The sequence below is a fragment of the Diadema antillarum genome, unplaced genomic scaffold (genome assembly GCF_040938485.1).
Source record: "Diadema antillarum isolate AM-2024a unplaced genomic scaffold, OU_Dant_1.0 scf00000155, whole genome shotgun sequence".
Classification (NCBI taxonomy): Eukaryota; Metazoa; Echinodermata; class Echinoidea; order Diadematoida; family Diadematidae; genus Diadema; species Diadema antillarum.
In genome coordinates, this window is record NW_027271044.1 from 80,104 (window position 1) to 152,192 (window position 72,089).

Genomic DNA, 72,089 nt, shown 5'->3' on the forward strand with positions numbered 1-72,089 from the left:
ATGTGTGTGTGTTTCCCTCCACTGCATGGGCGGAGGGCAAAATAAAACCCCGGGAGGAGACCCCTGGAAAGTCCTTGTAAGTTTTGTTCAGGCGGTATAGGCCCATGAAGCTATAGGTTCCTAAACATGCTTTATTACGCAATGATTTGATGTAATTTGCTCTTCCTTTTTCTTCTCCTTTTTTCTCCTTCTTCTTCTTCCGCTTCCTCTCTGACTTTCCATTGTGGCAGCGAGAACTTTGAGAGGTAATTGCATTCAAGGGCTTCATCTCTCCTTTTTTCACAAGCCGAAAACATGTGTCCGTGTGAATAATAGATATGAACATTTCGATGTCAAATAACTCCAAATTTTGTCCAAAATCGCTCTTTTTCTCATCTTATTCAGCCTTCTACTATTAGCCAAAGCCACTGTGCTTTCTGCATCTTGCTATCAAACTTAAGGGCTTTTTACACTTGTAAAATTTTGCTTAGCCCCGGACCAACGGTGGGGCTAAGGGGGGGCCTTAGCCCCACCGTTGGTACGGGACTATCCTTAGCCCACTTTCTGTTTACACTCGTTTTTGCCAAAGTGGGCTAGCCCCACCGATAGTACGGTACTATCTGGCCCTGCAAAATAGCAGGGGTTAGCACCGCAATTGCGGTGCCAAGCAAGTGAGTGTAAACAGAACGAAAAAATAATCCTGGGCTAAGCGAAGGAGATGAAGTCCGACCCTCACTGACCAATCAGAAACGAGGTAATCAAGTGCTGCCGGTGCGTGCGTGTACGTGTACAGTACACAGCGTAATTATGAATATTCATGTGGTTTGGAAAGTCCGGGGCTAAGAAATACGAGTGTAAAAAGGTCAGTTTTCTCCTTAGCCCCGGACAAGAGATAGTACGGGACTAATTGGCGAGTGTAAAAAGCTGAAAAAATTGGTACGGGACTAACGATAGTCCTGGGTCAGAGAAAGTCCGGGGTTAAGTAACACAAGTGTAAAAAGCCCTTTTGCGGACCGCTGTATTTGGCCGTTGTCACGGGTCCCAATCTCCACCCAGTCCAGGCGCGCGCTCCGCTATCAAGATCTCCGTGTCGATGCCGCGCTTAACCCGCGCTCGCTCGTGCATCGTACGTGTGATGCTTTCGGAGACAAACCGTGTGGCAGTATTATCCTGGGGATTCCACGAGATCGCACGCAAATAATTCGACTATGGCTGAAAAGGGTAATGCAATTATAACATTTCATTACGTTCTCGTGTAAGGAAACATTTGTAGCTGTTACTGAATTTGTGTTCCATTACTGTGAACCAATCAACCAAGATAAACGCACATTCTGGAATTCTCTTTTCAGTGTCAATAGAGGCACTAGCATGTATTGTAGTAGGTGGGACTACACATTCTGTTACCATTGGCCGAATTCGGACTCTCCAGAGCTGAGCGAGAGAGAAAAGAAGACTCAGCTCAAATTGTCATATCTGCTGTGTTCCACTTCTTGACTTACTTACTACATCAATCGACACAACACGTTCTTTCTTAATTCAATGCCATCATGACTAGGCCAGGCCAAGTTGCTAGTTGGTATCTGATTGAGGTTAAATAATTGACACTATCCCACCCACTGCACTGCCACTGGCACCATGCATGTGCATTATACTGCCTGGAGTACATGCACTATTCCTCTACGGACTAGATCTAGAGTCCTTCTACTAGTAAATGCCAGATTAGGACACTGGAATTGTCACTGACATTGGACTGTGATATTCTTTTGACATTGTCATCATTATTGACATTGTCATCATCATGGTCATGTAAATATATTCTGAAAGACTTCAGTCTTTTCGGGGAATTGGGGATTCCATTCCTGGCATGGTATGGTGTAACTAAATAAAATATTAATGCGAACATGCAGATAATCATGATTCAAGTCTTCACAATTTTGCATGATATGGAATTAAGATTTTGATCCACTTGGCACCTGTTCTCTTTGCTTATCAATGATAAAAAATAAAACTAATGAATAAATTTGCGCTATTATTACTCTAGTATTATAATAAAGAATAACTTTCTCACAAGAAGAATCATAACCATGTAATACAAGGAAGTGTATACAACCACACGCGTGTGGACGTGTGTGTACATGTTGCACACACTGGGGGCTTTATTGCGTAGCGCGGAACACGAAGGTTAATCTAGAAGGTAGGCTCATTGCGTGTTGAAGTGGCCGCACACAGCGTGTTCCCCGCTACGCAATGGAGATTCTCCGTGTGTGTGGTATGTACACACGCGTCCACGAGTGTGGCTGTATCCAGCGACTCTGGCCATGGCTACAGCCACACTCCTGTGGCTGGATGGTAAAGACACACGCGTGTGGTTGTATACACTGCCTTTAACACAAAGCATTGCTTCGCATATGTACCTGTTGTACATAGACCCTATTCCATCTTTAATAGTTTAGAGTGATGCAGAGGTCCATGGTATCATTGGTAGTTTGAGAAGACAAAGTGTAAAATATCATGCATTGGATTTGTTGCTTGGTGGTATATTGAATGTGAAACCCAAGGTATTTTCTCATGAATGGATGTATATACTTAATCAGGATGAGCTTAATAATTGAATACCTGTATTGTATATTGGCTCCTGGAATCCATTCCTGTGATTGTGAATACCAAGTTTCCTTTTTCCCAATCATTTCTCCTCAGAAGCCAACCCTGATTCGGCCAAGTTTAGAGTTCCGACAAAGGAGATCAAATCCCCAATGGACATCAGGAAGTGGCAAACATCACAGGTGAATACTGACTGCAAAGGTCTTGTGAAATGTGTACATGACACCTTTTGCTAGCCTTATGAGTCACATCTTCGACAAAGTAGAAGTACAGAGAATGGCTTTCGGAGCTGCTGCATCTATGCAGGGAACCCTGTTATGATGAGATCACTGGGACTGCCAGTTTTGAATTTGATTTTGATTTGATTTATTCTTTGTATGCCATTGCTTTACAATTGCATCATTTTTCAGCAATTTCATTTACATTGTACATGGCAATTACACAGTATGGTTATTTTGTACAATTTTAAAAATTTTTGTTACATATATCAGGGCTCCACACTAACTTTTATTTTTGGTGGCCCAAAGACAAACATCTGACCTTTTTTGGTGGCCCGATCAGGCCACCAAATTCTTCATTTCTGAAATTTTGGTGGCCCGACTTGCGTTTTTGGTGGCCCCGGGCCACCGGGCCACCGTTAGTGTCGAGCCCTGCATATATGCATCTGTAAATGTAGTCACATGCGTTACATCCTATTTTCCATACAGAGCGAGTGCCAAGAATAAGCACAAAGCTTTACTTTTTGTCAACAGATAATGCATTTGTGATAAAACAAGGGGGTCCAATATGATTTTTTCCTCATTGGTACCTCATTGTAAATTATGTAATTGTACTGAAAAAGAGACCTAAATACAGAAATGGACAATCGGGACCACTGAATTAACCTTCTTAAAGGTGGTAACTCCTCGTGAGCGAGCTCGTTTATAGCAGAGTTTCCTTGTATGTATGTATGTGAAATGTCGGCAAATACTTACCAGTAAATGTTATTGAGAGCTCGCTGTGGCTCAGTGGAAACAAACTATGGACTCTCAAGTATAAGGTCCCTGGATCAAGCCCACCAGCAGCAAGGGTCTGTGCCTGTTCTGCAAAAGTTTTTGTATTGCACACCACAACCTTTTCAGGATTAAGCACATTTTTTATTGAGACCACAAAATACACAAGAAACTTTGCATCCTTTTGGGGGGACAGTCATCTATCACTGGCTCAGTCATCAACACATATCTGCCTTGCCATCAAATGGCTCAGGTTTGAGTCCCTGTGAGTCCAGCCAAGCAATGTCATATTGTGTTGTCATGCCATCTCCTCTTGTAAGAGGCAAAACACTCTGTCCCTCAGATAGGACAACAAAAAATAGACACATCCCATTTGAGAACAAGTCACAACCCACACACATATAATATCCCGCTTCATTCATTCATCACAAGGGTGCAAACCCGATGAAGAAGTCTTTGGGACCTGTGAAGCAATTTTAAGAGTAGTTGAAGCTGGGACTGAGAACCACAGAAATAGAATGAGAAATTACAAATATTGTTCCATTAGTTTTCAGGGGAAAAAAAGTTTATATTATCCCCTGTACATTGTATGAGATTACATGTATATGGAGGGCATTTATGTCTTGGGAGGCAATATTTTCACAAGTTGCTGATGTTGCAAATACCAGTTGACTTGCAAAATTCTTGGAAATACAATCACCCTTGAATATACAGCATTTTCAGTAGCCACAGGGAAAGATTTTGTATCACACGGCAGGCATGTATGTATGAGCATTGCACTGTACAAGCATCCTGTTCTTCTCTAATAATTTCAGAGTAAACTTTGCTTTCGGTACCCGATGTGTATTTGGTCATAAGCTTGATGTCTACTGGTATACATACTTAATTTGAATATTGAAGCAACTGTATAATCAGGATCTACTGTTCAGTGAACCCATTATATGGCATAATGCAGTGGAATGAAAAGTGATCTATCTGTCAATAGATTAATGTGTATTGAGTATTTTTAGTCTGTGCTGTATGCCCTGAATAGCATCTGCATAGTTTTGTAGCTCTCATTAGAAAAAAAAGAAGAAGTATTGTTTATATTGCAAGTTTGCCTATCAAGGTGCATTATTTGTTTTGTTTTTGGTAATAGGTATGTGACAATTACCAAGAATAAAAAGTTATTGAGCTACAATTGCGTTTGTCAAACTTCCTTTAGAAAATCTTGAAACCCGACACTACTGGAGGGTAAGATTTTCTCCCTCATATTATCACTTAATCTGTATAATCTTGTAAATTGTCTCGTGAGAAAATTTGTTGAAGAAAATAAAACATTAGTAACTCAATTGATTTCATAACCACCTGATTTCCATTTCTGCAGGCGTATGCTGACTATCTAGTCTTCTTATCGACATTGAATGAAGCTGTCAAAGGAACGACACTGACGGAGGAGTGTTCGCAGTCTGCTGTAAGTAATGTAGCTATCTTTATGATCGATTACATAGTGTGATATTGCATCACAAAGCCAACAAAAAGTTGTAGTTGTGATTTTTGTCTTTGTGTATGTGTTCAGGTCAAGTTTTAGTAGGGGAGATTTAGAATGTGACATTGGTATGTGACTCGTCAAAATTTGGCTGTTCTTAGCACACGTTATGAAGGAATGTTAGCAAACCTTACCTGCAGGACTGTTACACTGCTTTCCTAGGGCTCCCACACCAATTTGTGTTTTTGATGTGTGCTGACTAGAGAGGGGATTAAAAACTACTGGTACATCATAACTGCTGTGAAGAAATGATTGCATTTCCCTGAGCATAGCACATTCATTGGGCATATAGTATTCATAATTATAAATATCAAAGCTAATATTGACTGTTCAAACTTTTCTTAAGGTATGCTTGCACCCTGTAATCCACCTCTTTGGTAAAAATGAAGGGGGAAAAAACCAAACACCATCAGATGGCAGTGTGGGAATATGTAGGCTACAAACTGTGAGGCTGGTTGGTGTAATGTACGGTACATTTGTCTTGGAGCATGCAATATTCTGGATTTAATATCCATACTTCCAGAGTTGTATGTGAGCATTTTTTTCCCTCTGCAAAGATTCAACATGTTCAGTTTCTCTTGACCCATTTAGATCACAGCCCCATATCAAAAAAGCCTTCAGCGATTTCAAGAATTGTTTCTGGGCACAGGTCTGCTGCTATTCTGTTTATACTGTCTACACATACAGCTGTCCAGGAATTAACCTTAACCTTTTTGTTGGTCACCTTTAATCAATCAAACTCCATGTATGCGTGACTGTTAATCAGCTTACAGTATGCAGTAAGCCATTGAAACTAAATCATGAAACATTTGTCAACTAGAACCTATTTTACAGATTCAGAGAGTTTCCTTTTTTAATTGTACATGCTGTGATGTTTCTCTGCATTTCATGATTTTTCTTTCATCCTTACCCTTATTGTTCTTTCTTCTTCTTCTTCTCTTTTTCACCAATTCCCACCATTCATCCCATCCCCAATCTCTCCTCTGATCCACAGACCTGTGAGAAAGTCCTTTCATTGCTCGACGACCTGAAGAAGTGGGTAGACGAGATTCCACCCGTGGATCAGCCCCAGAGGTTTGGCAACATGGCGTACAGGACGTGGCATCAAAAGCTCCAAGATGTGAGAATTTGAGAGCTTGTGTTGGGTGATCACAGTACAGACTGTAAGGAAATATAAATTAAACACAGTATATAATTGCTACAACATCATTATCAATTGATTTTGTAGAATGATTTTTACATGACTGCTAATGAAGCAAAAAATGTTTGTCAGCAAACAGTCGCTGGACTGATGGCTTTAAAGGAATGGTGTAGTTTTGGTTGAGACCTGGCTTCATGTTTCTAATTTTATTTTGGTGAGATAAGGAGAAACCTCTTATGAAACATGAAAGAGCATGTAATTTCAAGGTTAATTCAACGTTTACTTGATGATAATTGGTTCTGAAATGGCTGAGTTATTCAAAACAGAGCGATCCTAATAAGAGGTGGGACCTACCCTTCATGAGGATCGCTTTGTGTTACTTTGTGTTTGGATATCAGCCATTTCAAAACTGATTATCATTAAATAAACTTTGAATTCCTCTTAAAATGGTATGATCTCTAACATATCAAACACGGTTTCTCACTATCTCACAATCAGTTAAAAGCGCGATATCCTCATCTCCACCAATACTATACCATCCCTTTAAAGACCCATCTAGAGGACTAGGCAATAGGGATAACGTGCCTTGCCTAGCTACTAGGGGTACAACTGCTGCAGCCAGGGGACTTGAACCAGGGACCTCTGATTTTACAGTCCATTGTCTTGTCCACTGAGCCACGACCGCAGAGAGTTGCAGTCAGGTGAACATTGATATCAATGGTCATACCATGATCCTGGATTGAGAGTAGTGCTTATGTTCATCAGGTGCAACTCCAGATAGCACAGAGCCACAAATTGATAGGTCATTATCTTACTATCACGTGATGATAAGGTATACAACATGTGATGACGAAAAGCAGAGATGAACATATTTTCATACTGGCTCTATCAGCCATTTTGGAAAGTCATGCTCTCCCAGAGTAATGTAGTGCAGACAGTAGAAAATGACTGTATGTTCTTTGGTGTGGTTCAGATGAATCTTTTCTAAAATTGATGCCATTTTCTTGTACATGCTTCTTTCACTTGCAAAATTCCCAAACATATTTTCATGTTGCATTGAGAAATTGCTGTTGTATCAGTGGCTGCCGTGTATCATTTGATTTGCTGTAAACCCGCTTATTGCTGTATGAATAATAGTGTTAACAAAAGGCTCTTTGTCTAGTCCGCGACACTATTGGTGATAATATCAAGGAAATATTATTTGGCCATATGTTTCATTCTGTCATGTCAGTACCCATCTTTGGAGCACCCATCATTGGAGCACTCTTATTGCATAACTACAATATATGCGACTAATGTGAAGGAAAATTGTGCATATCAAATCTCTGCTGTACTTTCAGTACATTACTATTTTAATCCCAAAATAGATGTGGTACTAAACTATAACATATCAACTGCCCCCCCTCCCACCCCACCCCAAATGAACAGAATGCTGAGGCTCTGATCCTGAGGTTGCTGCCGGAGAGCCTTAGGGAGGCCACACAGGAGCTCAAGCCCTACCTGACGGACAGCTTCGGGAACTACACCCGGATCGACTACGGGACGGGGCACGAGATGGCCTTCGCCACCTTCCTCTGCTGCCTGTGCAAGCTGAACGTCTTACCGCCCTCTGACTCCCAGGCGCTGGTACTCAGAGTCTTTACAAGGTACCACCAGAGGGTTCTGAAGTGTTCAGGATGGTTGGGGGTTTGTTGTCTGAGAAGTGACGGCACGTTAGCAGAAGTTGATACAGTGGACTCCCGTTATAACGAAATCCTCGGGACCGGTAGTTTTCTTTCAATATATCAAAATTTCGTCATAACCGAACAAATAAGCAATAGAAAACATAGAGCTGATAATGTGTGGGTCCAAATCTTTATTTTATCGTAACTGGAATTTTGTTGTAGCCATGTTCGTTGTAATGGGAGTGCACTGTATTTCTCAAAGTAGCATTGTTTCAGGTTTTAGTTGAAAATTATTTATTTTTTGAAAGTTGGAGAGGTAGTAGTAGTAGTAGTAGTAGTAGTAGTAGTAGTAGTAGTAGTGGTAGTGGTGGTAGTAGTGGTAGTGGTAGTAGTAGTGGTAGTAGTAGAGTAATAGTAGTTGAAGTAGTAAAAGAAGAAGTAGAAGAAGTAGTAGTAGTTGTAGATGTAGTAGAGTTGGTACCAGTGGTAGTAGTTGTTTTAGTTGTAGTTGCTTGAGTAGTGATAGTTGTACCAGTAGTATGAACACCATTAATTCCTTTTATTTGTTTTTCCTTTGTTTTTATGCCTCCGCCATGAAGTGGTGCCGGAGGCATTATGTTTTCGGGTTGTCCGTCCTGCCCTCTGTCCATCCGTAATTGATTTTGTGGACAGCGTAACTAAAAAACCTTTTGAGGTATCCTAATGAAACTTGGCATGTATGTGTATGAGGGGGTGAAGTTGTGCCTACCAACTTTTGGGTACACATTCTCTAGGTCAATGGTCAAAAGGTCAAGGTGAAATGCTCAAAATTTCACTATTTTCCCCAGATCTATGCAATGCCCAAAGATATTTTTATGAAACTTAGTGTATACATGTAATACCCAATTAAGATTATCTGGCGAGGGTTTCGAGTCATGAGGTCAAAGGTCAAAGGTCAATTGAAAATGTTAGATTTCACCTTTTTCTCCATATCTTGCAAGTGGTTCAAGGTAACTTCCTTGAACATAGTATATATACAAATACTGACTGGCAGTGATTATCTTGGGAATTTTGGGTTCATGGGTTCAAAGGTCAGGGGGTCAAAGGTCAAGGTCAACTCTTTAAAATTTTACTATTTCCCTCATATTTATGCAATGCCTGCAGGACTTTTTTTGAAACTTGGTGTATACATGTATTACCCAATAGAGATTCTCTGGGATTTTTTTTAGCCTCAAAGGTCAAAAGATCAAAGATCAAGTGAAAGTGCTAAATTTCACTTCTTCCTCCGTATCTCGAAAGTGACTCATGGTGTCATCACGAAACTTAGTACATATTTATGCATTTTCTGCCTGACAGTGATTCTCTTATGAATTTTAGGGTCAAAGGTCAAGGGTTAAAGGCCAGGTGAAAATGGTAACAATTTACTATTCAATACAGAAATTGCACTTTTTCTCCATGCCTTGAAAATTGTTCAATGCATAAACTTATAAAAGGGTCAAAGTCAAGAAAAAGTCCTCAAATCCCCAAATGCACGCTCTCCCATTCATCCAATCAAACCTAGGTCAAGGAAGGTGAACATTCAACGCATTTGTGACAAATGTGTCATTTTAACATTTTGCCAATTATGTGAAACTTTCATCACACATTGTCCACATGTACTATATACCTATAAGGAGAATCATGCATTCATCTAAACACTCAATATTCAGGTATCTTGAGTTAACGAGAAAGCTGCAGACCACATACAACATGGAGCCAGCAGGGAGCCAGGGCGTGTGGGGTCTCGATGACTTCCAGTTCCTCCCCTTCTACTGGGGTAGCGCACAACTCATCGGTAAGGTCCTTCAGCCGCTCCCAAAATGTTGCAGCCAAGCCCATTTCAACTGCTAGAAACACTTCTCTAGTATTGATGTGCAGTTTTTGCAAGACGAGTTCTCAAGATGTAGTGGCTGTGCGTCATATGCATTCCTTGAAATTTCTGAGAAATATCATATTCAGATGGACTGCAACTTCAGCTCCATATGTTGAAAAACTTGTCTTGTCAATTAAACCAGAATACTCGATGCAATGTTTGGATGTGCATTCATTTAGAAATCTGAAAAGTTTTGTCTGAAAGTACCTCGAAGATGCCTCCAATATTCACACAGGAAATGTAATCATCTAATTGCTAATCATAGGACAGTTTAATCCAGAACTTGATATACACTTTGCTTTGTCATAAAGTTTTGTGCAGGTAACTTCCCTACCCCCCCCCCCCCCCCCCCAGCATGCTAGAGGGCTTTTAGTCAGAACAGAATTAATTTTCAGAAGAAGCAGATCTTGTAAAGGTAGTCACCAACATTTGCAAGTCATCCTGATTATCACAAAGTTGATCTGATGTTAGCATTTACTTACTCTTGCTTCGATGAGATGAGACTCTGTCTGGAACTGGAACTGTAAAAAAAAAAAAAATGCTCCCAACACAAGCACACACGCACACATGCATAAAAAGATGATTATCCTTGATTGTTCCTCTAGTTTCTACTCGCCAATTCTTTTCTGCCTTGTGTGTGATTGGCATTTAGTCTGTTCTTGATCTCCAAAATGCTTTGTAAATCAGGACTTACCAACCTTTTTTCCTGTCTGTGAAATCAAATATTGTGAAGGTTCTTGGACATTTACCCCAGACCCTTCCCCTGATCCTAATCCTAATCCTAATCCTGAACCTTATACTAACCCCAATCCAAATTCTAATCTTAACATAACCCTAACCCTAATCTTTACTCTTACCCTATCACTATTCGGTATTTATCTGGGAGTAATTGTCCTTGGGGTAATTGTCCTGATATGATTGTGAAGCTGTCTTGTAAAGTGCTAGCATTTATCTTCTCTTTTCTCTTTGTCTCATCGCAGATCATCCCACCCTCATCCCGAAACATATTCCGGAAACAAGGTTTGGGGCAGAGAAAGATAAATATATGTTCTGCGGCTGCATCGATTTCATCAATTCAGTAAGTCGTCGGGATGCAGGTATCACAGTAAGGTCCAAGTAATGGCAGAGTGTCTGGAATTACTGGTAGATTTTAAAGGGTAATTCCAGCCTATTGTAAGTATGTCTGAAGAGAGAGAACAAAATCTTTTTTTTTTGTAGGACAATGATGAAAATTTAATCGAAATGAGATAAAAATGAGATAAAAATGAGGGAAGTTTGTAAACAGTATATTTTCCGTAATCTTTGCCAAAACAGATCTTGAGCAGTTGATGCGATTATGCAAATGATGTCATTACCTCACTATTTTCCATTGATCACTGACAAAAATTAAATGTTCTGCTCTAAAAGTGTGAAACATAATGTTATTCTTGCTTCTTAAATTTTACTATTCTTTGTAGTACGGAATTGCCTTCCAAATATTTTGTTTTCTTTGATGTGGCTGTTGTGGTTTTGTTTTGTATTCTAACAGGGAGAATAGTGGAAAGCAGTGCTCCGTAATATGTAAAGATTGATAAGTGAGCTCCCTTGGCAGTCAACGTAACACTCATTGAACATCATTCATAAAAGGGGCTTAAATCAAATCCGAGGTTTAAATTTGGTCTTCTGACTAAGACAAGCGCAAAATAGATATTCCTTACACCTGTGCATGTCAATGTCTGTACAGTATTATAGATGTCTGACGGTGCACGTGACATGTCATGCGCATTTACGCTGCCCAAATTTTCACCGTTTTGAATTTTTGCCAACATTTAAGAGTTCTGATTGGCTGTTTCCCAAGTCTCATTCTATACATCAACATTCTATTAAAAAGTGCAACTATTTATTAATTTTTTTCTTATGAGAGGGCCCAGAGGATGAAATGAATTTCACTACGTACTTGTCATGTTAGAATGTACAGCAAAATAAGGAAGGGGTTAATAACGAGAAAAAAATGACATTTCACAGTCGTTTGTCATAATAGGATGTTTTGTGTATGTGTCTGTGTGTCTGTGATACTGTTTATAGTGGAGTTACTGCTCTCTATAAAGTCGCAGTAAGATTCACGTTTCATGCTACCATTCATCAAATTTGAGTGATTTAGAGTAAGCCACTCTATACTACTTGAATGTTAAGTTTGAGTTAAAATACGATCAGCTGGCACATGTTGATATCGGCCAGAATAAAAAATTAATATAGAGGTAAAAACCTACATGCGGGATATTTTCACTTGGGTTGAGAACAGCAAGCACAGGGGATTGGAAGGGAGTTGATTAGAGGAATGGAATTTGGATTTGAAAGTGAGTTATGGTCCACTTTCGTAACCTCAGATGAAGACGGGCCCGTTTGCAGAACACTCCAACATCCTATGGGGAATCAGCAGCGTCCCTCACTGGCAGAAAGTCAATCAGGGTCTTCTGAAGATGTACAAGGCTGAGGTTTGAAAGTCGATGTGATTTGATTGTTGACAGTTATAATTATGTTAATGTTGGTGGTGATGATAATGATGATAATAGTAGTAAAAATAACAGCGACGATGATAATAATGTTATTAATGCTTCTAACAATAATGAAATCATTGGTTGAGAATGAAAAGGGCGTGAAGTTGCCTCAAATACTATGGATTTAGTGGCAACGTATGCCCTCCTCATTCTCACTTGACAAAATAGTGATATGATACATTGTATTAGTAATAATTGTGATGAAAATAAAACAATCATGGGAAAGTTATAATGGTAGGGATTGTAAGATAGACCTGTCAAGATAGCACAGTAGCAGTGAAAATGTAACTTTTTTGGTTGGTCATGATGTTCTCGTGTATCAAAGTGTTTATCAGATTTCTTTAGAAGGTTCTTCAAAATTGATCGCTTAAAACTTATAGGAGCATGATTAATTGATTGCCCTGCCAGGTGTATCATAGAGCTTGATGGTGAAAAGATGTCTTTGCTCTAGCTCAAGGCTCAAGATTGCTTCTGAAATAGTGTTCTATCCCGTCACCAAGGCGACGTAACTGCGTGCATTTCAGACCACCTCCCTTCATCTCCTCCCCTCCTCCTCCAGGTGCTGTCCAAGTTTCCTGTCATCCAACATCTACCCTTCGGGAGCATCATGTCCATCGCAGCGGGCAAGAACGTATCAAGCTGAAGCACGCCCTCACCCGGTGACTCGGTCATCTGAGAATACTACGTGATGAGGGTGCTTCACCCCCATGCCAGGTAAGAGAAGGGGGGAAACCCCAGTGAAATAATGCCATTTTATCACTAATGTGCATGCAACAGACCAAAACTAAGATTTCTTGAAATAACTTGCAACTTGGGACACAAGAGATGTTGGTAAAGACTGCTTTTGTGTGTTTTGCGATTTTATTTTACATGCCCTCTAAGGAAGCACATAATTACATATATAGCAAGCTGCTTTGGGATGGTTGGTTTGAAGTCCTTGAGGAAAGACCAGGCAGTGACAATAAGGTGTCTTGCCAAGGAGCACCACTGCTGCGACCAATGGACTCAAACGAGAGACCTCATGATTTAAAATGTGTTTTCTTATCCACTGAGCTACTATGACCAAATTGTAGCCTCTTTCAGTAAGACTTGTTCCAAAAGAGGTTGGTCTTTCAGTCATCGTGGAGGAGAGTTGTGATGTGTGAAGTCTTTAAAGAGGGACAAAGATGAATTGAGTGTCTCACAAAGTTTACTGGTGCCAAATATCAGTAAAAATGCTGTCTCCAGTCACCTAACATTGTCCAAGAGAAGGTTAGCCTATGAGTCACTGTGCAAGAGAGTTGCAATGCATGTTGAGGCAGGCAAGGTGGTTGTCTTACAAAATTCACCTGGTACCAAATACAAGTGTACCAGTCGATATAATAATCAGATTTTCCTGATATTGTCCAAGAGAAATAAGTCTATAAATCACTGTGCAGGAGAGTTGTAATGCATGGTGTTTGCCTAGTAGGAGACAGACAAATTGGTACCGGTAGTCTCACAAAGTACCCCCTGGTACCAAATACCAGTACATATGATAACCTTCTTTACCTGACATTATCCCATAATCCTCCTATTGCTGTGCAGGATAGTTGTTATGCATGATGTTTTCTTGAGGTGGAAGACAGACAGCTAATTGCCTTTTTCAAATTTTGCTGGTACCAAATACCAGTTGGAATAGTGTACCTCTATCGCTGCCCAGGCAGTGTTATCAAGCACCATCTTGTTCAGTTGTGGTGATGTGGTATTCTTTCATTCCTACCACACGTGACTGGCTTCTAGCTGGAGCAGGAGTTTCACGCCTAAGCAGTGGGGCTAGCACCACCCCCTATCCCCCCCCCCCTCCTGTTGTATGCTTAGAACTAATGGACTAGGATAGAATATCTATCTGTTAGTCTCTTTTTAGGCTTGGAGCAGATCTTAACCTCCAAGGTTGTTTTACACAGTGGACTTATGTTATAGAGATTATTGTTATGACAAACAATCATTGAAATGGGGGTTGACCGAAAGTACAAAGTTTCGTCGTATTCAATTGATTTTTCAAAACACAATACAACAAAATTTTTACAGGTCCCAAAGAGTAATCTTCTCTGTCATTCGAGCTTTCTTTTGGTCGTATGTAATTGTTTATTTGAATGCTCATGTATCAAAAGCCCTTCGATCACCAGGTTCATAACTGATTGGCAACTAGATATTAAAAGATGAAAGTTAATATTCCTGTTTGCATTCCCCCCTCCCCTTGATTTAGTGCAGATTAAATGAATCTAAGAAGATGCAGGTAACCGTTCTCCATTGATAAGATGTGCAGGGAAATTCAGGGTTGCCCATTTAAGGATGACTAAACGATGATTTCTGCAGCAAATATCCCCAAGACTTTACGGGTTATTACACATGACATCAGTTGTGTGGGGGGAGGTGGAAATAGAACTACTACCACCCATACATTTCCCCCCTTCCTCCCTCCCTCCCTCCCTCCAGCTACTGCTCCAAAGTTGCGTCAGCCTTCTTTCAAAGGCTAGCACAACTCTCCATCATGCCCACACAGGAGAGTGCAATGTTGCTAGAAAAGTTGTCCCTCCAAAAATAAACCGGGGGTGCCCAGACGGGGCAATAATACCGCTTTCACCACAAACCAATCATGTTGTCTGTGACGTTTCCTTTCCCCTGCGGCGTTGTGTAATTGTGTTTTTCCTGTGGCGACAGCCTACCCAATAACACAGGAGTATGGTGTCAATGTGACTATAACTCACTCATTTTCTCTCTCTCTCTCTCTCTCTCTTTTCCCCTTTCTGTACATAAAGATAGATAGCGATATAGATACATTGTAGATAGATAGATAGGTAGATAGATAGATACATACATACATACATGTAGATAGATAGATACACTGTAGATAGACAGATGGATGAATAGATAGGTAGTCTGGTGTCACTGTGACTAACTCACATTTTTTTCTTTCTCTGTCTTTATATACGTATAAATAGTACGATTGATAGATAGATAAGCAGATAAATAGGTAAAATAAATTAACGAATGAATGAATAAATAAATGAATAAAAAAGTCAAGAGAGAACTAGAGATGATTTATAGACATAAATAGCATGTGCATGTATATTCATATCTCAGTTTCTTGACATTATATCTCTTGTTGCATCAGATAGATTTCATTCATCTGTAAGAAATCAATTGAGCACCTTTGAAGACAGTGTCAAAATACTGTTGCTCACACTATATCCCCCCCCCCCCCCTTCCATGGGAAAGGGAGACACATAATTAGCACCATTGCCAACACATTATTCACCTCAAGGTTCAGAACTAATGGAACACAAAGTTCGTGATGTGGATTATTGTGTATTTGTGGAGGAAGAACAAAACTTATTTCTGAGAATCATTCCATTATGGTTTCATTTGACCCCAGCCCATTCAAAAAGAGATAGATAATGAATATGTATAGATAGATGAAATAGTGATTAGGGAAACCAGAGAAATGTTGCATGTTTTATTCAAGTCTTCCACTTCTTGTCTTTATGTTTTCCAGATGAAGCAAGTCATCCTTGAAATGAATGTATAGTAGATTTTAAAATTTGATTATTTTCAAGATTATCCTCCAAAATTAAATCTCGTGCTCTTGTGAGCCTGAAACCTCATTCCGTCTTTTATCAAGATTCTGCTCTTCTATCTATCCATCCATCTATTTATCTATCTATCTATCTATCTATCTATCTCTTTCTCTATCTATCTATCTATTTATAAATCTATTAGTGGAAAAGTGAGCAAAGAAAATGGGATTCCATCGGGATTCGAATCCCGATGGAATCCCATTTTCTTTGCTCACTTTTCCACTAATAATTTATATTCTTTCTGGTCAGTTTATTCTGTCTTTATTTATTTATAAATCTATCTATCTCTGTCTATCTATCTCTATCTATATATCTATCTATCTATCTCTTTCTCTATCTATCTATTTATCTATCTATCTATCTCTGTCTATCTATCTATCTATCTCTATCTATCTCTATCTATCTCTATCTATCTATCTATCTATCTATCTATCTTTCCTTCTTCATTTTCTTTTTTCTTTTCCTTCACCTCTACCTTCACTTTCTCATCTCATCTCTGGTTCAGGTACAAATGCTTTTGAATTTCCGTGTGTTTTACAACAAATTCAATATCTGCGCCGATGTGTAAGAGAATACCATTTACCCAACTCGGCTAGAGTCATGGTTCTGATCAAAATTACCATATTGTATGTATCGCTGCTAAAAGTACCAGAAACTTTACTATCTAGACCCTTTCAACAAGCAACCATTAGCTTACAGGGTGATTCATTTCAAGTATTTAGTGAAACGATTAAACTGGAAAACATTTACAAATTTTCATGATCTAAAGCACAAAGAAGACAACATCTTTCTGAAGTTGTCAAAAAAAAAAATGGTGCAGCTTATTCTCCAAGTGCAGTTTATTAGTTCTTTTGAGACAAGTAGCTTGTAGACTCAAGAATATTGCTGCTCGAATCATCCGAGAGGCCCCAGAGAAGCTTGAAATCACGAACGAATGCCTTTCTCCCTCAATTGAGTCAATTTCCTGTGTTTGGCGTTGCCATGGCGAGCAGTGACAATGAATGAATCTTGCTGATATCTCCAGTGGATTATGCGAATTTCGTGATATCCTGTGAGAAATTCAGAGACATCTGGGGAGACTGATTTAAAGCTTGCTATCTTGGGCTCGGGATCGTTGCGATGTATTTCTCTCTTTTTGAAAAAGAGGGGGAAAAAATGAGAAAAAAAAACAGCAACTAGTAGGGAAACCTTATAATCAGTTTATCGTTCCAGTGAGAACACTGAAATATTCTGGGGATAAACAGATTTAGGCAATGTGAAACATACCCATAGAGCTTGATGCTAACTTTTCCCTCTGGTGGCCCGCTCGAGTTACTAAAGTCACTAGATTGAAATGTTGGTGGCCCGAAAAAGAAATGCAGGAGCGCTAAATGAAAGGAAGCATAGCAATCTATTTTTGAATCTTAGCTGCCTGCTCAAATAGTGAACTAGTGTTTCAAAGAAATCAGTAAAATCAGTGGAGTGATTACAACAGATCAGGAGAATTTTCAACTGACATGTTCAAATAGTTACTACCAGTAGTCAAGACTGTTTGAATATCTGTAAACAGCATCCAATTTGATATAGTTTTATTAGCAGTTCTTTGTATGTATTGCAGCCTCATGGCCATCACTGGGCTTATGTAGAACTTCCTTTTTGTGGCTGATTTTGTTGCCAGACAAAAAGACGATGTGATCTCCTTAGACATTGTTTGATGGAACTGACTTCCTCTGTCTCATTGGATGTGTAAGAACATATCACCCTCGATGCACATTACGCAGACTCATTAAGGCATATGTATTTTGAGACTTTGCGATATCAGGGACATTCTATGTTCCGAAAACGAGAGGAGTTCGGGCCAAGATGTAAAAGTTGCTTGACCAGACTGTGTCTTCTCCTCACTTCCTTTTTTGTTTGTTTGTAAGGTTGTCTGTTAACTGGTATGATTCACCGCCTTTCTTCGCTTTCATTTCATACGATTTTGGTTCTTGGAAGGTGATCTTCTTTGAAATGTGGATGAACTGTGACTAAGGAAAGTGCCCTCTACGACCCGTAGCATGGCGTAATTAGTCACACTCATTTCCTTTTGTCTTCCTGGGTAGTCGCGACCATTCGAGCACAGTTGCCTATCAAATGATGAGAGCTAGCCACTGACACTGTCAGTCAAAAAAAGCAAAATTCAAGTGAAATGTTGGCATGGTGTTATCTACCCCACCATAAGCTCCACAGTCATTAGCTCTGTTCTCTTGAGGACCCTGTCGGATGCTCATTTTATCACCTTGGTCCAGAAGAGGGGGGGGGGGGGGGGGGGACAGTTTGTGCAAAGATTTATGTGCCAGTTGGGATATGATCCCAGGACCTTCTATTTAGGAGTCCAGAGCCTTCTTCCCTCAAACCACTATGCACCAATATTACCATAACTTCATGATTTTATACAAATAATGCACATTACTGAGGGCATTAGTAAGAAAATTACCCATACAAGGTACAATATATCTTTGGAACTGTCTAACATGCGTGAGGCGATAGCTGACAGTGTTTCAGCTGTTTTGAAGGTAATGAGTGTGGGTAATTATACAAATGCCCAAACAAAATGATGTGTATTGTTTGTTTTATAAAATGATGAAGCAGATACTTGTCATCAAAAGAATTTCAAATTTAGGCAGTTTAAATCCATTTTTCCCAGTAAATGAAATAATGAAATCTCGCCCAGTCACCATCATGATGTTAAATAGCAAATGACGAGTCAATGTACTTTATTAATGACCGGTCATATGCACAATTACATGTTAGATACCTGTTTGATATTCTTTATTCATATATTTATTCATTTATTTTTTTTATTCCTATATAATTATGTGTTCATCTATTTGCTTATTGATTTAACTGATTACATTATTCATTTGAAAAGTTACTTAGTTATTCATTTGTATAGGAATGCACTTGTTTTCTTGTTTATTTTGATTATTATCTGTTTAGTCTTGTTTTGCTTTGTTTCTTTCTCGGGCAGAAGATTTAATGTACAAACTAGGTTTTGGCTCTTTGGCAATCAATGCAAAGACATTTATTTGATTACCAGTCATGTCTCCCAACCCTGGCCCAGACATTCTATCTTCACGATAGCTAGGTCTTGTTTGCGATCTTAGAGTGCCAGTTATTCAACATGTTTCAAAGCTTTCATCAGATAAGTGCTCATGTAGGTCAGAATAATTATGATAGAGTTTGTAAGGATACCTAGTTGTGTCTGTTTGATGACTGTTGTACAGTATCATGATACTTGTGTACTTGCATTGGCAGCGAAACCACTTCATTTATGTAAAACAGCTTGGAAACCGTGATTCTTTCTACTGGTTTGTGAAAGGAGGAATCATCCCGATTAAGCCCTCTGTCCTTGAGAAACCTTGCTTTAGATTTCGGTCCTCACCGATGGCTTCTTATCGCTCCGACGCATCGCCAAAATCAGCATCAAACACATTTCCTTCTTTCCTTCCAGCTAATCTAGTTTAACTTGGTGATTCACATTGTGCTTGGTGCCATCTCGCCCCCCCCCCTTCCCTCCCCCACTCCACGCCGCGACCATCAGTAGAGAGGAGAGAAATCTGTCCAGTGTAGTCGCAACGACCACAGCAGATATAATTTATCATCTTTTTTCCATCCTATAGATTGCCATGACCCTCATATCCACAACATCATGAGAGTTCTCAGAGAATTACCAACTTTTTTGTTTGCAAATGAGGAATTTACCTTCTTGCATGAATGCTTTCCACCTCATTACAGATTCTCATATGCTTTAAACCATCAAGTGCCGGAGCAATTGCGATGTAGAAATTATCCTGTTATACCCTCTAGATTGGCAACTCTGAGTTTCCTGCATTTCCTGTGTTGGAAGAAGTTAACATGGAACTGGTTATATCCATTAAATCTACACATAATCAGAAGAAAAGAGATTCCCCAAATTTGCCTTTTTGAGATGGAAATGTTAATTTTCATCATCTAAAATGTGGTGCCAATTTGAAGAGCAGTTATGACTTCTCGGCAGTGATCTTCATCTCAGCAGCATATCTCGTTGGGCCCACTGTTGCATTGAACGTGCCAATACTCTTGTCAGTCTTCCACAGCCATTATTTTTGGTGTGCATCAAAGGAGTGCCATTTTGGCAGGGGCTGCCAGGGGACGTCAGAACGTCTTTTTGATATTAATGAAATGCACATTTGCAGAGGTCAAAGGAAGCATATTGCCAGCCATATGGAATCGGTTGAGGGTGAACGAATCAGACCTGACAACAGTCATCACAAAGATTCGATGGGACTCGCATCATCGAGAAATGCCGGCGGGAGAAAGTTACTCATGAAGACAGAAATATCATAGGGGAATTTTTGACATTCCATGAGTGAGTTGGATATTTTAGAATTTGAGGGTCAGTCATTGGGCACTTGAGATGAAAATGTATTTTTTTTTTTCAACACAACGGAAGGATGGCATCAGAGATAAAGCTGTGGCAGCAAATTGTTAGGGGGAAAATGAATCAATCTTTATCATACATTTTATGTGGTGCGTTATGACTCTTATCAGGGATGCCAGTTTTTTCAGACAAAAGCTTGAATTCAGGCCTTTGTAGTATCAAAGTTCAGGCCCTTTCTTGTACAAAGTAGCCTCATGTAGATTTACTTCAGACCCTATCTTTCATTCTAACTGCAATCCCTGTTCTATATGGAGAAAAGATAACATATAAGATATGTAAATACAGTATATATATAATGCTTGTATCCATACAAGACTATCATTTTTTTTTTCAAAAATAATACAATAAAGGCCACCATGCACTACACAACTTTGCCATGATTTCCCGGTCAAATTTTCAGCCAATCATACTACAGTAGAATGTACAGAAGCCAGAACGGTCGTAAGCCTAGCTGTGTATTCTGATCGTCTGGTGCGCAGTGTCAAGTCGTTAGACTGGTCGTATGTCGTGCTAGTCGTGCGACCAGTCTGATCACGTAGTGTGCAGTGGAATTAAGATGTAATGACTTAGTGCATTGAAAGACAGTTTTCTCCCAATTGTTCTTACAGATGATAACGCATGAATTTGACACGCATCTGTTTTAAACATAGTCTGTTTGGGTCAGTGATGTGAATACAGTGATTGGCTGCCAAAGCTCAAGTCAAAGATCTCGTGTCGCACGTGCCAACGCCCCGTAGCTTGTGCATCAGCGAATACAATGCGAAAAGTGCACAACACCTCAAATTGGCCTCAAGCCATCTTACCTAGATTTGGCAGAGGTCAAAATCGATCCAGCCAAAACCTGGAAGAGAAATGTATTTCTTGGCAAATCAGATGCAGATTTTTGCACTTCTTTTCTATTTTGAATTTCTTTCTGATACTCATTGCTGCCCTCTGAGTAAGGGGTCGTGACCCTAAAACTTTGCCCATCCAGTAGCCACCCTGAAAAATTTGCGGCGACTCATTCCTCGTGGGATTTTGTTTTTTGGGGATGTGAAAACGTCTGTCTCACCGTAGAGGGGCAGCAGATGTTAATTTTTTTCAGTCATCGTTCCGGCCATTTGCCCATTATGGCTCTCAAAGTAGTGTGTGGCATTCCGCAATAAGAGAGGGAAAAAACCCCAGAAAAGACAGGGTTTACTTTTTTTTGTGTGTGACACAATGCATTGGTCTAGTGACTCATTAAAAAAGTGTCTGTTTCATTTTAGCAACATCTTATAATGGGAGAGTTTTGATAAATTTTCCCCAGAAATAATAGTGATCGACATAGTAAAATCTGTTGTCATGTTCTTTGATAAGCTTTTTGATTATGGCAAGTAACAAAAGCTCTTTGTATGAAATTAACCAGATGTCAGAAAATGTTGATAATCGTTATCATCATAGTGATGATAATGATATTGAGAATGATAATTGTGATAGTGAAAGCAAAGAGAACAGCAAGAACAGCATGCCAAATGATAGCTAGAGCGTATATTTATTTATTATGAAAGAAGTTGGTGGGGACAATCTTTCTCACGTTTTTTGAACAGTAAAAAACTGTCCCAATAAATCAAAAGGGTTTTTATTTGAGATTTTACTTTGCAAAGAGTAAGGACATAAAATGACGGCAATTATATTGCTCTTGTAAATTACTTGATGCAATTTAAAAAAGTAAAAATTTAACTCTATGTTGATTTCCAAGTGATATAACTAGACGAGGTTACAAAGCAAGAGATTAAATGTACATTTTGAACAAAACAAAAACTAGTAGTCCAATGCTTTATTTTCAAGATCATTTGAAACTAAGCATTATGTTTTAAACTTAGAATTCTTTGTACTTAGCGCATGTTTCAAACAAAGCATTTACTGCACAATTTACTTTACATTGCCTAGTTTATGTGCGTTTTTTTCAAGATGTTTCTTTATTCATGTATCTCTATCTTTGCCCTGTGAAACTTATTGAAACGGAGTTGTGCCCCTTGGTAGATCAACTTTTTCCACAAAAAATAGATTTAAGTCACAGGAAGGGAGGGCCCCCGGGTGATGGGGTCAGGGTGTTTGGGGCAATAAATCACAAAAGCTACCCTTAAACCATCCCACGGGATGACACTGCATTGTGGCGGTAATCAGTCTGCGAAATCTTTTCAAAGTCCTGAAGCGGAAGGGGTGTGTCTTGAGGGGCGGAGTTCTTGCACCCTCCTTTGAATAGCGCCATGGAAAGTTTGGGAGCTGCCTGGATTTTACGCTAAATCTGAGGGTGTTGCTCGAGGTTGTTCTAGTGGATTGCTGAGTGTTCAAACTTAATACCACCAATTAAGAAAGACAAAGGGAATATCATTAAGCCCTCTGCATCCCTGTCTCTCCTGCTTTGTTGTCACAAAAAGTTTTGCCTTTTGTAGATTGAAATGTAACAGACCCAATCAATTCCTAATTTTTCAGACCCAATCATTTACTGATTTGTCAAATGCAATGCAGATAAAGATTTTAACCTTAGTTTGTGGATCAAATTCATTTCATCTCAAAAGCGGGAGCTCGAAGAGAGACACAATGTAATTTTCTGTCACTTTGAGAGTTTATAAATAAATATGTACATGTATATATGTACATATCTATATTGCATACAGTTGTAGGGGTGTAGCTTGTTGCTAGCTAACTACGAGTTCTATCATCAGTGATCAGCACTGTGTAAATGTGACTTGCAGTCCATGAGCTAATTTGTCCGTCTTTGGTGACATTGTGACCATGTGAACACAGCCAGTGTCACGTAGATGGAAGGGCTCCCTCTTCAAACAATTAAAGACATTCCCGTTCCTTCTCACTATGTATGTGAAATATGTCCTGTCTTGTCCAATATGTGTTTACCCTGTGTGTATGCTTCCACTATATTTGTATACCACCTGTACCATGTGCACCTGTTTCACACAGATGTCTTGCTCTCAAAACTGGTAGATAATTCCCCTCCCCTCACTTGCACACCACACTTCAGCCCTGTCCCACAGGCCAATCTCTCGACTTTGGACTAAGCCTTACAATCCATCCCATTACCAGTCTGAAGCATCCCAGCCAGACTTCCTCCATGCTACACCGTGGCCCCATCCTTTTCCCCTTTCTAACCTCCCACACAACCCTTTATAGACGAACCCCTTGAGTTAAGCTCAGCGGCTGTCCAGTTCAAAGTGGATACTTTTTAATCCCTCCCCTGTTCACCCCTATCTGACCCTACCCAACCCTAGGTCCTCCCGTATTCCTCTCTGTCAAGAGCAGCTTAGCCTCTGTTCTTAGGGGGAGGTAAACTTTTCAAACTTTGTTTGGAAACCTGTTCCCTTCCTTCTCAATTCTACACCTGCCTAACACCCCTCTACTAAATTCAAATGGATGGTATAGTTTTGGTTGAGATGGGGGATTCAGATTTTAACTTTTTGCAAGATAATTAGAAACCACCTATGAAATATGAAAGAGCATACAATTCTACGAGGAATTTATCAAAGTTTGTTGAAAACCAGGTTTAGAATGGTTGAGATACCCCAAAACAAAGGAAAACAAAGTGATCCTTATAAAAGATGGGTCCCACCTTTTATTAGGACCTCTTTGTTTGTAGAAATCTCAACCATTTCAAAACCAATTTTCACCAAATAAACTTTGAGTGGCTCTTAGAATTGTATGCTCTCTCATTTTACAAAAGGGGTTTCTCATTATCTCACAAAAAATAAGTTGGAAACCCGAACCCATTAGCCCTTTTCTGTGTGTCGGAATGCACATGTATGTGGTGTGTCTACAAATGACATTTTTATCCTGTGTTGTTAATCTCTTTTGTCACCCTCTTAATCCTGCCCTATCCCATATATACCTCTCCATGAAGATCAACTCAGCCACTCATTAATCCAAGGCAAAGTTTCCAACCCTCCTGGATCAATCTGTACCCCACTCTCCCCTCCCCCCCACACACACATACACATACACATACACACACCTTTCATGCACTGCTCTGCAAAGTTCACCTCAAAATGCTACGACCCAAATGTCAGACAGACTTTGGTTAATCCGAGACGCTAGTAACCCACCCTCGTATAATTCCGACACCCCCCCTCCACTTTTTGCCCCCCGTCAACGTTTTCCCCATCCTCTTACCCCGTCCAACATCCGAGCCATAAAGGGAGCCAGGTTTGCAAACGGAGGAAGATACGGATAAACCCCAAGCACAGGGAGGAAGTCTCAATGACGATAACAGAATCTTTTGAGGTCACCACCTCTCGGGGTTCACTTTATGGGTATTACCCCGATTACTTCAGCTCTACATTGACTTCCCTGTTACGTCTTGTCTCTCTCGCCCCCCCCCCCCACCTTCACCTCCATAAAGAGAAATCGCAACTTCCTCAAAGCCCTAAAAAGGATTTGGCCTATGACGTTGTGTCATGCGTTGTGATACTGTGTAATTAACGGTCTCCCGCCGGTATATCCGTATTTGCAAAGTGATGGGAGCTTGTCAGAGTTAAAGCCAAGACATAGTTTTCTATATGCAAGCTCAGTGTCAATTATTTCTCTAAAATGTACAAATATGCATAAGAATGTGCGAAGTAATGCCGTATTAACACAATTTCAATTGGGTAACAACGAAAATGTAAAATATTTTGGCTGAAATGGCTTGCCAAAGTCCACAATTTCAGAGCTTACCCGTTCGTGGTTGCTACGTAATTTTTCCATAATTGATTATTGGTAATTGACAAATCTTCCGTGCTAGAGTGAATCGCATGCGACTTGTTGAGAGATATGATTGCAAGGGCATGATCGATCGTCACGTTACATTCTAACTTCCCACAATGCTGAACACAGGGTTATTTAAAGGGGAAGGCTCATCTGGAATAGAAGTCGTATACTACAAATGAAATCATAGTACACTTGATCTCAAAATGCTCCAAAACAACTCATTATCCTGGCAACTCATGTCAGCCAGGTAAGTTTCTTGGTTGACCCTTTCAATGTATTGGAAGTAAATTCCAAGTGATATAAGATTAATTTTGAGCCCTTGTAAAAACTATTTGGGCTTTAACCTCTTCTTGCTAATAAAAGGGGGAGGGGGTGTGGAAAAGAATTCACAAGTGACAGAACAACAAAAAGATTTTCTTGCAACACTTGTAAATTTGAAAGTAGTATACAACAGAGTATATCTTTATAAGTATATCCAGAGAAAGGGATAGATGGCATGAATGCCTTAAGAGGCTAACCCACTTCTACTCTGTTCTCTTTCCAGAAATTTGCAAACAGTTTTTCTTTTTGCACAACAGCTTGTAGCCTTATTAACTTTGTGTGGAAACGATTTGATATGCAATTTGAACCAAGGGGTCGGGCGAGAGAAGGAAATTTGACCCCCCCCCCAAAAAAAAAAAAGAAAAAAAAGATGTGTATAAAGTGTAAAATATAAAAGCTTATGGTGGTGATTAGTAAAGTTTAAGTCATTATGACATTGAATGTTTGTTTTTGTAAATGTAGAAAGGTAAAGTCGCCGTCAGTATCATGGTGCATGTGACCGAGGAGGAGGAAGAGGAGGGGGGAAAAAAATCAGACACGACAGGAAGTAGGGAAGGGGTTAATTAGAAGTGGAGTAATAGGAAAATGAACAGTAGTTGAGTGAGATGTAGGGCGGGTAGATGACATTGGGAAGGGGATTATTAAACAAAAACCAAAAACTCGGTGGGGGGGGGGGGGTGGTGGGGGTGCAGGGAGATATGCAAAAGTTAAGTGAGTTGGAAAGGATAGATGAAACATTTGGAAATTGTGTGTAAAGAGTTGGTGTCAAGGGTACATATGCCGTAGTCAAGTTTTTTGATTTATGGTGGATTCTTTTTTTTTTTGGGGGGGGGGGGGAAGAGGGATGTGACTTCAGAGCAAGGTGGCAGTTAGGAATAGTGAAGGAGGTGGTAGATTAAAATTGTGACGGCAAAAAAACCTGCAGCTTCCGTTTGCCATGTGAGTGTTTGTGACCCCGTGTTGCAAGTGATGCAGAGTAAAGTTGACTAATTGACAGTCTCCCCCGAGTCTCGAGATGTAGCCGCCTCGTGCAGACCAATGTAGACGGGTAGAGTTTGGCCACTGTTTTAACCCTGTTAAGTAAATAGGAAAAATCAGGAAATTGATGTTCAGCAGTGTCACCAAACTTACTGGATGCATGGCCACAGGCAGTCAGGTTTGCCGTCAGTATTGACGGAATGAAGGAGTTCGGACCATGGTCCGAAGCCATACGCACATTTTTTGTTTTCATCATTCTTCAGTGAAATCGAGGTCTGCTATGCAGTAATACTAACATATTTGTCTTCTTTCGTAGGGATACTGTCTGATGAAGGGTTTTGCCATTAGGTTGGACGGGTTGAAGAGAGTTTGGGCTCTGCCCTGAAGCCATACACACAATTTTCGATTTTCCCCATTCTTCAGTGAAATCAAGGTCTGGCTGGTATGCATTATACAAACATACAGTGTACATGTCTTCTGTTAATAGGGATACTGTCTGAAGGGTTTCGTTACCATTTGAAATAAATCGGCCGGGAATCGCAAATCGGCCGGAAATCACAAATCAGCCAGGAAACCAAATCTTTGGTTTGAGTACAGTCTGTGGACTTGAATAAGCACAAAATTGACGTACTTCCCACACATGTAGTCCAGCCTGTGTTTACTATAGGATGTCTGTTAGCAAATGCGATATGTGACCCTGCACCACAAAACACACAAGAAGTCACCAGACATGGATTTTTAGTTAAGGACAGATTCTAAAAGGGCAGACTCTAAGCTTTAAAATGATGTATAACTCAATTCAAATGGACACTCCTAACCTATCTAAATAATGGAAAGAAAGCGCTCACTCTGGAAAAAGTGGGAACCGAGAAAAGAGGCTCTGAAGTACAGGGTCTATCAAGCGTTTTTACCAAACCATGCCAGCAATTGCGATGAATGGGACAAAAAACAGGATGTAAACCACTGGTGCAACAACAATGAAGGGATTATCAGATTAAATTGAAATTGAGCACGCTCTATTAAAACATTCTGTCCATGATTGATGCCAACTTTCAAAGCAGTAATGTTATCCTTTCAAAAGTTATCAGACTTGAAAGTGAAGAGTTTGCAAAGGGTTATCTAGAAATGAAAAGGGGCCTCTAAGACATACCTGATCTCACTACTCTTCAAAAAAAGGGTTGTAGAAAAACTACTGAAAATGCTTTTTCCCATTCATTTGATGATCCCAAACTCAAGAATAATGTAGAAGAAGAAGAGCTCTTTCAGAAAATATGGAAAACTCAAAATTGACTTGGTTGACCTGTTTCACTTTTCTTGAGTCCTCACGTGAAATCAAGGGGTGCGACTTTTTGTTCGTTTTGTGGTGCACGGTCACATATGGAAGTTCAGACTACCTTGGTGAAATCCAACCATAAACTTTTTTCCAGTTACACAAGCGGACATCCGTCAGCAATGAAGGTCTACATGCACGTCACTGTAGTTCAGTAAACAGAGGGATGTTGTATGGCTTCTCCTAATTATAGATGAAGGGGGGGGGGGAGAGATAGAGGGCAGTAGGCTGAGAATGAGATGTGAAATTAACCCTTTTCATGAGGATAGTCTGTACAGTGACGGCCTGTTAATGATCGCCCCATCACTGTACAGGCATGCTAACCTAGAAACATTAATATGCACAATTCTTGAATATGAGACCATTCTGAAGCAAATAATTTTCACACAACAATAGATATATGTGCTCTTAAATGAATCCCACAAGGATTGGAACAATCATCCCCCAGCATTCCTACTGATTCCCACTGATCAGTTACTAGCCATCCCCTTTAAGCTTTTTTCTTGCTGTTCATGCGTAACTGAAAGATAATTTGTGATAAAGGACGATGATTCCATGTCTTAACATAACCAACTTGTCCATATGAATCAGGCTCTTTGGATGCAGCATTACTGATGTAAGTGACAGCATTTGACAATAGTGTTCTTGCAAATTGTACATATCAACTTTTCAGAAGACGCCCCCTAAAAAAGGACAACACACTTTAATAGTAGTACGTTGAATGCTCACCACAAGAAATTTCAAATGGGAGCGTTGATTGTCAGGATAGAGCAGTTTGTGAATGAGGCATGCTCCATCCGCCCAACCTCCCCCCACATAGGAGGCATACTTTATTGATTGCTAGTAGCTAAGGTTTGGTATTAGTGTATTTCTGGATTTTTATCCACAAAATAAACCCGCTGGGAAATCTGCTGCTGTCAAGTCCATATGACCGTGAGTTTTTGGACATCCGATCCACTATGAAAAAAAAAAAGGTCTGTCGGCTGTGTTTGTCGAGGCCGTGAGGGGGCTTTGCAATCGCTTGTGTAATTAGCAGCTTCCCAAGCGCAGTCACTTCCGACTTGTTGTTTACTAAAATTAAACGCGGACGGTGATCTCTATTACATCACTTTCGTGTCGCACGCTCTGTAATGGGCTTGATGTTCACTTCCGACGGCTGCGACAGCCGTGCCCGCCGTCACATCCATCGAGGTGAGCTCTCCGCTCCTGCTGTCTTTTCCTTTGTTGCTGTAGTTTTAGTTTTGCGTGGAAAATCTACCCGCGAGGATGACCTCAAAATGAAGAGATGGTAATCGGTGCGAGAATGTTAGTATGTGCGTCTCTGTTGCTATGTTATGATCAGCTATACCCCCTTTTTCTCTACCATTAACCTTCCCTACCTCGTTCCCTACCGCACTCATCCCTTCTCCGCCCCCAACAATCCCCCCCCCCCCCCACCAGCACCCCAACCTTCTTCCACCGTGCACCCACTGCAGAGGCAACTCTCTGCGCAATGCTATTATGAACTTCCTCTTTCTTGCGACAGTTGTCTCATGGTTTGCCCTTCTTCCTCAGACTTCTCTCACTGTCATTCCTGACCTTGTGAATCACACACATTTTATACAGCAGCAGCACAGGTCTTGGATGTGAACAGCATCCACCATGCCTGAGTGCTTCTCTCAAATGAAGAATTTTATTGCGAAATGAGCCAAGCACCATTTTAAAACATTTTGAAGTAAGTCCATCATCAGATAGAGCAAAATTAAACCTTTCCAGTAATACCTCACTTGTGGCATAACAAGGAATATTCTGGAAGTTATGATTAAAGATATCCTGTATTTTCTTATTATTTTCTGTGTTTTTAGCAGCTTCACTTACAAAATATCTCACCTTAACAGGAATGGATTTAGCTCATTTTGTGATAAAACTCTTCAAATATACTGTAAAGCGGAAATTTTTGGCTGGTCAAAATTTTTGCACATTGCGCAACATTGAAATATCTCACAAATAGAGTTGTATGTTATGTGTGATATTATTTGTATCTTTGATTTAAAAGGAGGTACATTGTGGAGGTATAACTGCTATCTTACACAATGTACTGTATACGCCGAATATTTTGCGAGTTTTTTTTTTTTTCGCGAATTTCGCGAGTCAGCTGCTATTCGCGAAATTAAAAACACGCAAAAATATTGACTCTAATGCCGATATGAATGCGATATGCGTATACATTTCTCCGTTCAGAACATGACTCCACAATCGCAAATTTGACCACTCGCGAAATTGTCAGTGAGTCCTGAGTCACGAAAATTAAGACTTGGGAAATAAATGGGGTATACAGTATGTATTTTTCTTTACGCTTGCTATTTTTGTAGCGTGAGTGCATTAGCTTTCATAATGCATACCGCCTACCTTCTACTGGAGCTTGTGCTGCCAAAGATGGTAGCTGACAGCAGCCTTTGTGGTCATCAGGAATCACCTTTTGTCAGGGAGACATGCCACAGAGTACCAACTTGTGATATCATAGCCATTCATCGCCGTGGAAACTGGTTATAAACAATCTCACCTGGCCCGAATATCTGTGAACACTATTGTAGCTAATCATGCTCACACCTGGACCCAACCCAAGCTGTGACAAAAGACTGTGATACCACTTTTATGCTACTTTATAAAACTTGCATCATGTCAGTAAACCAGTCTCTTCAATGTTGCTAAGGGGTACACACAAATCATTTTAGGGGCATTTCATGAGGAACTAGAGAAGCACTCTGAGAGTGCAGACCTCCGCCAAGCAGCTCATGTCCACAACTGATCTTGTTCTTCCATAGAGATCAGTGATTTCCACCCTAATGTGTATGCATGCTGAAAGTCGCCCGATTTCCCAATATAGAAACCTTTTGTTACGTCATCAACTTCCAGCTGCGCGGTGCGCTTCACATTGACCTACCTGCAAAAATATCGAAAATCCTTCATGAGTTACACAAAAATTCCTGGATCACTCCCAAATTTTAATCATCTGTTACTTGTGTCATTCTTTAAGTTTCATCCAAATCAGTTTACAGCTTTTTTAGTCATTTTGCACACAGACAAACCAACGACGATGAAAACGTAACCTCCTCACCTGGCAGAGGTAGAAATGGTATTCAGTATAATACATTATGATCTCCCATTCTGTTATAATTGCATACGGTACTGCTGCATTTCGAAAAACAACATTGCCAGACGTAATCTTTTCTGGCTTTAATCATCCATTTTTTTCACATGGCTTTTTATTTTCTTTCGTGACTGTCGCATTCCCCTCCCTGGGTAAATGGATAGATCTCACAGTCCACCTTCACGTGCAGCACCTCATGTGAGCAGCTGAGCCGATGTCTACTGCTGACGGTCAGTCCTTCTCAGGCCTGCATGAACGAGGCCCAAGACGTCGAATTCAGTCCCGAAGGACGTTAGCGAGGGCGAGATATTCATTCGCCACGCTGGCAGTTGTCAGAGTTAATGCGGGCAGGACATTTGCCGAGTACATGGTGTCTGGATGACAACTCCTTAATGTGTTTTTCCTCCCCGCGCTACATTCATGCTCCGCCCATGATTCGCAGCTTCCTATGGCTCACGTCTCCTCGCTTGATATCGGCGGCACGACCGCAGATTAGTCGGCTGCGGAGGTCGGCGTGTTACTCACGACAATGGAGATTTAGAGCGATTAAAAATTGCGGCGGGATTGCACAACATGGGCGCACGTTCGGGTTCAAATCAAACAGTGCTAGCTACGATGTTAAAGCTTAGAGTGAATATATATAACACAGGGATTAGAGAGCTCACTTTACTGTGAGTAGCCTAGATCTGCAATGCTAAAACTGCTTTACCCAGAGGGCCCAACAATTACAAGTATCACCAACCCCATGATTGCCAGGTACCCATTTAAACCCGTGGGTCTAGAGGGATCTTGTCCAAAGATGCATGCATGGAGACAGATTTGAACCCACAATCTCTTGTTTACATGACAAGAGCCTCATCCTCTATGCCACTGGGTTACCACATCATATAATTTTTTATTTTTTCTTTTCTTTTCTTTTCTTATTGCCTGTGGCCCAATAAAGAGCAACTCTGTTTAATTACCTCCCTGGTTTAACCAATCACTGTTCAGCACTTGTCAATACTTGGAAACCAGTTTGCATTCATCAGGTGTTAATGTGTTGGGCAATCTGCCGCTACCAAGCTACTTCGTATATCAGAAATAACTTTTGTTTCAATAGTATTAATAGAAAATGTTAAAGGTCCTGTTTACCTTGGGAACAGTGATTTAAAAATTTTCGAGATATGACATTTAATGCATATGTGTACAACTATGTAGATCTGTTGTACCACAAAACATCCTATCATATAAAATTTTCAGGATAAAGCCTAAAATATAAGGAGATATCTGTATTTTTCTCAATAAACCGTAACTGTACAAGGTTTGGTCTGAAAACATTTTCATTTTAACTATTGTTCGCATTTTGTATATCTAACAATACATAAAATCAATTTTAATGATTCATATTTCTACAGCAGTTGTTTCTATCCCTAACTCACATTTTAGAACTATTTTGAAGCACAAATGCTGGGTTTTTGTTTCAACTGTAAATGGTAAATTATGCCTTTAAATTCAGAGGGAACCATGTCTTTTTTTGACCAGAAAAAAAGTGCAATGAAGGCTGAAGCTCAAGTTTAGTATGCATAGAGATGTACTTCAGTAGTCCATCTTGGTAATTAAAAAAAAAAAGGGTTGACATCAGGTATTATTAGCAGCAAAGATATTGTATATTTCCTTTAGGAAAGAAAAATAGTGTACTCGGGCTGGTGTCAAATGTCTTTGTAATGTATGAAATAGCAGTTTTTTTGCCTTGTGAAAGCTGTCACGTCACCCAGCAAAACTAGGACCTTATCAAGGGAAGTAGTTGCTTGTATCACTCACGACACGAAATGGCCTCATCTCCCCCCGTTTCTCCGCTCCATCAAGGTGTGCGTAGGAAATCGCTCACCCTGGGAAGGGAAGCCGTCTCAGCGCCGAGCCCACCATGACTCAAGCAATCCCATGATCCCTTAGAGGAGATTCTTCCCCCCCCCCCCCCCCCCCCCCATCTCATTTGGCCTTCAATAGGCCTAATCCCTTCTCGGGCAGGGTGATGGAAAGCTTGGCATTTCACTGCTCCTAATTGCGCTTCCCTCATGCCATGAGTAACAAGTTTGTCTTCTTAGTCTTCTAGAATGGTAAGGGGGAAGGGGGGTGGGGAATTGGTTTTGGTGGGGGGAAGAGCCGAATTTAGCGACCTCATCCCGACGTGGGAGTTGGATGCAGAAGGGGTTGAACCCGCCACGGAGTTTCCTGTCGAGATGGGTGATGGTCTTGACTCGCCCCGTCTCCGCTCTTGCGCCTCCCTGTGAATCACGGGCGGAGCGAGGGGATTGAGACAGTCTCACCCGAGATCAGACAGCGTTAAGTCAAGGATCATAGAGCATCTAAACTTTTGTTACTTCTCTTTTTACAAATGGTGCGAGACAATGTCTGGGGACTTGCCTCGATTTGTTGACAGACATTCTCTCTCTCTCATCCTGAAGCAATCCCCTTTTCTCCTGAACAATGCTTTTATTTTTTTTTTTAATTGAATTGACTTGAATTGAATTGAATTGAATAACTGGAACTGCACTGGTCTTACACTCGAGACACAGTGAACAGTTCCAGCACGTTTATTTTCATATTTCACTTGACATCGAGATACATCAAAAAAAGAATGCAAACCAAGCAAGATACAAAATATGATATAAATCGGGTCATGAACAGAAAGTGTGTCAACATACATAACGTACATAAGACAATTTTCTATAACTTGTGAAATATGATGGAACTGCAAAAGCAAAGCTTGTAAACGCAGGTTCCAGGAAAAAATACCAATGTAAATTTGCTATGCAATCAATGGAGATAGGACACAAAGTAATAATGACGAAACTATATGAAAGCTAAAATATCAAGAAACAAAGGGAAGAAGAAATAGAAGAGAAGAAAAAGAAAAAGGAAAAATCAAGAACCCAAAGAATAAGAAATGAGTGAAAAAATAGCATATTTGAAAGGAAGAAAAAAAGAAAGAAGCATAATGAACATAGGGACTGTAGCATCTATAATTTTAATGAATTAGTGACTTTGCCTTTATCAAAGCCAGAGATAGCTTGAAGAATTAACTTTAAAGGGAAGGGCTCATGGGATTTGGACAGTTGTGTTATGAGACGTACCCAGGAGCGAAGTAAATGGTTTAGCTATGTAATGACAAGAGCAGGGCAGTTTGTTCGCACAGCATCGTAGGAATTCTCCTTCATCCGGCCTGTGGTTGGCTCGTCCCATTCACAGCCACAGAGCTTGAAGAAGTGACAGAAAGCAATCTGTACAATAGTACCTACCAGGGCATCTCAGTGTTTTTAGCTGATGTCATCCAGTTGCCATGGTGACTGGTACCTTACATCACCATCATCCATATTCCTTGTCCTCATGCTACTGACATTACCTTCTATTTTTTGCATTTGTTGTGTTGTTGTTGTTGTTGTTGAAGTCAGAGATTCTGGCAGCATCCACCTTCTCTCTGGGGTGTAGGTTCATCAGCCAGTTCTCTTCCTATCCTGTGCCACTTTACCATCGCCTCTTCAATTCTTGTCGCCATCCCGTTCCCATGGTTACTTTGATGAATGATTCACTAAGCTGCCAACCATATTTCCTGCGCCTGCAAAAAAGAGCTGCCCTCATTTTTGGTTCAGGCCTCACTTCTATTTATTACCATGTGATTTCTTTCTTCTCGTGTGGTTATTTATATATATTTTTAAAGATATTGTAAACTTCTTCCAAAGCTGATTTTCTGCTTGATATGATTTCACTTGTTCCAGGAATTTCTGCACCAGAAAGATACCAACACATTTGTTATCACAGTGGAAATTCGATATAAAGAGATCTGATACAGCAAAATACCTGATATAACAAACTAATTTCTCTGGTCCCATGGAATTTTTTCCTTTGTTTCGTATTACTGATTGACTACTGATATAACAAAATATCTGATATAAATAACAAACTGTCCTGGTCCCAAGAATCTCAGTATACTGAGTTTTCACTGTAGTTCCGTCTGTCACCATGCCAGTATGTCATTGTCAGCTACATTGCTCAAGTGAATAACTTGATTTCCCTATACGGAGGTAAGATTATCTCCTTTGATATGCAACTTTTTTTTCTGTTGAAGTAATATTTTGTCACAGATGATTACTTTGAATTGAATCCTTTTTTTATATATTTTTTATATTTATTCTCTACACAGATAGTCTGTGATGTGGATTCATCACTAAAGGGCGGACAACGCAAATCATGACATGTCACTACAGGTGCTATGCTGAATATTTATGAAACACATCAAAATTAGATAATTTTCATAAAACCTGTGAAGGTAAGGAGGATTCCTAAAATAAGTGATTCCAGTGCAGAATTACCCCTTAATGGTAGAACCTACATAAAATGCTGCATGATGGTATTTTGAAAGAACTTTGCTGTTTGTTTTAAAGTTTGAGTTTCTAAAGTTATTTGAAAGATAAAGAAAATGAGCATGAATAAGAAGGCAGTGTTACACCATTCATAAAACTATAAATAATGAAATTACGATAAAGAATATAATGGTAACTGTTGATATGATGTGATGATAGTATCTCAGAAATAATAATGATGACATCATGATTATGATTATGATTATGATGCTGATACAGTGTAATGATGACAATTATGATCATGCTGAAAGAGATATAAAGAAATGAGGGTGATAATAGTAGTAACAGTGGTAATAATGTCAATTATAGTATTCATGATATGTTTATGAACATAATTCTAACAGCATTGCAGTAGTAATAATGTCAAAACTCAGTCAAATTTCCACAAACAAATAAGTAAGCACCAAAGCCAGGATAAAGTAAACTTCACAGCATGGATGTTGCTTGAATTCTGAACCAAGCTCAGTGGAATACCAGAAGAGGCTAAGTTTGTCAATATAATAATTAGATCTTAAAAAGAAAAATAAAACAGCAACAAATAAACAAACAAACAAAAAAAGTATCGCTGGGAAGTTAATCATGCAATTTCCATTGGCAAAGCTAATTGAAGTCCCTGTGTACACAGGAACATAATATGACATGAAGTAATAATATTCAACAAGTCTGTGAAACTTGAGGGAGTCATCTACATCCCCACTTCTCAACCAGTGGTCTATGGTATCAGCCCCCCCCCCCCCCCAAAAAAAAAAAAAAGAAGAAAAGATTCATACTTGATATCATTAAACCTTGATAAAGAAACAAATTGTTCGAGTCAAAGTAGGCCTTGGAGTGCAAAAGGTTGAGAAGCAAATGTTCGATGGTAATATCTCTCCGACAGGTTTCTTGCTAGTGTTGAATTATCATTTTAGTGATATTTTTGTTTGTGTGGCTGTGGCAAGTTATCAAAATTCATATGAAAATTGCAGTCTGCTGTTGAATGCGATTTAACATGAGGAGAAAGAGGTCTGTGTGTCAAAAAGTGATTAAAAAATGTTGCAGTGTAGTTGTACATAGGATGCAAGGTATGTATGTCTTTGGTTAGTCTCAGTACTTCTGTGTGTGATCATGTTGCTACCAGTAGAAGGGCCTAGCAAGTTTACATCGTGCAAGTGTTAGGGGCCTTCTGCCGGAAAGGCAATGATTATGTGAATGTTCTAGCTCATGTTTTTAGAATGTTTCATTTCAAGAGTTTTTTTACTGGGCCTATATTAGTCATGACCAATTTAGAAGCAGAAAAATCAGACAAAAACATTCAGATTTTCAAATTGATGATTCTTGCATTGAATTCTTTTTATTACAAGTGATTGACAAATGGCCCTTCATCGACATACTTTTTGAATACGCACTGATTATTTAGTGTTTGAGTAATAACTGTCAATCAGGTGCAATGATAACAGCTTGACACATGAATCATCAATTTGAATAAACATGCAGTACCCCCTGCTATAAGTGATCAGAACCATCACTGCCTCTTGGGCGGAAGTTAGGTGGTCTAGTGGATATGACGCCTGTCTAGCAGTCAGGAGGTCCTGGGTTCAAACCCCCCCTTGAGTATGTACGCCTGTGATTTGTACCGTGGCTATGACTCAAACACTTGGTAGTCGGTGTTAATTTACGTCGATGAAGGGCAATTTGTCAATCGCTTTGATTTTGTCATAAAGTTTTCTGAAATCTTGTTCTCCACACCTTCCCCTTTTAAGACATTAACAAATGATGTTAACTCTTGTAGTTCTGCGGGTAACATGGTAAATATATCTAAGTGTATGTTTTAAGTTTGGATTTTACTACAGTGGATCTGAATGAGTTAAACAAGGGAAGCTCTTGTTAATATTCATGATCTCATCGAATCTGTCTGTGGTGTGCGGATGGGCCTGAAATGATTTCAAATCTTCCAAAGCAGAATGGTCCAGTCAATCTAAACGACAAAGAAAGAATAAGTGAATTTTCATGCTCAGGTCATAACACTGACTGAACATCCCTTCAACAAGTATCTGGTATTAAAGGGACTGTACAGTACTGCTTGAGGTAGGGATTCATGTTTTGAACATTCCTAAGTGAGGTAATGAAAAACCTCTTATGAAATATGAAAGAGCATGTAATTTTAAGAAGGATTCAACGTTTATTTGATGAAAATTGGTTTTCAAATGGCTGAGATATCCAAAAAAGTGCTAATAATAAAAGGTGACATGCCACAACTTTATTAGTATCTCTTTGTTTCACCTTGTTTTTGGATATCTCAGCCATTTCAAAACCGATTTTCATCAAATAAACTTTTGATACCCCTTAGAACTGCAAGCTCTTTGACATCTCATAGAGTGGTTTCTGAATATCTCACAAAACGTTAAAAGCTCATTCTTCACCTCGACCAGAACTGTACACACCCTTTAAATGTTATATTCAGGGAACGCACGCTGTCACCAAACTGAAGTAGAAAACGAGTATTGTATATCACATTGGATTATATCTTGCCAACTGTTTGTATACCAAGAGTATCTTTCTTTTGAAGCTTGTGTTTCATTATTTTTCTTGTGCAAAGAATAAATAAATTTTGGAATGCAGCAGCCCCTTGTGCTTGGCATGGGCATTTGAATATTTGTAAAATCATGGATTGTATATGATTACATTCTCATCAAACATGAAACACTGAATGCATGTGAGTCTTATTGTCTGTAAAGTCGTCCACAATTTTTCCATATTACTCTTAACCCGTTGAGGACGGACTTATTTTGCTACATCGCGCATTTCCCATAGACACCTGCCTGAGTATAGTCGGGACCCGTCCTTGAGGGGTTAAAATTTAAAAGCCCCTCACACTCACTGTGGGTAGAGCTTGTCTGCACTTTATTCTTAACCTGTTGAGGACGGGCTGATTTTGCTTCAACACGAATTTCCCATAGACACTTGCCCAAGTATACTTGGAGCTCGTCCCTCAACGGGTTAAAGGTACATAGACCCAGAATTCACGAGGGCGCTGTTGGATGGTGTGATGAGCCTCGCCATCTTCATTACCGAGATCAGTGATGTAAGCTGGTAAACTGGCAATCAAAGTGGATCATGTATTTACACACAAGTGTCCATGGCTTCGGAGCAGGCAAACATTGTTCTTGCAGGATCAGTATGTGGTAGGCAGAACAAGCCAGGAATAGCAGTTGAATCAAGAGACGAACTGGGATCGACATTGTTCGGACCATTTACGACAGTTGGTTCTTCCGGTATGAAGCAGTTCTATTTTGATGTTTGGAACTTGGCAGATTCATTTGTACTATGTTTTGATTTTCGTTGATTGGAAATTGTACTATGTTTTGATTTTCGTTGATTGGAAATAAACTATGATTGATTGAATTAAAATTGAAATTGAATAAGCTTGGGTCCATGCAACAGCGCCCTCATGAATGCCAGGTTCGTGTTCCTTTAACCCATTTAGGACAGGCTGATTTTGCTACAACACGCATTTCCCATAGACACCTGCCCGTCGTATATATTCAGGTCTCGTCCTCTACGGTTTAATACCATATACAATTACATGTATGTTGTGTTACTGTAGTAAGAAAGAACATTTGAGATATTGGAGTTAGCTCTTTTGATTCTGATTGATTACATCATTCTTTGTGTCTTTTCTACTGAAAAAGACAGTGAAGTCCTATGTTGAGTGTTTGTTTTTGTTTTTGTTGTTGTTTTTTGCCAGAGAGAGAGAAAGAGAGAAAGTGCATTAACCTTTTCTGTGCCATTGACTTCAGACAGTGTGTACAATGATATGGAGCTTTTCTGTACCAATCAATACTCAAAGCACACACAGGGTTATACATTTCAGCTCATTCCAGCCTTGAAACATTTTCTGTATTCATAAACAACAAACAAAGCATGAAAGTCATAAGTTGTTCAATAACAAAAAACAACATCAAAAACCAAAGCCCAGTATTTCATAAGTTGCCTCTATGTCATGGTCAGAGAGAGAAAAAAAATTGTATCCTAATATAAAATTGTGCCATTATAAATATCTCCGTTTGACCGTGAACTGACGATGCCTGGGACACACACGTACCGCAGTGAATCACTATGGCCGCACACTATGACTTCACTTCCTTTGCGGAAAAAAAAAAATCCACCCCTTTTGGAAAAACGGGATTTTTCTTCAGCGTTCTCTTACAGGAAAATGAAGAAAGAAAAAAGAAGGATGGGGCCACTTGGCAGAGGGATCAGTGTCAATTTGTTACCCTATCTTAAATGATTAAGCATGGATTTTTTTCTTTGTATGTTTTTGTGTATGTGTCATAGTCAGAGACAGAGTGATATGCCTGTGTGAAAATACTATAATGACACACATTTGTATCACTAGTTAAACAAAAAATTAGTGTCTAATATCCTTTTCTTATCACCCCCCCCTTCCCAGTCCTAAAACATAAATGAACAAACACATCAAATCTGAAAAAAAAAGCTAAAAATTGGTGGTAGCTCTTTTTTTTTCCATGTATTTCCACAATCAAATTTCTTGTCTGTCGTACATCACGACTGTACACCAATACCAGCCACAAGTGTATGTGTCCTATATTTTTGACTCATTTGTCGCCCAAAATAACTTTCTTGAGGTAGATCTCCCATGAAAAATCATCGTCAGTAAATTCAGGCCCCCCCCCCCAAAAAAAAAAAAAAAAATGTGTACTGTATTGCAAGAAGTATTCACGAATTGGAGTCAGATAGCCCTTTTTCACAGCATGAAATTTTTGCGAATTGCCACTGGCATCCAATGCATTATAGTGTAGACAAGAACTTTCGCGCCCCTTTTTAATTTCACAAATCTTGGCTCCCCCAAAATCCCTGAAATTAAAATGTATGTGAAAATTTCTGGTTTTACAGTATATAAATTAAAAGAGAATGACCCAGCAATGATGATACTGTGGCAGTAGCTGCTTTTCCAAAATGATTGATCAGCGACATTTCAGCACAAACATCTCATTACATTGATACCGTTCATGTGTGAAAAGAGGGGTATTGTTTCCCTCGTATGCTTCTGATGTATATATCTCGTGCATTGTCATATCTTGCCAAATACTGGCATGCTAGTGACCTAATTTGACAGAATTGGCTGTCCCTGCTATAAGTAGAGTACATTTTCCCCCTTTTTTTTGGGTGGGGGGGGGGGGGGGATGGGGGTGGGGGATAGGGATTGAGGGAAAGGGGGAATATGTTTCCATTTCCAGATTGTGTTCATGTTTAACCTTGAAAGTATTACATCTCTTTCATGCTTAATCCGGTTGAGTCAGAAGTTGGCATTCCCGTCTGCACTTCATTCAAGTGTGTAAAAAAGTAATACTACAGCAACAGAGCACAATAACAACAACAACAAAATCCCTCCTCCCCCTTTCCCCCTTTACTTTAAAGTGCGCCCTAAATGTGGCACGAAATATTTTTGGCATCATGCGACAGAGGATCACGTTTTCATTATTCAAATATGTATATATATTCCTTGCCACAATGGGATGATTAAGTCCTTTCTCACTTCCTGTCAGAGGCCCGCCATTCTCCTCGTCGTTATCCCTCTCCCGTAACCACGCCCCCCCCCCCCCCGACCGTGTCATTCCGAAGTGACCGAACATTGTCCGCAATCCACAATTAGGCAGGATTGCCTTGTCATTTGGTTGTGTACGCCTCTCAACCGCTGCCAAATGCAGTTTGTGTCACATTAAGGGAACCTCCACAGGCAGACTTTCCTAAACAGGCCTGCAGCACTTATCCCAGCTCGGCTCCCATCGCTCGGCTTCATTTCTAATAGTTGTTCTGCCATGAGTTTGCGTGGTGTAGCGCCCTCTTGTGCTGTGAATGCTACAGTCATTGTGGCTATCACATAATTGTCGCTTGCTGTTGAATAAGTCGTGTTTATGTCTATGTGTGTGTATGTGTGTGTGAGTGTGTGTGTGTCCACGGCGTAATCAGTGCCGTTGACAGAGGCATCAAAGTGTAAGGATATTCTGGTAATCCACAGCTCTTAGTCATCGTGCGAAACAGGATGTTGTATTTCAGACGATCTAGCCACGTGGACTGGCCAGTGATTTCCCATTATTGGGTTGATTTTTTTCTTCTTTCTTTCTTTCTTTCCAGAAAGAACTGCCTCATTCCTTATAGTTTTTGGAAGCACATAAAAGTCACGGATGTACAGTTAAATCAGCTTTGGATAGGGCAGTCTTAAAGTAGATGCAGGAAATTTTTTTGGTTTTACGATTCCCTTCCACATCAATCACCACTCTCAACCTGCTGTTCTCTGTTACCACTGAAGTGGTGTATGTTTACTCAGGAAAGCATAGATGTAAACAATCCTTAACTTAAAACTACTTCTCTGGGATATTTATAGAGAAAAATGCTCCCAATATAGCTTGAATGAAACTCATTGTGTGTCCATCACATGATACTCTTCCTTATTGTTAGCTATGATTTGTTTTGCCAAATATACAGCCAACATCACCAGGTGATTTGTATGAATGTGAGATGTACTCTACATGCTATTTAGTCCCATCTTTATATATTAACCTTTCCAAGTTTGCATCCCACTATGAATTTTCAAAAAAAAAATGCTAAAGCTTTTTATGGCAATTTCGGTCATTTTTCCTTTTACCTTGTGCATATCATTATCATTATTATTATATTATTACGAAGTATCGTTATTTGGAAGCGTTACTTTTAAACATCTGATCATGGACATTGTTATTTTTAGAAGTAGGGTATGTTTAAGCGGATTAGTACCAGCGGAATATCATCACTGTAGAAAGTGCATTGCCCTATGTGACCTATTGGATGTTATGTCGCTGGTGGAGACTAACACCAGGACTACACCAAACACCATAGGTGGAGCTGTGATTGTGTTTGGTGTTACAATGAAATTTGGTAGAATGCATATGATTTATATGTGATTCATAATAAATCACCTGGATGTATGAGGAGTGTAGAAAGGAAGACATCGTGGTTTCAATTTTCAGTCCTGTGTGCATGATATGGTCATCTAGTCTCAACATAAGAGACCCATGCTCCCACTTTCCCTGACATGAATATATTGTGTGTTGAACATGGTTTATCTGCACGAAGCCTTGGGTTGAAGAGTTTGTGGCATCACAGTTGCTTCATTTTAAATGTACTTATGTATGTCACAGCCTTAAATGCAGCTTCTTTGTCTGTAATTCCCCCATGGATATTGCAGCATTTTGTTGTTTTTTCCATTTTTGATTGTGCATGATGAAAAATATTTGTAAATAAATTTTGCATTAATAAATGGAAAACATGACAAGTGTAAACTTTTTTATCGAGTCTTTGAGTCAGTGCGAGTGATAAATATGTTTTGAAGAAACTCTGAAATTTTAGCATGTAGAAATATGCACAGTGAGAAAAATGATGATAGTGTACCAATAAAAACAGAACAAAGTTAATCAGATCTCCTTCAGACTGGCTAAACATGTTATTTGTGATGTGGGAGGTACATACTTTTTGCAAGAATTTTTTTTTTTCGTGAATTTAAGCTGAGACAAATAATGTATGTACGTGTATCAATAAATGAGACGGTTTGCTGGAATTCACTTGACACCTAATTACATACAGTCACGCTCACTAATAAACTACCTCAGCAACAATAATGGAGAAGATTTCTTTACTGCGAATTGAAATTGAGACGAACCTTATGTATGTCATGTCTCAATAATTGTTATGATTTGCTGGAAGTCACGTAACACCCAATTTTACACGCATTCTTGCAAATAGATGTATTTCGTCAAGAACAATTGAGATTTCTTTCGGTATGTGTGGCATGTTGCTGCACTGCCTGGAACACTGAAGAATGGAATACTGCCACAAATAATAGTCCCTATGTGTTTGTCATAAACCACTACGTGGCAAGTTGCAGAATATCAATTGGCATCTTGGATGGAAAGAGAAGAATAAAAAAAATTATGTTCATTTAGTCTGGCGTGGAATTTCTCATGTGCGAAAATCAGTGAAGCGCTAGCGAGGGGGCGGAGGGTTTAGTCTTACGTAAGGGAAAAAAAAATCAAAAAAGGAATAGTGATGCACTGATAGCCACCATAGGGAAAGCACCTGAAATCTGCAGTGAGTGAATCTTCTTGGCAGATCCTAAAGCAAAGGCATCATTTACCATTTGCAGATGAAAAAAAAAAACAGCTTTAGTTTTTCAAAATAGTTCTAAAATGTGAGTTAGGGATAGAAACAACTAATGTAAAAATGTTAACCAGTATAATCAATGTTAAGCATTGTCAGACATACAAAATGTGAACAACAATAGTAATAATAAAAGTGTTTCTCGATTAAACCATCTACAGTTGTGGTTTATTGAGAAAAATAGTGATATCTCCTTTTATTTTAGGCTTTATTGCCAATTTTCTATGTGGTAAGATGTTTTGTGATACAACTGACCTACATATATGCATCAAATGTGATAACTCGAACATTTTTCTTTTTTTTTATCACTGTTCCCTGTGGTAAACAGTAGGCCTACCTTTAACACACTGAGGACAGGCTAGTTTTGCTACAACACGTATTTCCCATAAGGCGTTTTCACATCAGCCCGATAAAAATCCAAGCTTGAGATATTTTTTTTATTTCCCAAGTCAGAAAATAGCGCGCTATTTCGAAACATCGGGCTGATGTGAAAATGCCTATAGACACCTGCCCGAGTATAATCGGGACTTGTCTTCAAAGGGCTGGAATGTGGTGAATCCAGTGTGCGCTTGACAGCGTACAATGTCCAGAACCTAATCTGAAGTTGTGACTTCCCCTTCCCTTTCCTTTTCTTTTCTTTTTTTTTTGGTGTATTTTTCTCTTCCTGTATTCTCAGGATGCTGTGATTAGCTATTTCATTCACCTGTCATATCACTATTAAATCTTTACAGGTTGAAACATCTAATATGCATGACATACAAAACAACAGCTGATGTAGGCTACCCAACCCACCAGACCCTTTCTGCATGAGCACATTGTGCCCAACCATCGTTGAGCCATTTTTGCTTCTTGAAAACACATTTTAATCCGTTTATTCTCTCTTCTTTTTCTGTTTTGAATCTTGAGCTTTGCTTGAAACCAACTACAGGCATGACAGCAATAACTAGGCATGCCCTACTGCATTGCAATTTCTCGAACTCCTTGGGAGCAAGGCCTGTGAGGAGAAAACAGTGTCTGAAGATATAGACTAGGGATTATAGGGGGAGGGGGGAGAGATGATGGGAATAGGCAGTGGAAGTCCAGATGCACTTGCCCCATTATGTGGCATGTGCTAATTGCATTATGTTTGGCTTCCCTCTGCCACAACGAACACAACTTGATATCGCTTGGTATCTTCTCCCCTGCATTTATATATTGAGGTTGTGTGTCTGTCCGTCTGTCCATACTCTGGCACCGACAATGTGGAATAACCAAATGAGAGTGTCAAGAGTACCGAGGATGTGTGTGTACGATACCTCCTTGATAGGCCCTACCACATCATGTATAGTTGCCCGCTAAAAGTAATCTCTGCTTGATGGTCCTCAGGTTCAGATGTTGCATCTGGCAACACGCGAGCGAGTCACACAAGTGGCACTTTGAGCAAATTCTATATCTAAGCTCCAGTTACGGCGTTAGGGGTCTCCCAAATCGTGAAATAGTTAGAATCAGTTATTTGAAGAATATGTCATTTTGCACATATCAGTCTGAAATGTTTGAGCATGTGAAAGTGATAGTGGGTTTGAACACATAATCATAATAAGAGGAACCATCGATAGAAACTTACTTTGGTAAAAGGGACTTTGAAGATAACACACACAGCCAGATAAATAGATAAATAAGTAGATAGCTAGATAGCTAGATAGATAGATGAATAGATAGATTAGATAGATGAATAGATAGATAGATAGATAGATAGATAGATAGATAGATAGATAGAAAGATGAATGAATAAATGAATAGATTAGTAGATAGATTAACAATTAGATATGTTGATTTATAGTAACATAAATAGATAGGAAGATAGATGACTTGGTAGATAGCTTGATAGATAGATAAAATTTATAGGTAGGTAGATAGAAAGATAGGCAGATAGATGGCAATAGATGGCAGCATATGGAGAAATAGATAGGATATAAGAAAATAGAAAGGTAGATAGTAAGAGTGATTGATAGTTGGATAGATTAGTTGATGATAGAGGGAGGGAGAGTAGGAAAGAAATAAACAAAAACACAGATATAGACAATACTTTACATGCAAGATCAATCAGTATTACTGCTTTTTAGCAATCTCCAATCAGGTAAATGTGATTTGACTATCTTGAGTTTGTATTTTTTGGCCCTTGAGCATGAATGTGTAGAATGAAGACACACTGATTGTGGATGAGAGCCTGTGGTAGAGAAAGCATTTGAGGCGATGTGTAAGGCATGATATCCAAGAAGGGGACGCTCCTTGGCTCACAAATCCTGTTATTCTTCAGATTGGATTCTCCGCAAGTAGCGGAAAGGTTCACGGAAACTAGGTTTCGAGTGTGGCGCTGGAATATCAGAGCGATTCTCGGATCCTTGATTCTCCAGTGGCACATGAAGGAGGGAAAAAAAAGATATAACCGGAACTCTTCCTGACCATAAAGAAAACAGGATGTAGTATGTCTTGTCCGTCTTTAACTCCTCCTTCATACATCAAGAGGATATCTGACGTACGAACATCGGGAGGAATTTCTGAACAATATTCCAAGTCATTTCTCTTATTCAACCTCATATTTTCGTGGTCATACTCTTATTGTTTTGCCAGTCATATTTGCAACAACAGCTTGGGCTGATGTCTATTATTAGTCCATGTGTGCAAAACATACAACAAGAAAAACAAGTTTTGAACATATTTCTTACTTTTCTTTTTTTTAATATTTTACTTCAGATACTTGCGACCAGAGGACATCCTGTTGATTACTTCACGTCACTGACTTGAGGGATTTCCAGGGTGAATTTTGATATTTTTTTTCTCCCTACTCATTTGAGAACTGAAGAAAACATTATTACATATATATTTATATATATATATATACACACACACATATATATATATATATATATGTACATATATATATACATATACATATACATATACATAAACATATACATATATATATACATATATATATATATACATATATATATACATATATATATATATACATATACATATACATATACATATACATATATGTACACACACATATATACCGTTAACAACAAAATTATTCATACCCCTGGGAAATTTTTAGTTTTCAGCAGATTTCTTACAAGTGAATGATGGAGTGATGGTGATTGGGTGTTATTGCTCAACATTTCTATTGTTATGCAAATGAGGTTAAACTGGAATTAATGTCAATTTATAGAGGACAAATAAGAGTAAAAAGTTAACACCCAATCACCATCACTCCATCCTTCACTTGTAAGAAATCTGCTCAAAAAGTAATAATTTCTCAGGGGGTATGAATAATTTTGTTGTTAACTATATATATATATATATATATATATATATATATATATATATATATATATACACACACACACACGCAGAGACACACACACAATTGTAATAAATGTATTATGCACTTATAGACCCAAAGTGTGGTACATAGTCATCATGTCTTGCAGTTGAAAGTACAGCCACACCAGTTTTCAGGAAACAGCAACCTTACACTGTCACAGCCTTCATTAAAGTGGGGCGGTTTGACAGCGGAAGGCCCGTGCACCGTGTGAATATTTGTTGATCCCCCAGCTCACAATTAGTGCATCTGCGGCGGAGGGAACTCGCCAATCAATGACAAAGGATTTCAGTAACCTGTACTGGATCGTCGCATGATCTCAGGAAATTCTTTGAAATTCACTTTCACCATTTTATTCATTTATTTATCTATTTTGTATATTTTTCATGGAAGAAGCGTATTCTCTCTGCATATAGCTCAGTTGATTTCTCGTAACCTTCTCTGGTTATTGCTTGTAGCAGGAATCTCTATTCTTCCACAAAAATATATATTATGTACTCATTTTTTTTTCATTTCAGCTTCTTGTTCTCTTCTACAATTCAATCTACTTTTGTTTTGCTTTTTTTTTTGCTTGCATTCTCTCATTAGTACTGTCTCATTCTATCTGCCTTTGTTATTTGATATTTTTCTTGTGAAATTCTCATATTTTCATATAAGTTTATACATATATATTTGTTTTCATTTTCCTGCATATTTATTTCTCTTTCAATCCATAACTTCCACTTTTATTTGAGTTCATCTTTTCTTCCATCCTTCCAATGTGTCGTATTTTTATCTTTCTCTATAGATAGTGATCAAAATGATAATAATATATATAAAATCTCTGCCTCTCTCACTTCATCTATATATCTCACTCTCCATCTATCTCTGTATATCTCTATCTCCCTCTCCATCTGTCTATATCATTTTACCTCTATCTCTTTTTCTGTCTATTTCTCCCCTCTCCATCTATCTATCTCTCACTGTCCATCTATCTATATCTCACACCATCTATCTTTCTCTCTCACTCCCCGTTTATCTATCTCTCCCTCCATCCGTATGTATCTCTCTCACCCTCCAACTATCTATCTCTCATTCTCTATCTCTCCCTCCATCCATATGTATCTCTCTCACCCTCCAACTATCTATCTCTCATTCTCTATCTCTGTACTGAGTATCTCTCTCCATCTGTTTCTCTTATTCTCAATCTATTTATCTTTTTTCTCACTCTCCATCTATCTATCTATCTGTTTCTCACTCTCCATCTATCTATCTATCTGTTTCTCACTCTCCATCTATCTATCTCTCACTCTCCATATATCTATCTATTCTATCTATCTATCTATCTATCTTCATATTTTCTCTCCATCTCTCTCTCTCTCTCTCTGCCTCCAACAATTATTCCTGAAAACAGGCACTATGCAGTGTGCTAGGGAGGGCAGAAGTGTAATTAGATTCCCACTCCCGCCCATCACATCTACTCTAAGACATGCGTCTTTTTCTTCTTCTTCTCCATCTTCTTCTTCATTCTCTTCTCCTCCTACCACTCATATATTCCCCAAAGCGGTGATATTAGCACTCGGTTGCCAGGTAGTAAGAATCTCTCTCGGTTACTGATGTTTAACCCCCCCCCCCCAACCACCGGAAGCTGGATGCCGCATGTATATCTATATCCATCTCTAGGTTTTTTTACTCACCACTAGTCTTCTTATTGAGACTCCTGTTCTATGGAAACAAACGTGTTGCACCATCTTACAAGTAGATATCCATGGCATGTTCAAGTTGATCTTACAAAATACTATAATTCAGACAAATAGGATGGTCAAAATTTAATCAAAATTAGACAGAAGATTAAGTAACAGCGTCATGAGCATTCACATGTAATCTTGAAATGGTGATATTGATGAATCAACACAATAAGCACAGTACTTTCCCTTTGGTTTGTACATGAAATGTTATATGACTCATTTAATGAGTTGATGATTCAGTAAATATAACCCCCTCCCTTGACAGGTCATTTTTGCATAGTTGTTCAAGAAAACTCTGCAATTAGTGATATGGAAGATATGATTTTGACTTTTTCAATAACATTTCTCCTATTAAAAAAATAATATGAAAAAGATGTGCAAGTCAGGAAACAATTTACAAAGCAATGATATCAGATATATGCTTGGATTGAACCAATATCACTAGTTAACATTAACATATGAAACTTTAGAATTTTGTAATTTTTCGCCTATTACAGATAGAGATATATTATTTTGTTTATTTCATTCTGCTTATCAAAGGCAACTTGCAGAATATGGGTCAGCTTTTCATTGTAGGGAATCCTTTGTTTTCTGTTGGTGAAATTTGTCACATTTGACATCATAATGTCAAATGATATCTTACTAAAATATTACACCCGTGATCCTTTTGATGATTCTGATCTCTTCTCACGTTGATTCCATACTTTCGGTTAAAATGAGTTGAGCTTCTCATTGAGAGTATGTTTTTATTGCAATGAATATTCTAGTTTAGATTGTGTTTGAGTGACAGAAAGTTAGAAAGAGAGAGAGAGAAAGAATTGAGTAGAGTTGTAGAGTTAACGTTTTAATTGCCTTTTTCTTTTAAATCAAAAGCTTGCAATATTGTAGAAAGGAGTGCATCTACCCCAGTCAGGGTCGCAGTATGGAAATTTGACATTTTAAAGTAGTGGCCTTTTTTTATTCAGTCTTTGTTACGGCTAGAGATTTCCCCCATGCATGGATTCAATTAGTCTTTTTTCTTTTTTTTGGTGGGACAAGCCACTTTGGCGCCTCTTGAATAAATGCGGGGCGTGTGGGGTACTGTATTCCATTCCGTTCTAATGGAATTTTCTCATTCCCGATAATGTATGATAGTGCGCAGGCTGCTGCGTTCAATGCCCCACTGCTTGCCAAGGAGGGTTAACCTTTGTTTACTGCGCCCTGTTCGTGGAATGACAATGCATGGTGGTTTTCTATCTTTGCTGATCTGTACAGAATTTGGGAAACTACTGTTAAAACCCAGAAGTTTTCGCGGCGTAAAATTTTCACAAATTGGAGCCCATGGCCTTTTTCGTTGCATGAAAAGTTTGCAAATTACCACAGGCATTCAATGCTTAGTGTAGACAAGAACTGTCATGTGCATTTTTTATTTTTGTAAATATTGGCTCATAATGAAATTCGTGAAACTTTTGTGCACGTGAACATTTCTGGTTTTATAGTAGGCCTAATTGTCAGTAGAGAAGGATTACCTAATCCCCCTATTCTCTATTGTGTCACCATGGCCTTCCTGTTATACTGAAGCACATTGCTAAGCCTGAGTTGGCTCGCTAACTTTACAACTATAATATGTCAAGTTTGAAGGAATTCCTGACTGGTGATGAAAAAAGCTTGGCAGGTTGAGCTGAGTGCCTGGGTACATAACGGGTTAACTTGTCGTGGCTGGTGACATCTTTTCTGTTCTCATGCCTTTTCTTTCCACAGAGTTCCCCTTGATGCAATACAAATATAGGAATTAACCTTGGAGGGGGGAAAAAAGAGTCCATGTTTGCATACATAGTTTTAGTGAGAGTTGTCATTTAAACTTACTAACAAGCAGAAATAAAAACCCAACAATCTAGTAGATCAGTTTTCTACCATGCATTGCATGAATACCTTTGTGATTAAAGTTGCTCCTGGCAACCAGAGAACTTGCCCTAGTCTTGCCTGACATAGCAAGAACTAAGTACGGCACGAGCATTCTAGGAAGAGATGAGTTGAAGTGTGAGTGACTTGATCTTTGAGGAAAAAAGAAACATCATTGAATATGAATACAGTAGATAATGTTTTGTCAGCTTACAGGGACGGCCTGCAGTTAATACAAGCAGGAATAGTGCAGCTTCTGATTTGTCATTTCTGTGGGCTTGTACATGATTAGTGATTTATTACACTGGATGCATGTAATTGAAGTCTCAAGTAGACACCCATGTATGTCAGGGGAATGAAAGGTACGGTAATTCAAGAAAATATTGTCATTTAGCATGTGGATACCAATTATTTGATAGCAAGTACTAGGACATGTGTATTTTCTATTGAAATCGGGAGGAGAAAGAGAAATGGGGAAAACACAAAATAAAATCAAAAAGAAGTACTAGTGTTATGAGAAGCAGTGACAGGAAATGGTTACTCTGCAGTCATTCCCACAATTGAGGCTCTCACACCCCACCCCACTCTGACAACGAGCTATTTTTCAGGAGCACCTAAGCAGATTTCCGATCGGAAGTTTTCAGTCGCGGCTAAATTTGGTGGCCGGCCACGTCCGTCAACGCCATCCGTCAGAAGAGCCCGGGGCCCAGCTCTGCTCTGTGAATATCTAAAAGCCACCCATGTCCTTGTCGTTCTCACTTGTGTTCGTGCTTTGAGGTGCTCACAACGGGCATTGTATGGGTTAAACTTTGCCATGATCGATTCACCATCTCTCTATCTATCTACCTCTGTTTTTCCCCTCCTTCTCTTTAAATGCACGAGAAGGATATGCAAGTGATGAAAACAACTAGAAGCAAGTATCCTTTTTTGGGTGGCAATTCTGCACACTCTTCCTGTCCACTGCATATCCTGGTTGACAAGAATGAAATTGTTTATATTGTCTGCTATTTGTTTCTGTTTTTTCCCCTTCTTTTTGATTGGGGGGGGGGGGGATTTCCAGATGTTTCTATAAATGGTATGTCTTACTTTTTATATTGGTCATTGGTCATTGGTTCCAGTGCTGTCTTGTCCACCTTGGTGTTGTGTGAGTGCATACTCGGAAAGATGTGTGTAATGCAGGCTCATATTTCCGAGGTGTTTGCATGTGTGTCTATGTATGTGTAATGTGTGATTGTCTGTTTGTGTGTATGTTCGTGCAAATTCTGCAGGGGTATGGGTATAATATGTACATGTTGGGCGGTGTCTGTTTGGTTTGTTTGGCTGTATTTTGATCCCAATTAAGTAGGCCCTCATGAAATTCTCATAATAATGTTTATCCCCAGAAAATAATAAAGTAGTCCACAGATGTCTTAGAGATGTCTTTGAATGTCATGTTTATTAAGAATGAATAAAAAAAACCAAATTTGTCACATGAGTTATGTTTAGTTTCAGTGAGTGGAATCAAGTACCTCTATGTAAGGAATGGTGCATCTTGGTAGGAATTATATCAATATGTATATGATTTAGCAGGAGATTTTTATGTATTTGTGTGTGCGCATTTGCTTGTGTGTTTTTTTGTTTGTTTGTTTGTGTACAAGTGTGTTCTACGCAAACAACATGTCTATTGACAGCTTAATGTATTTCTTCTACTGTGTGCTATTGCAGTGTCTTTGTACTTTCCAGGTCTATATTTCTGTGGTCCTGTTTCCGTCCTTAACACTAACAGGTTCAGTCAATATTGACCCTATAGGTGGACCTGTAATTTGGCCATCAACGTTTCTACCTGGTCCATCCTTCCGATTCCACTCAAGCGAGGGCCTCCCGTCATTACACCTCATAATCCAGCCTTCCTCGCTCCTCGGCTCGTCCGCAAAGTTTGTGTGCACATCCTCCGAATTTCTCCTCGACAAGTCGTAATTAGGAAGTCCCTCATTCAGCTAAAACAGACTTGAAACTTTTTTTTTTGAGCCGAGCCCCTCCCTGCAGTCACACGGAAATGACAGGTCGCAAAGTTTAGCTGTTGGCCGTCAGCGCGCTGTCTAGCCGCCGCAATTTTTAGCAAATCATCACTTCCCAAGCTCGCCTTCTTTCCCAGTATTCTTTCCCATTACTACGAGCCGTAATTCAATGAATTATTGCCTCTTTCTATGGCAGAAATTCATGACTTCCTGAAATTGTCGTCCCACCCGGAGACATCAACCCGTTGTCTATTGGTTTGATATATGGGCAAGGAAAATTAAGCACTCATGAAAAGTTGTCTTGTAGAGCGAGCAGAAGATATTATTCCGTAATAGATGATGCATATCTCTATAGTAGCCATTTCTTGATTTATCTTCTTTTTTTTTTACGTGTGACAGGTGATAGAATAATTGTTGCACAAGGGCAACCCTAGATGATAATATGAATGTCTCCAGTAAGAATTTAACTTCATTATTCAAATTCAATGTTCTGTTAAATCTTTGATTATTCAACAGGGTTTGATATGAGATTATTAGCTATTGCATTTTCCCTTACACTCTCAGTGTACTTTTGAGAAACTGCCACAGAAGTGATAGCGATTAACAAAGTATTCTGAATCACAAGGAGGAAGTATTTGACACCATGGATTACATCTATAATCTACGTGTTTGTCAGTCATTTAGGCAGTTATTGGTTTTTTCTTCAACTGTTTTCATAATTCATACAAAAGAAATTTATATATATCAGTATTGCAAATGAAGCTAGACTGAGACTTAGAATCTTTGAGACTTTGACTTCACTTGTGTGTTGTGTAATAATTGCAAGGCTTGTGTTAGATGAGGGGGAAATTTTCCATGTCATTCAATGCCTTCCTAGAAGGAAACTTGGGCTTCATGTCCAGGAAAAGCTAATGGCTTCATGATACCCAAATGCAAGATTCTTGTCTTTAGTAACTTGCCTGCTTTTCTATTTTCTTTATTTATTCCTCTGGCACAACATTCAAATTCAATACTCTTGGAATGGCAGGTAATTTATGTGAGGTCATATGTGTGGATTACTTAGAATAGTACCAACTCAAAGAATTCCCCCCCCCCCACATGGTGCACCCATGACTTCATAAAAGTGCAAGCCGGCCCATCCTTCTCTGAACACTTCACAGCTATAGCAGTGCCGATTCCCTTGAGTTTGTAAACCATCATGTTTTTCGAGTTACTTCCTTTAGCTGGCCAGCCGAAAATATTGGGGCGGATGCCAACTTTTAGCCTACCCACTGTGCCTAGACAGGCTCCGCAAGTTCCCGTGCCTCTGTTAAAATAGAAAGTGTGGAAAATTATTTGGAAAAATAGGTTGTCAGGAAATGAAACAAACCAAAATAAACATATAAAATACTATCCGAAACTTTTTTAAATTCTTTTCTTTCCAAAAAAAAAAGAAAAGCTCTGTCTCGAGTAAATGATCATCAGTCTTGTTTAAGAGAGAGAGAGACTGACAATGTCTTTTCCAAGTCTGAACTTAAGAGGAATTTGTACAACCTGGAAGCTTCTCATTTCCTTCTTCCGCGTGCTGCTTGCAAGAAAAGGAACTACACGTTACCATAAATGTGCTTAGGTGGGAAAGGAAAATGCAGAGTACACTTTTGTGCACAGGCTTACGTGAGTGAGTGACAAAATGTCCACATCATTCCACAAGTTATGGTGGAAGAAGTATGAATTGTTTTCTTAACCCTTAACCCTGTCTTAACCCTGTCACCCCTCCTGCTGATTGACTCATGCAGAATTTCAGTGGTATTCTGAGGTGGTCATCCACACTGGGTTAATCATGGAAATCTGAGCTGTGTCAATGGGGGGTACAGTGTTTGTAGGTTAGGTGGCTCTGCTTTCTTTTCACACCATAACTCAAAATGACATATCGTACAAATTTTACTTTTTAAATCACATTCCATACAAAATTTTAAAAACATGCTTTATATGTAAGACTTTGATTCAGGCCAAAGAAAAATTTCCTTTTATATGATAAACAGGTAATTTAGAAAATTCTCTAAGTCGACAAATCACTCTGAGAAAAAAATATTGTAGAAAAAATATTTATGATGCTTTCCTAACACCCAATCATGTTCCTTTTTATCATTTTTATGATAAATTTTGTTTCCTTACCACATTTTTCACTATTCCTATTGAAACTAGTTTATCATTTCCTGGTTAGAAACACACTTGAAAGTTTGAGGAAAGTCAGACTATCCACTCAAAACCGGTTCATATTTAAAAAGTTGGATTGAATTCTAAAGTGCCATTTTCCTTAAAGGGGAGGGCTAGTAACTGATCAGTGGGAATCAGTGGGAATGCTGGGGGATGATTGTTCCAATAAGATTTTGTTTCTTCACCACATTTTTCCATTATTCCTATGAAAACTAGTTTATTATTTCCTGGTTAGAAAAAACACTTTCAAGTTTGAGGAAATTCAGACTATCCACTGAAAACTGTTCGTATGTAAGAAGCTGGATTAAATTCTAAAGCGCCATTTTCACTTGATAAGAAGGCTAGGACAATATATGATGTCACAGTCGGGAAACAATATAAAGAAATTGTAAAGAAAATTGTGTGCATTTCATTTTTTGGCATTATGAAAGAGCTATCGACTTATCTCTTTCATAAGGAAGTAGAAATGATATTACCCGAAACGTATGTCAGCAACAAGTTTTGAGAATGTGCATATTTCATTTCATTTCAGATAACTGATTTTTTTGTGGTTTTTCTGCAGGGCCTACTGTATTTCATATTGCACTGCAACTGTGACATCACACACTGTTGTAGAGGGGTTTTTTCCAGCAATGACAACACATGGATTTAACCAAAAGCTTAACTGATAATAACATTTGAACAGATTGTCTGATATTTTCTCAAACTTCACTGATGTGTGTCGTACTAATATGTTGACATTAACTAGATCCATGTATGTGTATGGGCTAGATATTCATCTCCAATTGAGCCAGTGTGAATCTCACACTGGTAATCTGTTACCCCTTTCAGTAACTCTCTGGTGAGGGCCAGGCCCGGCTAACTTGTAAAATTTTGAGTTTACGATTGGCGCGGGCCAAAATGACCCATGCCAGGCTTGGTTATTCAGCGCCAGGCTAGGCACCCAGGCCCACGCCTGGCGCTGACCAAAGGGTTCATGAACAACAGCAGCACTAGGTTCAGGTCAAAATTCGTTGCATGGTCAAAAGTAACAATTCCCAAGCTGTACATCCGCAGGAGTGCGTGTTCAGGTACCATGTCAGTTTAGCGAAGAGCCCTTAGGTGGCTGAGCTTGTGATCGGTCATCGTAAAAGTAGCATGGCGCTGCTGTAGTTGCTGAACACAATTTTTACTGTTTGGCACGGGCCGTTTTAGCGTGGGCCAGGAGTGGGCCAAATATGCACAAGTTACTGAAAGGGATATGTGTTACTGAGGGCAGCAACCTCTCTGGTCTATTTTCATTAAAGAAGAAAAAAAGAGCCCACAAAAATAAGGTTTGTCCTTCCCAAAGGCACTCAGCCTTGTCAGAATTCTCCTTACGAATCAGAGGCAAGATGCTGGGCATTGCTTTGTCCTGATGCACTGGACCTCAGCATGCAGACTGACTCCTTTAGAAATGGCATTGAAAAAAGAAAAGAGAAGAAGAAGAAAAAAAAAAGAAGATTAACTGAGGGTCACTGAAGGGTCAGGGAGTGGTCAATTTATGAGACCTGTTGTCTGCTGTGGTTTTCTTTTTGTCCTATTTTCTTTCTTTCTCACTCTCTCTTTCTATCATTCTTTCTCCTTATGCTTTCATCCTTTTTACACATTCCACATATCTGTGACAGTCTGGAATTTCTTTGTTAACTTCTCTCACATACACCCATTCCCCCCCCCCCCAAAAAAAAATAATAATAATGATAACACGTACACCCTTCCACAGACAGAAACTGATAGTACCTCCTTGAATACTTCTCGAACTGTGTGTCATCATTGACATGTTTCTTGACTCATAGAAAGAATTCTGCATGCTTGTTGATTCACCTGTGGCCTGAAGTTCTGCAGAATGTCATCTGCATATTACTTCTTTTTTTTTTTGTGACAGAAATGTTGCTCAAGCCTAAATTCTTCTTTAACCCATTGAGGAGGCCTGTGTATACTCAGGCAGGTGTCTATGGGAAATGTGTGTTGTAGCAAAACCAGCCACTCCTCAACGGGTTAATGCATACCAGGGTGTCTAGTTTCCACAACCTGCAGATTAGTTCCCTTCTTCCCAAAAATTACATTTTCCACAATTTTGTTCTCTCTTTTTGTGGGGGTAGATCCAGATGGGGAAGGAAATGATATCTGAAAGAGAAAAAAATGACTGCCTCCATAACACAGACACGGCCTGAGGAGATAACTTTTACTCTTCATTTACTTGTAATCAGCTTGCTCTACAATTTTGACTTGATACTTCCCCCTGCATCATCCAAACTGTAGGGCCTACATGTTTGCATTTCTGGTTATCAATATGTGAGTGTCGATAAATGTAATGGAAATATTGTAGAGATACTGAAATCCTGTCAAGAAGTTTGGAGAGTACTAGTATTGCCTGCAAAGTGACAATATTTTTCAGAGGTGGAATGCCTTCAAGAATGGGATTGTATCACTGTGGTTGACATGAGTATAAGCAAATGAAAGGCATAATGCAACTTTTTTTTTGCATCATACCCTCGGACAATAAGATTAGTTCTGAATTTTATTCAGCTGTTAGAAACTGCACAAGGACTTTAAAGAAATCTATGCAAGGTAGCAAAAAATTTACATATTTGCTATCAAATTCACAGCTCAATCTGCATACTGTTAGTTTGTATAGCCCTTCATATCTTTCTTCCCCATTATCTTCTTCTTGCTCATCTCTCAGCAAATGTAATACTGTAAAAACCACAAATTTTCATGTGTATTTTAATTTTACGAATTTCATGAGAGCCAGCATTCACGAAATTGAAATGCGCGCAAAAGTTCTCCACTATAGTGCATTGGATGCCAGTGAGTGGCAATTCACGAAAAATTTCATGCCGTGAAGAGGCTGTCGGCTTAATTTGCCAAAATTTCATGCCACAAATGTTGCTTGCTTTACATGCTGGTCATGCTTCTGTTTCTCTTTCATATATTAGACGAGTATGCCTGAAAACCAACACCAAACTCACCCCTCCTTATGATATGTAATTTTGTCTCCAAGCAAAGATTGACATGGTTGAGTGATGCCATTGGATATAAAGGCTATACCAGGTCAAACAATGGGACATCTTATGGAGGCGTTGACTTGTTTTGTGCACCATCACTTACTAATTGAATGAAAGGGGATGAGAAAAAGTATTGATCGTCCGGTCACGCTGTTTTGGTGAGCAATTTACTGCATGGCTCTTGCACCAGTTAGCGAGACAAAAGCCACCAAGCATCTCCATTGATTGGTCTAATTATAAACCTATCAATCAATCGGCTGATCTACCATCCTATGGAGGGCAAAAGTTCAATCCCTGTAAATACCATTGTTGGTCGTCCAGGAGATGGGACCGTGCCATCCTGTCAAACTTTCACATCTTCTATGGCATCATTCATGTAAATGTTTTGGCCAGTTAGTCCCTCTATCTATTCTGATATATATTTTAGACATTCTCAGTGATAACTTGCCCTACTAGATGTACAGATCAATTTTTTTTTATTAAGATTTGATAGTGGAAAAATGAGCCAGAAAAACATGGATTCGAACCCAAGACCTCTGGAGCTAGTTAGTAGAGCACCGGGCTAGCAATCCGGTGGTCTCAGGTTCGAATCCCAATGTAATCCCATTTTCTTTGCTCATTTTCCACTAATAAATTATATTCATTTCTGGTCAGTTTCCTTCTGCTTAAGATTTAATGGTGGTACATTGTGGAATCAAAAAGGCAGGAACTCAACTGCAGCATGGTTCAAAAGGAACCAACATGCTCTGGAGCACAAGTTTGCTTTACTATAAAAAGATTGCGATGCACCAATCACACTAAAAATATCTTGAGGTACCTCAATGTGCAAAAGACAGAAATCTATTTTGACAGACTTCTCTAAATGATATTTACAAATTAGCACTCTGCCTGAGCATCTGAAACAAGAAATGTGATATTTGTTTGTTTGTTTGTTTGTTTTTGTTTTTGGTTGGTTGGTTTTTTTTTTTTTTTTTTTTTTTTTTTTGCTCCCTCTCTCCCTATCTCCTAATTGCCGATTGGACAGGTTGTAAGATGATTTTGGTAAATTCAGAGACTCTTAACTTTTTAATCTGATTTCTGTTTTCATTTAACTCTTCTTTGATTTCATGCCTCTGTTACAATGCTTAGTGCAAGTATCACACAGTTGAGCAAAGAAGCAGAGATGGACACATCATAAAATGAAATGTTCATATTCAGCTCTGATTGTATAAACATAAGAACTAACGTTGTTGGTGAGGGCATCTTGTAACCATCGTTCAATTGCCGGTTGAGTTTCTCAGGTTGCTAACAAAAGATCATACGTGCTTTGGCTTTTGATTGGCTTTTAACCAAGTTTGGGGCTAACTTCACTCAAAATTGAAATATTGGTATGGCCGTCTTTTGTGTCAATTTCGGGACAGCGTGATGTCAGCCTTAGAGAGCCACTTTGTGGTTGGAATGAATTATTTCCTTCAAGATTCATAATTCGTCACTGGATTGACAGGACCTCATATATCCACAAAATGTCAAATGTTCAGGAGAGCAAAGAAATATGGCAGCCAAAGCACTGCATCAAATGGGATAGCCTTTCCTTTGACATGCTATGGTGGCTTCATTTTGGGGGTAAACAGCTAGGATTTGGATGGGACATCACTTTAATAACTGATTATCTGACTATTAATTTTTTTTTTAAAGTCATTTTCACCAAAATTTGAGGTACAAGGTCTTGTCACCCCAGTCATGATAAGTGAATCTAACAGAATATTCTTTTTGTGAATGTGGAGCACAGATTATAGTTTTTATCCAGGAGAAACCTTTGTGTCTTATCTGAAACCTTAGAAAAAAGATGAATGTGTAGAGAGGTATAAGAAGTATTGCCTCATATCTTGATGAACAACATTGTTGATGGAAGGAACTTGGAAGTAAATCATGTACCTTTGAAATCAAAATGAAAACTGTCTAGTGGGTGTTTCGAGAAAGAGATGAGGAGTAGAATCGTTGTTGAAAATAGAAGCCATATTTCTCTCCACAGACCAATATCTGTCCCATCTCAGCTTTTAGTCTTTTCTATTACATTCTATCAGAATGTACATTCCTCTTGAGCTCACACACACACTCTGTTGCAACACTTCAGCATCGGTTTGTAATAAAGAGATAAGTCTGATAAATATTGTTTGCGTCCATGTACGACCGGTGCATCCATTATGGGAAAAGCATGCTCATATTTTTATTCACCCTTGTACCGCTGTATACACTGATTTGATCAAACTGGGATGGACTAGAAAATCCGATCAAAATCTCCCCCACCACCCTGCCGCCACCAGCCAGAGCAGAAATATGCTTGTAAATGGATGGAAGTAGGTTGGGGTGACTCATCTCCAGTCCAATTAAAGTTGGAGCATACTCTGACATGAGGGTAAGGGAAGAACTGATAGGAAGGGATGTTGACCCCGGTAGAATCACAGGGCAGAGCGTTGACCCTCTTCCCATGGATGCGACAAAACTCAAGTGATGCGGGTTGGTGGTCGTGGTAGTGGTGGTGGGGGGGGGGGGGGTGGATGGGGGATGGGGGAGGGGGATGATGTCATCCATGATGTCAGTGGACATATTTCTGAGTCTCACTCTTATTAGTCATCATGATTGATGTACAGGTATTATCATTATTTTTTTTTTGAGGGGGGGTAGGGGGTTGTTGTTGCTGAAAAGAGGTATTCGCATGGCTGTTAAGGCACGTAAACCAGTTTCTATTTGTTTAAGGTACATAAATCAGTTTCTATTGAGCATGTGGATAATTATGCGAGTCAAGCAAATGTTTGTAACAATTTGGTCTTTGAAAGGCCTTTAAAAAAAGAATATAATGTTGTAATAGGACTATAATTTCAGGATGCTACCTTATGTTTAGCGATACTCTTTCATCTGTTTTAGTACTTGACCATGCAAATCATATAAATATCATACTGACAAAAGAGTGTAAATGAAAATGCATGAGCTAGTTAGCCCCTTTTTCAGTAGTAGTAGTAGTAGTAGAAGTAGTAGAAGAAGAAGATGTATACATAGTGCATTAACATACTGCAGCATAATATAAGATGATATCACACAACATGATATATAACATGTCACACGATTTGATATATAATATATCACAACGCGACATCACATGGCATGGCACAGAATAGAATACAGCAAAGCATCTATTCGATACATTGACCCCTTTTGCATTTTAGCCATTTCAAAGAAGACAACAGCTAATCTGAGGATCTATGGAAAAAAAAAGGTTGGTGTGCGCTGAAACATGACGTGCGGGGGATGTGGGCAGAGATAACAGGCATTGTGTCTCCCGATTTCTATTGTTTTCTTCCCAAACGGGGATGGACGGATGTGTCTACCCCCGTATGTGAACGGAAGTGTAGGACGCTAATAGTTGCTTGTTTGAAAGGGAAATGTCACAAAGTTCTTTCTTTTCAAATGAGGAAGAGTAATGTCTGTCATTCATTGTTTACTTTCACTGACCCACTAGGAACATATACCAAAGTCAGTATAGTATTTTTGGTTATTCTGATAAAAGAGAATATTTATCAAAATGTGACTTTTTTGGTTGTTTTTTTTTCTAAGATGAATATACATATATGCATGCATACATATATGCATGCATACATATATACACATACATACATACTTACATAAATACATGCATTCACATACATACATACATTGAATGCATATATATATATATATATATATATATATATATATATATATATATATATATATTTATATATGTAGTATGCACACACATGTGTATTTACATGTATATATACACAGACATATCTACATACATACTTATAGGCCCTATATTTCCATATGATGAAGATTGTCATATATTCATTATACATGTGTATTTCATACAGTCATGTTTTATAAAACATGAGAACAATCCCTTTTTAATAGAGTGATCACTATGTGCAGGAATGAAATACTCTATCACATTGAATCTGTTTGCCCTATAAATACCTGTATACAACCTCTCTCAATTATCACAATTACGATTACACACACGCACACACACACACACACACGCACACACATACACACACACACTCCAAAATAGACCCCCAGAAATAGATTTCAACTCCCAGGCATGTGTCTAATTTCTCTCACCAATTTATGCGTGATTGATGGCCACCCTCCCATCCTCCAGAAGTTTATGAATGGTTTGTAAGGAGACCCTGGGAAAGATAATGATAGTAGGGAGATTAACTGACAAGGCAGTAGAGAGAGAGAGAGAGAGAGAGAGAGAGAGAGAGAGAGGGGGGGGGGAGGGGGGGGGGGGAAGAGGAGGGGAAGAGAATGATGGAGCAGTTGCTCTGCAGTTTGTTCTCCCTCATATCATGAGATGAGAAGAGTTGCAGCAAACTAATATTACTAAGATGACTCATCAATAGCTGGTTGGTGGTGGTTGATGGTGACTCATCCCGTCACTGCCGAAATATGCAATCCAAACAATGACCCATATGAGCATTCTCTTTCACACACGCACACACACACACACACACACACCGCACACAAAGTTATGCCTGTTACATTCAAAAGGAATGTATGAACTCTGCCCTCCATTCAAAATTCCCATCCCACCCCCCCCCCCCTTCCCCCTCTGTTAGTTCTGTCACTCCAACATGCTTTTCCTTGGGGAAAAAAATAACCCAACGGCCAATGACAGGGAACTATAATCATATTCAATTTCAGGAAACAGCGTTCCATAAATCAATGTGAAACCCCCTTCTACCCTTCACATCCCTACCTCCCCTCCCCCCCCCCCCTTCCCTCTTCTCCAAACTTATTCCCAAAGTATGTCACGTAAAGCTTGCCACAGGCAGGGACAATCATAGAATTGACAAATCTGTCACTCATATTTCTGCCGGCTCTTATAACCATGGGGAATACAAACGGTATCATTTGCTTTTTTTTGTGCGCCCAATAATCTGTTATGTTTGCTTTAGGGGGGAATGCAAGTTATTATCTCTTGCCTGGGGGCACAAGTTACTCATCCATCTATCATGGCTGTTTGACATTTTCTACATTGTATCCATCTTTCTGATACAAAAAAAAGGAAGACAATGATTCAGAGCATCTCTTGTAATACTGCAGTTCCGAATTTCTTATAACTAGCTTTCCTTATTGACTTTAAGACAAAAAAAAAAATATATTAAACTGATCATCACAAATGATGTATTTTTGAAAAGTTAGTTCAACCCCATTATAACTTGTGTTTAAATCATTTGTACAAACCATAATTATCCTTTTTTATTGATGGACTTGTGCTTTGCAGCTGTCTTAATTAAGACAAAGCTTCATTTCTGTCAGAAAAGTCACATAAAAGTGAAATTCTTATGGCTAGCTTTCTTGATGAGTGTCATTCATTTCATGTGTGAATGAATATGCATCAAAAACATCTACAAATTCTTCGCCAAATAAAGCTGCTTTTGTAGGAGGCAAATGATTGCTTTTATTTCGGTGCAGTCATAGCTGCCAAGAGAGGAGAAAATAGAAGTGTTTCTTGCTTGCCACATGTTTCCATTTTTCATTTTCTAATATTGGAATAACAACTACAGTAGTTTTTCTCCGTCTTACATGCCAATATGTAAATGCTGTGATCCATTGTACAGAATACCAAAGTGATGATGTCACAGTCTTTTGTAATGATTATAGCTTCATTTGGAACCAGGTGTGCTCATAAACACTCAGGCCAGGTGAGAATTCTTTACATACCAAATTCCATGGCAATGAATGGATATGACATCACACTTTGGTACTCTCTATATATAGCATTACATCTGAGTTCATTGAACTTTTTTCTTTCATCTTAAATGCTCTGATTTTGGTCCAAGGGAGTAAAATAAAACAAAACAAACAATGTTCTGTTCAATAAGGAAATGGCGGGGGGGGGGGGGGTGGAAAAGAGGACGAAAGGAAAAGTGATTGTCTTGCAATCCGAAATCATAAGTGCACAAGAGCAGTACCTATTTTGGAGAGGTGTACTTTTGGGCCAGAAATACCATGGCATTTCATGATTAGGTGCATCCACTTTAGAGTTATTTTGGTATGAAATACCACTTTTATTTATTTTTTTTTTTTGGTACAGTTCTTATTCTCACAAGATACCATGTTTTTTTCTGGACCATGGTAAGCACTGCATATGTACATATCTGCTATAGTAGGCTATAGAAAGAATACAGGAAGTGTGTCAGGCCATGTTAGAAATGCACTGCTGTCTGAAAGGTGGTATTTTGTGACAGGATGCGCACTCAAATGTCGCTTGTGTAATTCATACGAAGTTTGAGATGCCACCCTAAATACCACTTTGTTGTGCGAGGTATTTGCGTTCATGTTACAAAATCACCGTAAGTGAAGTGTGAATGCCTTTGTGTGTTTGCGTAATGTGCATCAGTCTCGGATTGTGTAGTATCATGTGTGATTAATCACACAACCAGGTCGAGGTGAAACGAGGCTGTTTTTTGTTGTACCACCCCATCCTTGATTTTCCGCAACTATTCCTATTGTATGCAAAGGAGTCTCTTTCCTTTTGCAGTGATAGTAGCTACGCTCACAGCCATATTATTTTGAAGTCAACTTACGTCACAAATGGCCCCTGGATTTTTAGCTCACCAATACCTTAAAATTTCATGAGGTCATGTGCCATGTAATCTTTCCAATCTTATCATTCTGTTCATCTGTTCATCTTATTCATTCAAGTCACAGAGACTCCAACTCTCCCGCTTTCGACGGGAGATCTCCCGCCAAAAGTCCATTTTTGCACAATCTCCCGTTCTCCCTCTTGAGATTTGATTTCTCCCGCCCTGGCTCTGTGTCTCCCGTTGGAAAGGATTTCTTACTTATTGCTGTATTGTATGTTGAAAAATAAGCCTTAGATAGCACGAGAGAGCATCTAGAACCCTAGACTGGACCCTGGCCGCAAGGAATTTCGCGCTTCGCGCACATCAATTTGGAATCTCCCGTTTGCTAGGGGTTTCAGGCGGGAGAATCTCCAGATCGGAAGGTGCTTGGGGTTGGAGTCTCTGAAGTCAATCTGAACATGTTATGAAATTGCATCATGAGTAGCTGGCAAAATCATCTTATTTTGAAAACTGCTGTATTTTCACTAACTTTGCCAGCACGTGCATTTGGTTGGAGCTCAAATATGGATATATTCAAAGGGCACAGCTCACATTAGATTTCGTCAATTTTAATAAGATAGAAAAAGCACTCTTAGAACAGAAGGCCATTCATTCAGGACAGACTGCCCAGATACAATCTAACTCGGTGTTCGTCAGTGGATAGGACATTAACTCATCATCAGATGCCTCCAGAATTAAAGCAATTACCACCCTGCCCCTCTCTTTCTCCAGCTCTAGCTATCTTTTCCTTTTTCATATGCGCACAATATAATTGGAATAAGTAAAGAGGCGCTCATGTTTGTGGTGAGGGTTGAGGAGGAGACCAAAGGTCAGAGAGAGGTCATATGGAATTCCTCCTCCATCTCCTTCATGTGACTCATGAGATTCCCAGTCAATTGAATTCCTTCCCACTGGCATAGGACAATCTGTGGTATCCGAGGCATCTCCTCTTCCTCCTCTTGCTCAGAGTGATGCCGCCTCCATACAGATGGGCCGGCCCATTAGCAACTCCGGTCGCCATGACGGCTCCATGGCAACTACACCTCAGTAATGGAGCAATGGCGATGATGGTGATGATGAAGATGATTATGATGATGGTAATGACGATGATTGTTGATGACAGTAATGATGATGATTGTTGTGATGATGATTGAAATGATGATGATGATGATGATGACGATGATAATGATGATGGCAGGGATAAGGATAGTGAGGATTGAGGAGGAGAAGAGAGAGAGAGAGAGACCATATAGATTAGGATGAATAAAGATGGGGATCATGATGGTGATGATGATGGTGATGATATTTGTAATGCTTATGATGATGATGATGAGGAGGAGGAGGAGAAGGAGGAGAAAAAAGATATAAGTGTTATAATTGTTGGCATTTGTGATGATCCACGGAAAATTAAGATGCTGACAACAGTGACACTGGTGCTGTTGGTGAAGATGGTGGTGATCCCTAGGATGCCTTCTTCCCAAGGAAAGGATAACTGTGGAGAAGTCTTGAGATTACTAATGATACCAATCAAATCCATGATGGGTGATGGTCATTACCATGGTGACAGCGCCTTGCTGATGAGGATTGGTATCTATGTGGGAGTGGTGTGATTGATGATCTCGATGATGCACAATGGCATTCCCTAGGGGGTGCAAAAATAAAAAAATCCTCAGAAAGGGATGCTAAATATGGTTTCGGCTCATTCTCTGCGAGCAGAACAGGGGCGTAACAGAACTCATTCTGCAATTATGCCAGATATCTCTGGAATTCGACATATCCTCTGGGTCATGGTTGTGTCACTACAATGGCACAGTCCGCCGTAAAATGCTCACTTAATCTGTTACTCTTGTTCTGACAATTAGGGCCTATACCTGATATCGTGAAGGGGTTGTAGTGGAATGTACGACTCGAACTACAAGCCAGGTAGGTAATCATGTATTGAGCAAATTACAGTCAATCACTTTTTGCTGTTAAGGGATCTGAAGGTACCAGAAGCGGCGTGTTTAAAACTTTGATGATGGCAAGACACAATGTTTGTTGTTGTTGTTGATGATGATGATGGTGATGATGATGGGGATGGTGACGATGATGATGATGATGGTGATAATGATAAACATCAAAAGAAGGGAGGCACAAACGTAAATCAAGAAGAAAAGGATGATCATAGTATTAACAACAAATGCAGTTTCTTAATTTTGCAAACTGTGATAAGAAATTACAATATTTCATAAAACAAGATGAAGTAGCGAAGCTAGTCTGTCAGCAAATTATATAAAAAGGAGCTAATGAAAGGAGTCCTTTCTCGTGTTTATAATGATTGCCTAGCTTGTGAGAATCATCAGAGGTGAGGCGCAATCATCGAGGCGATGTAGCGTTGATGGGGTGGGGGGGCGGGCTTTGCATCGACACGGCGATTGAATTTCAAGTCATGCTGCGTGCTCCTCTTCATTGATGAGTCATGGAAGTGACAGTGAGGGAGAGAAAGAGAGACAGGCAGACAGGGGGAGAAGGGGAGAGATGGGTTAGAGGGAGGAGGGGGGCATTATGATCTCACCGTGGTAACCCCTACCAATGGCTGGCATCCAAAGTATTCTTGGTATTCCCAGGGTGATGGTAATTGCGTGAAATCTACCATTGTAGAACCCCCAGACTTGCTGCCAGGCCTTTATTCAAAAAGGAATGTCAAGAGATGTTTAAAAAAAAAAAATTATAAGAATGAAATGGGCAGTGCTGGTCAATGATACTCCCAGAGGGATTTCTCGTGACAAATGGTGCAATATTTCAAATGAATCATATTTGTCTTCTTTTTTTTTTTTGAGCAATTAATATTGGTACCTGGGAAGCATTTTCAGAGAGAATGTGGTGAGAGAAAGAAGGGCGAAAAATAGGACATTTGATGAATGACTCGCCCTGAGGAAAGTTCTGCAACAAATGGTATATGATATTTCAAAGTTATTACCCGCAGAATATCATTTAGGGAAGATGGAAGAGGGCTTTGTGTGAATGTTTTCTTCTTTCTTAGATGACCAGCGGGATCGACTGCTTTACAAGATCTGATAATCACTCGCAGTCCCAGTCTCCCAGGGCAGCAAGTTTTGCTCTACATATTTTTCTACCAGACATTATCATGGACATATGGGTATTGCTTCCTCCAAACATCAATCTATATTTCAAAATGACAGTTGCCCTAGATGCTCTCATATTGCATCTCTCCTATCATTTCCTCTAGGCCTGAGAAATGCTCCATCCCAGTCCAGTGCATTTCCCCAGCTGTCCATTTCTTGGTCATCCCAGGTTGGCCGGCCATGCTCGCTGCCATTTGGGTTTATTGACACAGAAAATGATGGCCGGCAAATATTGAGTGCTCTGCTCGGTGACTCACGCGGGACCCTTCCCAATTTCCACCACGAAACAAACACCACCATCATTGGCCCCAGCATCTCTCCTCCTCCTCCTCCTCCTTATTCTGCATCCTACCAACATCCGCTCCTTGCCACTCTGTCCGTGTATGATGATATTCTGATAAACTTTGATGCATAAGGCAGGACATTTTAGGGAGTGCAGTCACCCTACGAGGAAGTGTGTCCACTCGTATCGAGTGTCATCCTCCAGCTTTCTCGAACATGGTATCTTTTTCCATCCTTTCCTCAAATGTAATGTCCTTCAATGTTTGTAATCCATCAAGTCCTCAAGTAACTTTGCTGTGGGAATATTTATCATTACTTTAATAAAACAGAATTTTACTGAACATCAGATTTTGGACAAAGACAAGGTTGAGCTAATTGAATTCATTTAACCCGTTGAGAATGGACTGATTTTGCTATAACACACATTTCCCATAGACACCTGCCCGAGTATTCTCAGGACTCGTCTTCAATGGGTTAATCTGGGACAAAATCTAGGGGAAATATTTTGAAAAGCCAATCTTAAAGAGAAATACCTACTAAGATCTTGTAAAATGCATTGCCTAATCAAAGATCAGTTGTGATTTTAGTGATTTGGAAGTTTTTGATATTAAAATGTGGAACTGAAATAATTAATAGTATTTTGAGCAAAATTTGACTGACATGAAAGGGGAGTTTTGGTTTTAATTTATGAAATACTGACAATGAATAGTAAATATATATATATATATAAATATATATATATATATATATATATATATATATATATATATATATATATATATATATATATATATATATATATACATATACACAACACTAAATCCCAGAACTGTATTTCCTGATATTTAATGGATCATCAGTAAGGGACTGGAAGACATGGGGAATTTTTTCGCCAATGAGTAAGCGATGTGTACCATTTATTCATTTTCTCTTCACTCCCACTCCCCTCCCCCAACTTCTTCCACAGATTGCCACTGAAAGGTTTGGCCAAATTAGGAGCATTCACATTGACAGTAAAATAATGTGGTATTTCTGTTGGTATTTTGTATTGTGAATGCAAATAACCACGAAATACATTGCAAAAATACTGTGGTATATAGGGTGTTGATTCAAGGTTTGCATGAAATATGAATGTGAGATTCGAGTGTGAATCATGTCAGGAAATACTACCGATAATACAGCTCCTTGGGAAAGCCGCAAGAGTTTCATGGATGTGATGAACATTTCTGATTTTGCAGTAGTTCATGAATGAGAAAGGAACCAAGTGAATAACGGCAGTATCTATTACTGTGGTATTATACCAATGGAAATGGTGCCTACAAATTAGTGTGGTATCTAATACCATGATAATTTAGATGTGAATGCACCCAATGTGTCTCATGATTGTCACCACTGAACTTCAGTGACCGGAGCATGGGGGACTATATGAGTAATCAATCAGCAGTGAGGAAATCAAAGGGAAAGTGAAACAAAGAAAAGGATTGTGAGGTTCATTGAGGAAAGAGCGTACACATCTGGGGAATTTGTGAAGTAAAGGAAGTAAAGTAGAAGGAAGTGGAGGTATGGTAATGGAGAGTGCATACAGTATTTCTGGTAGTAGTTACGCCATTGCTTTTAAAGCCCAATTAAGTTTGGTAATGAAAGTATAGCTTTGAGAGAACCTCTGCACAGGGTAGTCTGAATTACTGATTCAGAAAATTTCTATTCCTGAATGATATCTGTGTTTATAGCTAATAACAGAAAGTATTCAAGCAGGTGAAACAGAAGAGAATTTTTTAAAAAATGAACTGTTGATTGTGCACTTGAGAAGAGAAGACATTCATATTTATAATGTTGCTATTTTGATTGAAGTCATGTAATTGATAACTTGTTGGGTTTTTTTTCCAACACTAGATGAAATGTTTAAGTTTAAGGGTGCTGCAATTTTTTTTTTTCACATAATGCCCAACAGGTAAAGAAATGTTGCAAAAATGGGGCCCCAAAGTGTAACTCATCGAGTCCAGGGGTGATTTTAATGAAGAAAGTGTCATCTCAGCCTCATCAAATTGGCAACTCCAAGTTTTGCTGCATAGCAATTGTTTAAGAGAAAGATTATGTGGAAGTTGTTCAGTTCATTAAATGTGCACAAAGTCAGAAAAAAAGAATGACCAAAACAAAAAAAAATGCAATTCAAGACGGAAACATTCAAATTCAATCATGTAACACGTGTTGGCAATATTAGGATCATTTCATGAATTCACCAAATTGATGGCTTGTCATAAATTGTAGTTCTGCAACTTAGATAAGCAATGATATGTGAGCAAGAAATGGCCCTAATGAACCAGATCTTTCTCTCCACTGCCTCTCTTATGAATTATGTCAGCAGAGAATGATAACTACTGTAATAGAAAGATAAAGTACCAAAGTATAGAATGTGGTTTCTTGGACTTGGTGGTGGAATATAGCTGCTTTGGTGAATAAAGCAAAGAATCAAGAAAATGTAAGAATCATTACAGGAGCATTTGCTGTATTTTTTTTTTTGGTTTGTTTTGCTATAGATGTTGAGGCAGCTCTTTGCACTTTTATTCTCTTTGAGGGGAGTACACTGAAAACTTAGTGATAGCTCTTTTTATGGGGAAAGCCCCCCAACAATATACTTCTTGGGTTTGTCACGTTTCTGATGTAACAGTTTTGATATACAATAGTCTTCACATGATGAAGTACTGCTTTATTGGATACTCCGCTTATAGTTGATGCACAGACTGAACAAACAGTTCCGATGCATGTTATACTTACATAATAATTGGGTAAGCATGTTGGTTAAATGGGTAGAAATTTTCCATACAAACCTGGTCTACTTTTATAGTTTTCTGCAATCAGTCTTCAAAATTGGTGTAAATATAAATCCTTGAGAAACTCTGAAGTGTTGAGAAGCGACAAAGCTCTTAGTTTTTTACATTTAACATGGTATATGTGCAGTGTACGATTGGTTCGCTGTATCACTACAATGGTTAGCTCTATCACTACAAAGTATAAATGCGTGCCTTGTACAAACCCGTACAAACTCGTACAAACCCCTGCGCCAGCACCAAACACGCTACCAGAACTACACACTAGTCACACGCTAATCACTACACATGTTTTGTATAGCCAGCTCTCAAGAAAAACAAAGAATAATTAAGCCAGCTCCACTGAGATTTTAACATTTCTTCGGGCTGTTCATGGAAAAATGAACTTAAAGTCACCATTTAAGCTATGAGGACAGCAGAATTTGCTGTGGCACATTTTCACTTGTTCAGCATAGAAGTCTGGCCGCACCACAAATTTTACGAAGTCTTCCAGTTTCAGGAGCAACCCACATTCATTAGCAAAGAAAAATGTATTTATGTGTTCTTTTCCTTGAAAGCATTTCTTGAATAATTGGTGTTTCTGCAAAGGATGTTGTAATAAACAGCAGAGATGATGGCCCATTTGCATCGCAAACATCCTGCATGTGCCCGTATCATCGTCACAATTTCCTAGAAGGATCTGAGACCTAAATAGCGACGCACATGGATGAGAATGACTAAATTTAATGTCAGACATCTTTAGGAGCGCTACAAAGTGATTTCTTGGAAGGAGCTCTGACTGATTAGTGCTTCATTATATTGAAGTACGACGAAATTGAATCTAGTTCGTCATTTCCGTATCACGTCATCATTATATTAGGATATTATCTTTTATGTCAAATAGAAATATATGTACCTGCCGCATATGATTTTAGAATAATAATTGATACTTGTAGGGTGCAGGGTATGTACATTGTAGACAGCATTGTGGCATACCAATAGTACTCTCTAAAAAAACTGAATGAAAAATGTTCACTCTTGAAGGAGTAAATAACAGAAAAGAGTGGATTTAGAGTAAAATTGGAGTGAATTTTGAGAAAAAAATTTTCATTTTCACTCATTTTGGAGTGACTTCAGGGATCACTCCAAAATCTTCGAGTGATCCCTGAGGTCACTCTAAAATGAGTGAAAATGAACATTTTCACTCAATTTTTTTTTAGAAAGTAGAGAACCCGAACAGACAGATGTGATGAATGAATAATGGGGATGATACTCAAAATGACCAAAAAATGCAGAAATATCAGGATCTTTATATTGCACAGGGGGTTAAAAACCTGCATCATGATATTATCGTGGCGTAATTCATTGGAAACAATCTAATGCTATCATGCTAGAAAGTATTCATTCAAATAGGATGGCTGTGGAATGTGATGCCCATTATAAGACTACAAAATTATACTGGTCTCCATAGTTGGGGCTCATTACTCTGAGTAATTAGCTCTGTGAGGAGGAGGGAACCCCACCCCCACCCCCCATTAAAGAATTTTGTAGCTATCACCATGGGAATGTAGTTGGCTTTCTTGG

General features: G+C 39.1%; 1 protein-coding gene across 1 annotated transcript; it reads left to right on the top strand.

The window, feature by feature from the left end:
• Positions 1 to 2,297: 2,297 nt before the first annotated feature.
• On the top strand, positions 2,298 to 35,228 carry LOC139722010 (serine/threonine-protein phosphatase 2A activator-like). The gene is made up of 10 exons (XM_071633337.1): positions 2,298 to 2,328; positions 2,677 to 2,762; positions 4,939 to 5,025; positions 6,095 to 6,220; positions 7,670 to 7,887; positions 9,594 to 9,718; positions 10,777 to 10,874; positions 12,163 to 12,270; positions 12,893 to 13,047; positions 35,035 to 35,228. The coding sequence occupies exons 1-9, from the start codon at positions 2,298 to 2,300 to the stop codon at positions 12,974 to 12,976; spliced, it is 963 nt and encodes a 320-aa protein (XP_071489438.1). The 3' UTR covers positions 12,977 to 13,047; positions 35,035 to 35,228.
• The last annotated feature ends 36,861 nt before the right edge of the window (positions 35,229 to 72,089 follow it).

Coding starts and splice junctions, on each gene's coding strand:
- LOC139722010 (XM_071633337.1), top strand. CDS start 2,298: ATGGCTACAGCCACACTCCTGTGGCTGGATG. Junction 2,329..2,676: donor CACACTCCTGTGGCTGGATG/GTAAAGACACAC, acceptor ATTTCTCCTCAG/AAGCCAACCCTGATTCGGCC. Junction 12,271..12,892: donor TGAAGATGTACAAGGCTGAG/GTTTGAAAGTCG, acceptor CTCCTCCTCCAG/GTGCTGTCCAAGTTTCCTGT.